This window comes from Rhea pennata, chromosome 12 (genome assembly GCF_028389875.1).
Source record: "Rhea pennata isolate bPtePen1 chromosome 12, bPtePen1.pri, whole genome shotgun sequence".
NCBI classification, from domain to species: domain Eukaryota; kingdom Metazoa; phylum Chordata; class Aves; order Rheiformes; family Rheidae; genus Rhea; species Rhea pennata.
This window is the reverse complement of record NC_084674.1, coordinates 7,164,094-7,235,997: the sequence shown is the minus strand read 5'-3', so window position 1 is coordinate 7,235,997 and position 71,904 is coordinate 7,164,094. Positions and strand designations below refer to the sequence as shown.

The window sequence follows — 71,904 nt, the reverse complement described above, 5'->3', positions numbered from 1 at the left end:
TCACCTGGGTTCAAAGATTTGGAACTGAAACAGATGCAGAAAAAGCCTGTATGGTGGTGAGGCAATGGGGAGTCTGGCAGAGAAGAAGCTAAAACAGCTTGTTTAGTCTGGCGAAGATGAAGGGCAAGAGGGGATAGGATTGCTCTCTATAAATATACGTTTGCAAAGCAAGGCTCCCTATTTATTTATTTTTTAATTAGATGTAGTTTAAAAATGGGAAACTTGATTTTGTTTTTGGAGGAAAATAAATGCAGAAAAGTTCACCGTCTTTCCCCATCTCAGAGTCCTGAAATGGCTCTGGTTTATGGCATTTTTCCAGTGCTCTCTCTTTGTTTTTATTGTGTCTTCAGTGCGCTGCATTCCTATGTGGAAGGAGATGGTGGAGGGGCCAGAAGAGGTGGAGATCGGCCTGGAGGGACTGTACCTAAAGGAGCTGTGTAGGAAGGCACGTGGTCAGCAGGCTCCGTATACTGCTCTGCATCTCTTCTCATGACCCAGCACACAGTGCTTTGTGGTTGTGTTTGCTCCTTGATATCCATGTGGCCAAGTGAACCTGTCTCCTTGAGGTCCAGATCCCCAGGACAGTCTCAGCTGAGCAGACAAGGAGTTGCTGATTTGGCCACTCATGAGAATCTGGCAGTTTTCAGGCTGAAGGAGACAGGTATCCTCATGTGTAACTTCTCTGATTATTTTCATGAGCCCCAAATATGCCTATTGCTCCCTCCTGCAGCAAGAGCATCACATGGAATATCTCGTGGCAATTCCACCACAGGCTCTTGCTTATAATTGTAATGAACTCAGAATGTTTTATTTTGGATGAATTGAAGCCAGAAGGACATCCTGAGCCTTTGCATTGTGGCTCAGTGCCTTAGGGAACATCCCTGTCTCCGAGGGGCTGGAGGAAAATAGGAGAAGCCTTTGGGATGTTCAGGCGATGTCGTTTCCTCATGATGGCAACTGAAAGGTGCCCTGCAATAGCAGAGCCTTGCAGACCTTGTGCAGCCCCTGGCAATCCCGTGTGGTCCTCGTCAGACACCAGCAGTATGGGGGACAGCGAAATGACATGTTGATTAGCCAGTGGGTAAAAAAAAAAGTAGCTTACTGCCATCACCAAGTCGTTCTCCTCTGAAACACATTAAGATCCTGATTGCCGGCTCTGTTTCGTGCCCTATTGGCAGCCCCCACTGTGTGCGAGCACTTCAAGGAAACGGGTTATGGGTTGTGTCATTCCCTCGTGCTCCCAGATTAATTACAAAAGGTTTCATACTTTCTAAACGCAATAATTTCCCTGCAATTTTTCAAATAAGCAATTTATTTTAGAAATAGCACCTCAGCCTCAGGGAACTGTTATCTATACAACTGTTTTTTATTAACTCTGGAGCAGAAATCCTAGGGGGTGAAAACAAGAGCATTCAAAAGATTCTTCTACAGTGCTAATTTGTATTTATTTATTTATTATGAAAGGCATGAAAATTGTAAGGCATCCCAAGGATTATTTTAATCTCTTTGCCATAGTCTGATTATTGTTTATATTTTGGGACACTTGAAATGTCAGAGCCATCTTTTCATACAAAGGATATGTTATTAACATGCATATTCTTTGGCAGTGATTCCACATGTTTTTTGAACCAGGAAGACATTTTTTATCTTGCTTGCATTTGAAAGGTGGAAAAGTTGTTTTTCCATTAGGGCAGATCATCAAGGGAAATACTTTAGGCTGGAAGAAATCAGTCACGGGAGTGTCAATTCAGCTGCAAAGGGAAAGCTTGGTGGAGCTTCGCTCTGTCTGGACTTCATCTGACAGAGCAGACTGTCCAGGTCTGATGGTTTTTGGTGTGGAGGGTAGTAACTAGGAGGAACCTATGTGGATTCATAAGCATCTGGTGCAAGCTGAGGCTGGTGGAAATGGAGAAAGAGAGACTAAAGCACCAGCCGCGCTGCTGAGGACTTCTAGCTCACGAGGCACTTGATGATCATGGCTTCTCCAGTCAGTTGGCTGGAGCAATTTGCATGTTGAAGCCCGTGGTCCTGCTACTACCCCCAACCTGCTTTCAGCAGCAGAGCCAGATTAGCTCACCCATAACCTGTAACCCTGCCGATACAAACTACCTGCAACCCAGGCTGGCTGTTCTCAGGTATGCTCTCCTATCGAGGTGTAACCCACTCGGTGCAGGTTGTTAATCTGAATTAATTCAGCTGCTTTTATCACGCACAAGGCCATGGGCTGCAGCAGGAGGACAAGCAAGGGTGGAGGAGCCATTTTTCCTGGTGTGGCTGGATCTGAAAGTGGAATTTCTGTCCACAGGACCAGCTCATGAGCAAAGATTTACCAGTAAGGTCCCCTCTGAGGTTTTCAATACGGACTGCCTGTCAGGATGATTTCATCTTTTGGCCTAAAAATCTGTGCAGTTATTTCACTGTTTGCTTTGTGCCTGTAACAAATGTGCCTGATAATAACACATCACTTCTGCTCTACCAAATCCATTTGGTAGAAGTAACCTCCTACATCAGGAGTGCTTAACAATCCTCAGGCTGTGGGAGCAGAACAACCTGGTAGGTGTTTGGGGAGAAACAGGGACACAGAGATGAAGTAGGTCTATCCTGCTGCCCAATCCTCCCTTTTCTGGCTACTGCAAAATAGGTGCAGCAGGAACAAGCTGCTGAGGCTATGCACACACTCACACAGGCATTTGTCCTGCCTACTCACCTCTTCCTGCCTTGTCTAGTTGCCCAGTAATGCAAACTGACCTTACCAAGTTGCAGGACCAGGGAAGGAGGAGGGAAACACACTTCCAAGAGAAAAAATGAAAGCGTCTAAACCTCCAAAAGTGCTGTCTGATGATCTGTTTAGAGGGCACATAGAGGCATGCTGTGCAGCATGCACCACCTGAACCACATGGGGAACAGAGAGTGGGAAGGCTTGGGGGACATCCCTGCAAAAGCCTCCAGCTGCGGAAGGAATATTCCCTAGGACAGGTCTTGCAGGGGTGGTTCAAAGGCTTTCTGGGCAGTGCCATGCTGCTAAAGGTGGAGGACAGGGACAGCAAAGCATTCAGAGGAGGTTGGGAGGTACCACTGCTGGCAAGCCATCTCTGAAGCCTGGCATCAGAGAGGTCTTTAGTCAGCAGACGACTTCTGGAGAAGGTTACCTCATACCCTGTCCACCAGGGACATCCTAGACCAAGAAAGAAACCTCCCAGGGCAGGTGGATGCAGTCTTGCCTTTGGCACTGAGCTGCAAGTGCCATTGGGGACCTATGGTGCTGCATGAGCAAAACCAGCCCTGATGCAGACACCAGCGTCTGCAAAACCCCCATCCTGCCTCCCTGCTGGGGGACGCAGGATGTGCCTCGTGAAACAGCCAGGTGAACACACGCAGCTGTATTTTTCATTTGTGCAGGCGTCCTGCTGCCTGCTCCCTTCGTGCCTGGAGGTGCCTGAGCCACTGCATGCCGGCAATGAGCATGGCCCACGTGGGCTCAAGCTGATGTTACCATGCCCACGCAGTGGGAAACAGGTCTTTGGAGAGTTGTCTGCCAACCTCGTTTGCAGCCAACATTGACTGGTGCAGTTAATGACCCAGGTGACTTCATTTCTTTCCCTAGCAGAAGGCCTGAAGGCCTGCCGCACAGGTGAAGGGAGATGGGGGAAGCAAATGGCAGCCAAACTGAGACCAGCCTGCAGTGTGTCGCCCTTTCCTTGTGATGTGCAGGCACTGCCCTCTAGTGCTTTCCACCTTTGGACCGAGCTGGAAATACTAGAGGAAAACTGCTGCTGTAGCCGTGGCAGAGAAAAGCCCCGTGCAGGGCTCAGGCTGGGCTGCCATGGGGTGGCACAGAAGGATGAAGGTAACTGGACAGCCGCATTGCTTTTCTCCATGAGCCCGTGGTGTCCTCGGGTCAGGGGAAACGGTTGGGCGACTGCACTGGGCGGGGGGCGGGGTGGACACGGACATGGAGAAGACCTGTCCGACCCTGGGCTCTCAGTGAGGTCCTGGTGTGCTCAGGCCAGGAAGCTCCCGAACAACTTTGCTGCCACCTCAAAGCAGCCTCGTTCAGCCCAAAGGGGATGCCGACACGCACGATCAAATTCCTGGTTAACAAACGTGATTGGTGTAAATGGGGAGGAAAGTTGAATCCATTCTGAGTTAAGTAAATAGCAGTGTTAATTAAGGTTAGGGATTTCTTTTGTGACTGTCTTTCTTTTTTTTTCCTCCAAAAAGTGATTTTATTGTCTTGTAAGCACTGAACATTTTATTGCTTTGTTTTCATTTCTTAATCACACTTGGTTTGCTTTTGGCTCTTGGCTTGAATCAGCTTTGCTTTCCAGAAGGAAAAAATGCTTTTATCTGGATGCGTGTATGCGTAATGAGGAAAAAAAACAAAAAACAAAAAACAAAAACCCACCTCTGGTTTGAAGGGAACTTTCATCGGTACCCTTGGGAGCAGGAGAAAAGCTTTTCTATTAAAGCACAGTGAGGGAGGAAATTTGATCCATATGATTCACCACACAGCCTTTTCCTTCTCATTTCAGGCAGCATCCTCAGAGGATGCCTTTTATCTTTGTATCATCTTGGCTTACACTAGCCGCAATTTGTGTACCGCTCTTAACATAGTTGAGCGCAGTCTTGTTGCTCCCTTTTCGCAGCAAGGAAGATGTCATTTATTACTTTTATACCATTAGCCTCTGGGGACTGATCAGAGAGCAGGTTTCTATCACGTTAGTCACTGTAAACATGCACAATTAAAAAATAAAAAGTGCTCTGCCCATTGCTTCTTACAGATAGAGACAAATGGGAATGAATCCCCCCTCGGCAGCAGCAGTCCTGTTGGCAGGACCTGGGCCAGATGAGGCACAAGCAGTGGAGACGTGTGTGGAGGTTGTCTCCTCCCCACCTGCCTGGGTCACAGGTCACAACCAGGCAGGAAAGAGCACCATCAAATCACTCCTATGGCCATGTCCATGCAGGTGCAGGCTGGCAGCTGGCCATGCCATCGTAGCTGTGAGATGTCAACCAGGTGGGGCTGGTGGGCCCCAAAGATGTTTATCTGGGAAAAATCATATTCTGAGAAGTGGCTTTGGAGCAAACAAAGTAGATCCATCACAAAAGGGGGTTATTTTCCCTTCTATTATCTACAAACTTTCTTCTCTTCTCAGAAAGCCTGGGCAGGGGCTGCTCTTAGGTGATACTAGGAGTAGCTGAGCAGCACAGGTATGTATGCAGTGTATGAGATGTATGCAGTAGATGTGAGGTCTCTCAGTGTCCTGCATGATGGTATAAACTGTGTGTGCAGACAGACTCAAAGTTCATGATTACAGTAGTGCCAAAGGGCCATACAAGATGTTATTACTCTAAGCACTGTACCACTTTGGCATCCTAGGATGTCTTTGTCCCACAGGATAACAGTCTTAAAACAACCTTAAAAAAGATACCTCATGGGTGAAGACTCATGTGAGTATGACTTACAAACGGTATGTTGGTGCTATATATTTCCTTGAATTCTTTTTAATTAATGCAGTCTCACTTTTGACAAAAAAATCAACCCTTCTGTTCTCTCCAGGTTCCAGCTGACCAAAATGCCTCCACCAAGATAACTTCTTCGAAATCAAGAAGAGTAGAAGTCTCTTACAGTGACATGCAAAGATCTCAGTCTGATGTTGGAAGAGCAAGAGTCAGGATGTCTCTCCCAAGGGTTAGTCAGCCTATGCAGGGTGGTGGGCACTTGGCAGGGCTGAATGGAGCAGAGCGCCTCAGCCAGTGGTACTGAGTGAGGGGCTCTCCTCACCCTGGGAGCAAACTGGCTACCAGAGGCCAGAGGTTCGTGAGGTTGGCTGTGACCGAATCCCTTTCCTGGTGTGCAGCTGCTCTGGGAGAACGAGGGCTGTTAGGTGATGGATTGGAGCCCATCTCTCAGATATGTTTTCTTCTTCACCAGTGTATTTTCTTGGTTCTCCCTGTGCAATAACTTCCATTCATGGGAACATGCCTTGTGGCCTGGCACCAATCACTATGTTGATGGACACGTGATATGGTAATGGACACGCCAGTGGTGACAACAAACATCTGGAGAGTCGTGGTGTGTCAATGTAGTAGCATGGTGCAAATTTGGCGCCAATGGCTTTACTGATTCCTGCTGTGTTTATTTGATCCATCTGCTCTCCTGCATAGATGGTTCCTTATTAGCAGGTGAGTTTTTTAAGAGAGCTACATCTCCAGGCCAGAAAGGTTCCTAATAAAGGCAGAAAGTTACTCTCATTTTTAGAGTGTTGAAGTTCTTAGTTAAGACTCATTTCTCTTTAAATGATATTTCACTGCTAGAGTAAATGATCAATTTCTGCTCCTTGTAGCCAAGGTCAGGTGTGAGAGAATAATAGTCTCCTACCTTAGCCTTGCACACTGTGTAGAAATGATTTATTGCATTTCTAAAAGAGGATGCTTGACATTTTGAAAATGCAATGTAGTGCAACAGTAATTAAGCAAAAAGTAGACCACTGAACAATTGATTGCCACTGTCAGCAAAGCCTGATTAACTCAGATACTTGAAGAACTGTTTCTGCCACCTATGAATTAAAGGTTAGTAATTAAATTTATGGGCCATGGCCACTGTCTGTGGATGGTACTTCACTTACAAGGGTCCCAGTGAAGAATAATCAGATGGAAAAAAATGCAGCTTGTTAACTTAAAGGCTCTGTAGTGAGAGACAGAGTGAGAAGTTTCCAAGCATGGTGCCAGCTTGCATACAGCAGGCTGAGATAGCTGGTGAAAGGCAAGTCTAGTGGTGCTGATGCCATAGCAGGGAGACGAAACCATGTTCAAACTGCAAAGTAGGAGCTTGTTTTGAACAGGAAGCCTAATTCGCCATTTGAAGGGATCGTCAGGTGGCTTCATTAGTCACTTCTCTGCTACTTGATGCCTTTTGGTTCAGTTCCTGATCCACCTGCCTAACCACACAATATTAAGCTTGATGTAAAAATCACCAGTTAAGTTCAGTGTAATGGGAGAGGCCAAATCTGATCAGAGCAGTGCTTCTGTATTACAAACTCATTATAATCACAGCTAGTAACAGCCAGTTTATTTTTGGGTCCACCTAGCCTATATGCAGAACAGATGACAGCCAGCAACTGCCATGAAGACTTGTTGAACTGCAATGACAAGGGTCATCTCGATGCTATCACAGGTCTCTCATTCCAGGTCCTCCCTTGTGCAGGCTGAGCAACATAACATCGTCACAGGCATTTTCCATCATTTCAAAGACTCAAGTTCAAGACTTAGGTGTGTGGAGTTTCAAGCCACTTTTGGAGGGGCTGGGACTGCCTCAGGGAAGACCCATTGACCCCAAGATAGCCAAAAGGCTGAGTTTGAACCTGACTTCCCTGATTTTTCAGGGAAGTGACAAACATTTCAGTGAAATAACAACTTGGAATTTGAGTACAATCATTTTTGTACTAAATTCCTAAAAGCTGTGCCCTCATCTTTTGGATTTATTGCATGCCTGTGGAGCTTAACCCTTACTATCCAGATAAAGATGCTATAACTTAACAAATGCTGAATTTGGAGCAGCTGCAGGCTCTTCTCAAACTTCAGCATAGATATTCAAATTCTGTACTTTCAGGCACTTGAATGAGCTGAGCAGGGTGATGCAAAAACTAAAGAGAAGAGTCTGATGGATAGGGCTTGAACCTGTCTTGTGCCCTTAACAGCCATCCTGCTACTTCCCTTGCTCTGCACTGCATTGCAAAAGCTCTTTACTTCAGGAGGCTTTGGGAGAGGCTTGAAGTTATGTTCCTGAGTGGAAGTGAACAGGGGTTATTTGTTTGCTTTGACAATATTAAGCATTATTGTTGCTGCTTTTTGCCCCACTGACAGGTTATCTTCCCTTTCGAAAGTGAGTTGAATTTAACTGTGAAGCTCCTGCAGAAGATCTTTTTAGTATCATTTTGATGTTAAGGTAAAATAATAGTAATAAAAAGTTCAATGCCTAACAGTTTCTTCAGTCTGCCATCCTGTTTGGACAAACTCCTCTGTAACTAACTAAATGACAGTAGAAAGCCACCGTTTCTGTGAAGACTCTTCTCTGCTAGTTACAGACTTAAGATTTTGGTCTCTTTCCCCCCTCTGTCTGCTAGATTTGACAGCTATATTTTAAATCCTTGCACTTCACTGAGAGTAATTGACTCCTGGTTTCAGGAGCTGAAACAGTACGGTGCAATCAAGCTCAGGCTGCACCTTTGCTCTTACTTTCCCTCACGGACACAGACTTGCAAACCCTTGTGTGCGTTTGAAGAGTGCTTCCATTACTTATGGAGCCTCTCCCAGAGAGGTTAGAGTTTGCACACCCTCACTGGTGCCAACACGCAGCATTTAAACCTGCCCACTGCTGCCAGGTTTAACCTGGTACGAGTTGTCTTTCCTGCTAACTGTGTGTCTGTAGTTATCAGTGCTGTTTCTCAGCTTCGCTGCTGGAAGCAGCAGTGTAAAGCATTTCTGCTGTTTGCAGGAGATGAGTTAGGTTTGCTCAGCAGCACTGGAAGTGGCAGGTATTTGCAGAGGGGCTAAACCCATTCCCACATGAGCAGGTCTTTGCTGACACATTTGTGTCTGATTGAAAATCCAGAGTGGCCAAAACAAGAAGCCAGAACCAAATTTTTCCTGAATTTTGAATCGGGCAGGAGCTTTTAAATCCTGTCTTCTTATAAGTCTAAATAGCAGAACTGCTTAACAGAATAGTTTTGGATCCAAAATGGCAGAAATTTCATGAGTTGTAGATAGTTCGGGATACAATTTATCAGAAGAGCTGGGAATCTGGTGCTGCTGGCATTCGGATTTTGTCCCTGGGCCGTTCCAAACTGAAACCTGAGCTAACCTCATCTTCCCTCTGCATCTAAGCAAGAGGCTAAGCCAATCTGTTAAAAATATTATGCTTAATTAGAAGGGACACAAAAGAGACTAGAAGGCCACCGAATGGCCTTTGGAGGCCATGGCCTCACTAAGAGGCCATGAATGGCCTCCTGAGTTGAGGATCTGATCTTTCGGGGTTACAGGGCTGAGTCAGGAGCATGCAGCCACATGTTCAGGCAGAGCTGCATGCCTGAATTTGGGGAACATGAGTGCTAGAAAAAGGTCAGATTATCAACCACTAACCACATGTGATGACTGGCTGCAGCCAAAGTATCCTAAAATATAAAGATAGTCATTACATGGGCAGTTAGGATAGTAAATATTCCTTCAAGTTTCATCCTCTTTTTATACATTTGGATATTGTGGCCCAGAAAAGTGAAGTGATTTGTCCTAGATCAGGGGTTTCTAAACTGCGATCTGCAGGCTGATTGGGGTCCTCTGAGCTCCAGGACTACTTTGCCTTGCAGTTATTGCTGGTGAAGAGCTTGATGATGGGCAGACACGGTGCTCTATGAGAAGTGCTGCGGTGGTTTGTGACCTGCAGCATTTGAGAACTGCTCTCCTATATTTCAGGGTGTGCCAGCTGCTGAGACAGTTATTTTTCTGCTTCTTTTGGAAAACACGGGCCTCAGCAGCCATTTTTCTTGGCACTGTAGATTTGTGAAAGCCTCTGTCAGCAGTGATAGAAATACCATTGTGGACTGGCCATGAAATTTATGATGACCGGAAAACAACATTCCAGTAAAGCTGCTTGGAAGAGCCAGTCTGTACAGCGGGTAGGAAAAGGCAGTGAAATCACATGTGCTCTCCTGTATTACCTGTTGCACTAAGAGGAATTGGGCCCTTACAAGCTAGCCGATGGTTTCACTATGTGACGTGGCCAGCTCAGTTGCGATATACTGAAGAGCTTCTCTGGCGGATGAGCAGTCACGCAGTTGTTTGCCTGCCTGGTCCCCCAGGAGCAGTGCAAGGCGGGCTCCTACCAACGGCTCCCTTCCCCTTTGCAGAGAGCACTTTGTTCCTGGCTGCCCTACATGTGTAGGGCTCCTCATCTTTGCCTAGCAGAGCCAAACTGGCCAATGCCAACAGCTGTCTGCTGGCCCAAAGTGTGTGCCGGTGAGCAAGATGCACCTGCATCTCACACCATGAGAACGTGAAACTGTTCCTGAGCGGTAGGCTGGGGTGGCCAGGGAGGCAGCATTCACTCATGCAGCCTGAATGAGATAAATAGGCAGCAATTCATATTTCCATGGGTTCGTACACATTCACACAGCTGTACTGAAGGGAGAAGAAAGAGTTATTTATGATGTGTTCTGAAATATAAATTATATCAAAGTCAAAGCTCAGGGTAATTGCTGCTGAAGTAGATCCAAAGGTTGGCATTATGATTAAAGAGCGCTGCTGCCTTTTAAGGGAAATCTAGTTACAGACAAACAACATGGAGGTCAGCAACAAAATATAATTCAATTCTTAGCTATGAATTAATGAATGTATTTTAGATTAATTTAAATCCACAAAGAGATTTTGTGTTGCAGAAATATTCATTATGAAGTTTACCAGATTATTCCTCTGGCAGGGATTCAGTTTTCAGCTTGCCTCCAGGTGGACCCACTTCTCGCAAAATGAAGCATAAGGAATGTGCAGCGTTTCCTTATAAAATGCTTCTGTTTTGCTTCTTCAGTACTTTCCCTCCCTTTCAGCTGATTTGTATGAATGCCTGTGGCTGCTCAGCTGCAAAACACCTGGAAGGCCACCTCTCTTTGCCCTTGAGGCTCTCCTTTCCCTGTGCTCTCTGGCCATGCTCCGAACCGGACATTTGCAGCATGCCACAAGCCAGATGAGAGACTGGGGATTGTTTGATCTCCAGTCAATTTGGTAGTGGTGAGATAAATGTGAAATGGAATGAAAAAAAAAGGCTAAAAAATATTGACCCTGAACCAGACAATACCCTTCCACCTTCTGCTCTTGCAGCCCCATCTGTCTGTAGGGGAGCACAGGTTTCAGTGAGGCTTAGGTGTGTCCTTACCTTCTGCAATAACAAATTTCTTCTAAACTGGTACTTACGGGTGTGTGTGCTGGAAATCTTTTATTTTTGAGGTGACTTGGAACCAAGTAGCAATGTGGGAGGAGGGGGACCTGTCCCCATGCATCGGCCTCCACCGCTGCACTTCTGCAGTGGGAGCTGGATTTGGACCTTGCTCCCTGATGGTCTATGCTCCTGCTCAGCAGCCTCAGGCTTCCACACGTGGTGGCAGCCCTGGTGAAGACTACAGTCCTCCCAGACCTGAGCATCCAGGCTCAACTTTCACCTATCAACTTTCAAACTTTCTAGTTTTCCTACTTGCTCTTTTTCACACCTTCTGGTGAAGAGGAATGTGCATTGAAAGTGCTAGAGCACCCCCGATCTGTTCTTATTTACCAAGGCAAAGACCATGGTTTTTTTTTTCCCCAGTCCCCAAATAAGCGAGGTTGTTACTGATTTTTGACAAATACAAATTTAGAAATCCTCTAGGTATTTCTCACTCTGGGAAAATGGCACTCACCTTTTTCTTTGCTTTCCCATCAGCTCCTTTCCCCACATTCGCAGCAATGAAGGCCATTCTTCCACAGCTGTAATCCAACGTGAGTGACTTCGTTTTTTTAACTAGAGTACAAATTATCTGAGCAATTTGCTCTGTGATTTCAAATCAGCTGCTCTTGACAAAAGTGCTTTGCTTTTGCTGTGTTGCTTGGTAAAAGTCGGTAGATGAGGCTTTGTATATGCATATGATTTGACATCTGGATTTTTATGACCTTGGCATCCTGCTCTCTAATTAAAGCGATACAGGAACCTCGAACAAGGATTACTACTGGCTGCAACAGCCACCATCCGCTTTTGCTTGTGGTGTCGCTCGTTGCCCCCCAAGCATTCCAGGTGAAGCCTACTTCAAATTCCATCTATCTACTAGGATGAAACACTTTGCTCCATGTCCTTAATGTAGCTTGGTCTGTTGCTTCTTCAGTGTAATGCTTTTTTCTATTTTTTATTATTATTTTTAAACAAAATATTTGTTTCTGTGGTTTTACGTGGTTCCTTTCAGAAAGCTGAGTAGCCTTCCCCTATCCAGACTTGTGCTCTGGATGGCTTTGCTTTCCTGAAACAGCAAGATCTTTGGTCACAGAGGCCAGTAAATAATAATTCATAAGCCATTTTTGGCTTCTGCTAGCTCACAGCCAGGAATACATTGTTTATGGGAAAGATTTAGCCTTTAAACTTGGACTTTGCCTTTGGAGTGCTGTGGTAATTTCTCACCCCTAAGCTTCTCTTTTTGCTTTTGGTAGGGAATCAGCCGAAGTCATTAAGATGTTCAGGATGTAGCTTCCTCAGCCCTTGTGCATGCCCATGACTCTAGGAGCAGGTGGAGACTCTTTTACACTCACAAAAGGCACTTTCCAGTGATCATCAACTCAGTCCTGGGGCTCCTGGGAGGCTCTTACTTGGCTTGAATATGGCAGCACTTAAACCACCCCCAGGGTCCCTGCACAAAGCAGGATGAAAACCCTCGTCCTAGGGAAACAAAGCAGGCAACTACAGCGTACTTTGCTTTCTTGTGCAGCAGCTCTGATGGCTAGCGTTCGAAGACTAGATTCATCTTCACATGAAATGGTAGAGCTCAACGAATTCAGAAGAGCTCTGTTTTCTGTTAGCTGTACTTGAAATGAGCTGCCCATGAGAGAGCTCCCCAACAGAAGGAAAGGCGAGCGCTTAGTGAAGTCTTTCTTTTTGAGCACTAAGGAGGCAGCAGCTGGGGAGCATCTCAGAGGCAAGGCTGCTTGTGCTACTCTTGGGAAGCATGCCCCACATACTCCCCTATGAGATTTAATTCAGCTGCCGTCACAAGTCCTAGCCTCATTCTCTCTGTGTGCTGGAAATAATTTTTCTGTAAGCTTTTTTGAGGAAGACTTCCTTTCCTAACCTAACTGCTACAAGAGCATTTACGTTGTAAAGCTGTTTCCAGGAGAAGCATTTCAGTCTACTTTCCTAATAAGTTCAATAGTCTGACAGTCCTCTTGATTACGTGTGCCTGTGTTCCTGTTATCAACAGATATCTAATATTTCTTGAATAACTAAATATTTTGAATGGGTCAATGTGGCTTTTGTAACGCTGTCCTATAAAGGTCACCCTGTTGGCAGAAAGGGCACTGTTGATAGGCTTATACTGATGACTTGCCATTGTACTAGATAGATACATGGTTCAAATGAAACTTGGAAAAAGGCACCTATTAATTTTGAAGGATTTGGGACTAGACCTGTACTATCAGACCAGCAGAGGCAATCCATAACTAAAGCTCAAACCACAGTGAGAGGAAACACCAAGATTATAACTATCTGAAATAAGCAGCACTCCATAACAGATTCAGGAAACATATGTTTCAGGCTTGTGGACAGTCTTCAAAAGCCTTAAAATTATTTGAACTAGGTATGATACTGATGACTCCAGGGAACAGATGCAGCAGAGAAATCTTGGCTGTTTAGTTTAGCCTATGAATTTCCAGCCAAGTTTCTCTTCCCTTCTCCACCTGTCTCCTGGGGATGAACTCATGGTGTTAGTGTGTTCACCTTACAGCTCCGAGGCTGCACTGTCGAGCAGTGGATGTTGGGTATCATGTAAGTCAATTAACTGGGAGACAGGGAGGGAAGCTAAAAGACCATCTGATGGAAAATGTTTCCGTTTGAGATGCCTGACCTGGAACTGAAGCATTTCCAAATTCTGTTTAGTGCTTTTCTCTTCAAGGGCGTTTGGCATCTGGAGAACTTGAGTGAGATTTTAGCTTCCTAGCTCAATCAAAAGATTTGCTGCTGGCAGCCCTAGCAGGACTGTGAGCCACAATTTTATAGCCTGGTTCCTGTGCATTTCCAGGGGATAATTTTATCTTGGCGGGTGCAGAGTTGTAGTGGTCAGGGTACCTTAAAACGTGTTCAGGGAAAGGAGGAGAGCGGCAGGTTGGTGGTGGGGCTGCCGGCTGTCTCTCCTCTGGTCCCCAGGGACAGGCATGGTCAAGGCCTTGCTGTCTGGAAGGAGATGGCTCCCATTTCGAGAGCTTGAAACAGCTGAGTGCTCATTTTTATTAAATGCAATATTTTTATTGCCAGATGTGGAGACTGGGCTCTGTGTGTGTGTTCACTGACCTCTCCTGGCCAGACCCAGGAGCGCTCAGCTGGGCTGCGCCAGGCATCTCGCAGCTGCTGGAGGCCAGGCACCTCCGAACGTCTTCCCACTTGGCAAGCAACGACAGGGCTTAACTTCAGCTAAAAGGCAAGAAAAAGGCAGTGGCAACCTTTTGGGGAAATGCAGCAGATATTCGATGCTGTCTTCATTTAATTAAGAAGCTAAATCACCTGCATCTGCGATTGCAAATCGGGCTGCAGCCAGGACGTGGCATGCTGCTTATTTGGCAGCAGGCTCGTTACAGCCATAAACCACAGCAGAGGAACCCTGATGAGGGAGACTGGGAAGCATCTGAAAATCCATCCCAATCCCGCTATCTATGGGGGAAAATTGGGAGTGAAATTAGGACTGCAAAGTCAGGCCTATGGAGAAATTTGGCAAGCTCAGAAATACTAAAAAATAAGAGTAGGGAAGAAAAGAGGCAATTCAAAATATTGTCGCATGTATCAGGGACAGCATCTTCTGCCTGAAGAATCTGGCAAATCACTTAGCTGCAAAGTGTGGGGTCTTCTGTAAAGACCTGTAAGAAAAAGTCTTTCATTGTGCAGTTTTTAGTGAGAGTTAAAATAAACAGTGGAAATTTTCCTGGTGAGGTAAAAATAAAATCTCCCTGTTTTTATGGATTTCCACACATTCCTCTAGTTCTCTACGAAACCATCTCCAAATACCTTATTCAGCTGACATTTTTCAGCTGAACATTTCAATGCCTGCCACCATCCTGGAAGAGGACTTCAGCGGCCAGCTCACATCTGGTTTGAAGAAGGGGCCGATGCTGCTGCTCCTCCTGGCTCCCAGCCCTTGCCAGCAGCAGCCCCCGGGGCAGCTACCAGCCCTCTGCAGCTCCCTTTGCAGACCGGTGCTGTGGGGCCGGGTCCTCAGTGAGTCACTGACTCCCCAACAGATCTGGCTTTCTGTTCTCAGCCTGCTTTTCTTATTTTCCTTCTTCTTCTTCCTTTTTTTTTTTTTTTTTTTTTTTTTTTTTCCTGGAAAACAATGCAGATCAGCTAAGCCTGTCACTTAAGTATGATAATTGGTGCTTCTATTTTTTTTTAAATATGCCTTCTGCTGCTATGCTAAAGGGTTTTCCTTTTTTTTTTTTAATGCGAAGCAGCCTTTGCTTCATGCCTGGAAACAGGTTTTCCCCCTTGAATAAATATTCCTTTGAAAAACTGCACAACAAACCCCTCAGCACTGGGCTTTATAAAGCGAGTCTGAGCGGCAGGAGACTTCGCGCGGAGACGCAGCGAGGAGAGCGTGGCTTTCATCTGACAGGCTCTTTAAGGATGGTTTGACCTCTCTTCCTTTACATGCTGGGAGTTAACTTCTCCTGTAACTGTCCAGCATAAATTCTTCTAATGCAAATTTCCCTGTCAAAATTACAAACAGACATTTGATCAAAGGTCAGCTCTGCTTTGTGTTCCTGTTTGATATAGAAATTTCTATTTCATCTTTAACTGTCATGGTCAGTTAAGGGAACTGGAGCCTGATGGGAGATTACTGATGCATTTCATGTCTTCTGTTCAACGAGGCTTTCCCGTTTCCCTCTCCCCCCATTTCATATCTTATGGGTGTTTTAATTTGAATATGTTTTCATTTTTTAATGGAATAGTCAAATGAGCTTTGAAAGTGTATCAGTACGACACTGCAAATTGTCTACTTATTAACTGAAGCTCAATTTACTGCTATTTGATGCACTGGGAGCTGATCAGGTAATGATTACTCCCTTAATGGTGGCTTTATTTCACGCTTAACTTGTGGATCTTTTTTTATGGGGCAGCGCCCCAAGAGTAGGAATTGCAGCAGACAGAAGCATTCGGAAATTTATTTGTTTCTCAGGGTCGCGCGGCGCTGCCCGAGGGAGACCCTGCGCCGCTGCAACGCCCTGCAGGTTTCGGGATGATACAGAGAGCAGCTAGGGAACGAAGGCAAAACCCAGTTTCTGTCCCATACCAGCTCTCGCAGGAGATGATTTCCTTCTTTCCTAGAGCAACTTCATACTGTTTAACTAGTCTGCACCAGGTAGCCCAGGCTTTTCCCCTCGCCAGTCCCTCCGTGCCCATCTGCATATTTGCTTACCCCTTGCCCTTTTATTTCTGTACGTAAGACCCATCATGAGATTTATTGCCCCAGCACCCTCAGGAAGCAGGAGAATTTCATTTTACAGCTGCAGCCCACGAACTAAGTCTCCCGGGGACTGAAACAGCGACTCCTGCGGGGCGTCGAATTGCTGGGCCCACGCGGTTTGCTCAAAACAGTGAAGGAGAGTTTTGGCAAAGCGGGGAATTGAACACAGCTCTTCCTACATCCCTGGCCAACATCCTAATCCCCATTTATCTTCCTCCTTCAATTTTTTTGGAGCTCTTCACAGTGTATAAAATCAAGCCCATGTCTAAGTCCTTGTAGGATTAAACCAGTTCTGTTATAGCCCTTTATTTAGGCCTATTTAAGTGCACAGATGTGCTTTGTGTAGCTACAGGGCTGACAAAATCCCAGGGACAAGTAAGATTTGAGGACCAAAAAGCAGATTATGGTTACCATACTGCTGTCCAAGACAGGTGTCCCTGCTTGCCGGTGAGGTCTGAAATCCAGCCCCTCCGGGAAGGATTTTTGCGACCACACACTGTGATCACTGCTTAGAAGGGAATTGGAGCTGTAACCATATCTAACGAGCAGGGTAGCACCATGGCATATCGCTGTGCCACGGGAAAAATGGGCTTAAAGCAGCTCTGTGCTGCAGAGGGAGACGTGAGAGCTGCAAGGAGCCTCTGCCCGGGCGACTTCATTCTGCTCCACGCAGCGCCGCTGCCCGGACTGACCGCAAGGACACGCAACAGCTGTGGCACAGGTTAGAAAATATCCCTAAACACTGCCTGTCAGGAGAGATCCTGAAGCATCTCTCCCACTGCAAATCCATGACCTGGATCTGTAATTGCTGGTGAATTGATTTAGGCTGCTTTTTGCGCTCTGCCATTGAGTGAGAAGCTGTGGTTTTCTGACCTGTAAATAGCAAAAGCAACCATGAGGAGCTAGTCCTTCTGCTGGCTTCACTTAAAAAATGTATATCCGTTTTTGTTGGCTTGATTCCCTGTCGGGCGTTTTTGGCTCCTGAGGAAATAGGAGGCCATAGGGCCCCTCTCTCTGGACATCATCTGGTCACAGCATCCAGTAACAGTGTCTGTTTAGCAACTGGCCTGCGCTGACAGATCTTCATTCATGGCAGCAAGAGCCATAACTTCTCCTTTGTTGCTGAGCCTCTTTGAAATAAATCACTCCTTTATATCTTTGAAATCTCATAAATCAGAAATACACCACTAGCTTCGCTCTCGCTCGTAGCCCCCAGAATGGGTTTAGTGCTCGGGAGCATCTGAGGGCTTCATGAACCTATCGGCCCCCCGGGGTGGTCCCCGTACTACCTGCAGCCCAGCCCTTCTCCAAGGCCTGTGCTTAACTTCCACGAAGAAACGCGGGTGGCTCAGGGCCACTGCCCTGTGAGCTCCCCTGCTGATGGCAAATGCAAAGGAGCCTTTCCCCACATCGCCGGTATTTTCCTGGGAGCTAAGCTGATAAACATATTCACAGCGATGCATCATGGCCAGGAGAAATTGCATGAGACCTCTAGAGATGGTCACCTAACTGATGCCACTAACGTCCCCTGGCAGACTCCGAAACGATCCAGTGCTGCGTAGAGTCCCAGGGCTGGGGCTGCAGCCGGCGCCACGGCTGTGAGCCCCTCTGGGAGCCGAGCACCCTGCTCTTCTCAGGGCCCCCGAACGCTGGCTCGAAGCTGGTGGTGAGCACGCTCTGCCACGGCGGTCAGCGCGCTGGGACGAAGGAGGAAGCAGAGTGGCCTTGAGGGCTATGGATGTGAGAGGGCTTTTTGTCAGTGACTGCAGCCTTTTGAAGTGCAGAAGGGAGGACAGCCCTTCCAGAGCCAGGGTTTGTAGGGTATCGGGGTTTAGACCTCTGTGGACAGAAAAAAAGATTAGGGAAATGCTGGACAAAAAAAAAAAAAAAAAAAAAAAAAGGAATAAAAGCTGTAGAAGTGCTGTCTTCTCTTCTAATGGTCCCCGCCACACACACACCTCCAGTGAGGATTCATTTTAGCCTTAAGTAAGTGTTGCTTCTATAAATAAAAACTACTTAAGACCAAGGTTTGGAAGGCCTAAGCATGACTTAGACACTGCCTCCTTCCCCACACGTTGTTTGAGCTCCTGGAAAACTCAACATCTCCCTCCGCTTTGCAGGTTTGAATATCTCTGCCTTATACAATCAGCACATTCCTGTGTCTCTGCCGGAGCTGGATCGTCACAGCCACCAATCCTGTAATTCGCACCCACTAGATTGCTTCTCCTCGTAGAAGAAGCCTTTAGAGCAATTTCTCTTCTCCATTCTTATGCCTCCTTCTGTTATCTTCAAACATGCAAGCTGGTGCCTTTTAGATGTAGCTGGACAGGACGCATCTTGGGCATCCGTGCACAGGCGTCCTTTACTAGGGAAGTCTTCGTTCTTTCCAGCTGTCCGGGATCATGTCACCTCTCATTTACCCAGCTTGTGTGAACACATTTTAACAATTTCTCTAGCTTGGAAAGTTTTTGCCTGCTGTGGCTCTGCTCTGCTCCCAGGTGGGTGACACCAGGTGGCAGCAGTGGCCTTCCAATCCCAGCAGCTCTGCCAGCTCCAAGGGAAGATGCAAGGTGAAGATTTCACTGCAGCTTGGAGATTTTCAGGACAACTTCCCTCCACGCTCTTGTTTGCTGGAGCTCCCTCCAGCACCCTGCCCATCTGGGCTGTCAAAATGTAATTGCCCTGGATAGCTATATGCTATAGTTGTTTAGTGTGTCAAAATGACACTGAGACTCTGGCTTAAAAAGGCAAGAGAGAAAATTTGTAGCTTGGGTTGTGCTTAATTAATCATTTTGTCATGGCTCTGATGGCTCTGGAGCAGCACTGACAGGTAAAAGCAAGGATAGGGATTTTTGAAGGTCCTGGGGATTTTTGGGTGCCTGGTTAAAGTGATTGGTAGCTCTAATCATCTGTTGGGTTCCCAACAGATCACACAGAACTTGCAGCATCACCTATTTTGACTCCAGTCTCATGGTGCATTGAGAGATGCCAGTGGATGGCACTGGGGAATATGTTTGGAAACATGCTACCTAAAGGGCTTTTTGCTAAACTTTCCTCTCCTGGCTAAGGTGCAGCTCTGTCTTCACGCATAGCACCCATAAAAGCTCCTGGGGATTATAAGCAATTTGTAGCCCAAAGCTGTTCCACTCTTCCTCTTTTCCATCACCCCATTGCAAGCAGGGTCCAGGACAGCCCACTCCAGGAGGTCCCTTCCCTTTTCTGGGCTTGCATAAGACTTCAGTTCTTCCTATAAGCAGAAATTGCCACAGCTATTGCAGGCCATGCTGAGCCGTGCTAAGCCAGTTGGAGATTTAGCTGTAAAGTGCACATCCTACAGAAGGAGCCACCTACGGAGAAAGAAAGTTGAGGCAAGAGCCTCGCACGTCAGGTGAAGATGATTTGATTTGGTTGGCTGTGTTTCAGAAGACCTTCAGGACAGGTTATGAACTGTATGAACACGCATCAGGGTGAAATATTGCTTAATCAGCTTCCTTTGGAAATAAATCAATGGAAGAAAATTACATTAATTCTTTGGTCAGCAGTTTATTCTCTTACTTCAAATTACACGTTGTAGTGCTTCAGTTTCCTGAATGTTTCGTTTATGGTGATGCCCAAATATTTATTGATTTTTGTATGGATTTAGGGGCTATCAATTTACCTGTTAGCCACTGGGCCACTCCAGGAATTATTAATGTACTAACTGCAGATTAAAAAAAACAATAAAAACTTGAGTAATTGATCATCCTGCATGTTTGGGCAAAACATGCCAGCAAAGAGAAAGAGCACAGCTAAATCCCTGAATGTGGACAGGCTGATGAACGAAAATGGGGAAAGCAAAGTGGCTGTTGACTGCAGACACACTGCCTGGCCACGTTCATTTTACATATTTCAGAATGGTACAAATGCCCAGTTAAACTGGCACTATGTAATTTATACCGACACTCTCTAAACCAGCCTTTTAAGCAGCCTGGTAGTGAAAGTGGTTTTGTTGAGCATTGGAGATGGGCTGTTTAGGTTAAATAAAAGAAATAGTGAGAGAAGCCAGGCTTTCTGCTAATATGCTACTGACTTTTTTCTCTTAGATGCTAATAATTGCATTTTAACCTCTCTGCTACTCAGGCTGCCCTGGTCTACAACAAGAAATGAAACATTTCTGCTTAAATGTGTGCAGTAGCAGGACAGGAGATCTGGATTCAGGTCTTTCTCTTAGCAGCTTGGGCAAGCTGAAACTTATGAGAAACCCTTTGAGTCAGGAAAATCTCAGAGATGTCAATAGCTGTGGATCATGGACTTGTTATCTGCCTCCACTACCCCTGTACAAAATACAGATAATAATATCTCCATCCCAACTTGTCTCATTAGAGGGTAGATTTCTTTCAGGGCAGTGTTTTTCCTTACTACTGATGGGACGGCAACTTACAGCCCCCTCTTGCTGCCAGGAGAAGCAGTCTTCTACAGTCAGCAGAGCTTTGCCTTTTTGAGGGGAAATGACCTGTCTGCAGTAGGACAGGGAGGCTGTGCCCTTCTCCAGGCTCCTTGGGAGCCAGCCTGCTCAGAGGCTGTGGCAAGGTGCTTATGGGTGCCATGGGGCTGGAGAAGGATATCTGGGGGCTGTTCACACCCCTTCCCCAGCACGCACCCTTGCCAAGGACTGGTTCCTCACCCACAGCCCATGGCAAGACTGAGGTGAGCCAATGCACGAGCCACACCACCACGGAGCAAGGGCGGACAGTGAGGTCTCACGCAGCAGCTGGAGTTCCCAGCTCCTCCTGAAGACCTAGCTGAAGACCATAGTGGCTTTTTTTCCTGCTATGCAGAAGAAAGTTTATTTATTTTTCAGTATGGAGATGTGCATAGTTAAGAAATATGCACAGAGATGAAAGAGAGCAGCTGCTCCCCTCCCTGGGAGGCACGAGAAAATCCCATTGTCTGTGTTACTGATAGGAGGTGGCATACGACTCCTTGCTGTGGCTGTGGGGTATCACCCAAAGAGCTGCAATTTTGAAATGGGGCACAGACCCCTCACACAGACTCAGAACTGTCTTATCTAAGGAGTATCCATGGGGCCAAGGAGACCTTTGTGTTGGACTGGGCTCTGTGTGCTCCATCAGCCAGAATGGACCTGGAGACCCAGGATAGGCTGAGATGAACCACATACTGCTGGTGTGACTGGCTGTATTACCTGAAAACAACTGGCGGTATATAAACAAAATTGGGAATATTCACTCCTATGCCAGAGGAGCTTGTGCTAGCCTTGGACAGCCACAGCGCTCATGCTTTCCAACTCGGGATGCTAAGAAGGTGCTACAGCATTTTGCCTTGTAATAACATGAAGCAAAAGCTCAGCAGAGTCTGTGAACCAGATAAGATTGATTAAACAATTTCTAACCAACGGGGTTGCACATAAAAATTTTATTAAAACCTCAAGTGCTAAATTTATTTCCTGGGTCTGTCACTGCTATTTTTTTTTAATTCAGTAGTGATAATTACTACATTAGAAATTAAATGAACCTCATATACTACATCTTTCAGACCTCCTAGGAGAGTTGTGAAAGTGATTTAGGGAAGTGAATTTGCTATTGTGCCTAATCAAGTTACAGTAATTGTCACCTATAATTTTAACTTGACTGCTATGTGTTTAATTGGAAGCTTTACCTTTGCTTTTTTTGTCACTGAGCTTCTTTGTGACTGTTTCTCTACTTTCCATCCTGCTCCCAAAACACTGACAGAAAACAAATCATGGCATACAGCTGTGTAGTTAGCAGCATTGCAATTTGGTAGCACATTGGCCTCTTCATCAACCTGATGTGCTGCAGCAGCAGGTGATTTTCCTTGTAAGACTATCAACAGGTTGTCTCCCTTGAGATTACAGCCACAGCTTTGTAGATATCAGGAGGGGATAAAAAGGCTTTTTGGCCCTTGAGGTTTCCCAGACATAACTGCAAATATTGCAGCAATCAGTATGCATCACAGAATTAAGGCAGATAAGTCCCAGGAGTGTCTCATGTGTTGGGGTAAAAGCCAGTCCCTTTGTAGCAAAGCTGTATGACCTGCTTCCAGGAGCAGGGAGCCTGGCTAATGTGGCTTGGTGCAGGGCTGCAATTGCTCTCTGTAGCTCCTTGCCCTGCAGGCACCTTTTAATGATCATTAGGCTCTTTAATGGCTCCCCTCTGGTGCCAGCCTACAGGTACCTGAATGCTATAGGGCAGCTCTTGCCTTGGTTTGAAGCCATGGTTCTGAGTATGTGCCCCAAGCAAGGAGTGGCATAGGGTGCAGCAGCATCTGCATGCTCTGGTCTCTCTCCTGATGAGCACCGTGGGGCAGCAAACTGGTTGGCAAGCTGAGGAGCTTGCAGAACAGCAGCAGAGGACCTGTGACCAAGTGGTACAGTAAGACATGGGAGAGCCAAAGGCATCCCAGTATGTTGCTGTCCTCCCAGCAAGACCCTGAAGCACCCAGGCTGGAATCTAGATCAGCATTAATCCTGTGGAGGCTGCAGCCAGGGGTTGAGGTCTTTCCTCCTCCTAGTCACAGGCGGCAAACTTAGCTTGCAGGTTCCCCTCTGAGGTTTGAGCTCTGGACATTTGTTCTGGTGAGTCAGTTCTCTAACTGGTTCTGCATGGCCACAGGCCTGCTTTTTCCTGCTTCTCTGTGTGTACACACACGCACATATATTTGTATGTATATTTTTTTTCTCTTTTCCTCCAAGTTTCCCTTTTTTTGAGCTGTGGGGACTTTGGTTTGTGTTGCAGTTGTTACAGGTCTTGCTTGTATACCCGATGTGAGGTGCTGCTGGGGCTTTCCTGTCTCAGGCACTGCATCTTCAACCTGCACATTTTCCCCACAATTTCCAGAATAGTTATTTCAGTTTATCTAGATTCTAGGTTTAGCAATGCCAACGTTTGGCTTGTTCTAGTCAATATTTTGGTATTTACATGTTTTAATAGAATAGCTAGACATTGGATATGGGTTTTACTTCAACCTGACTGCTGTCAGCAGCAAGCCAGAGTGTGATCAAAGGAGAGTTCAGGAGACAAAGTGTTTTTTTTTGTTTTGTTTTGTTTTCCCCCTGGATTTGGGAAGATAGCAATGACAGATCATAGAAACATCCAAGGGGTCCCTCTGATATATAGATCTTCAGCCTTCCTAGATGCTCTGTTAATATTGAATTGAAGAATGGGCTTTATTTCGACTATATTTATTCCAACATAAATTAATACTTATCCTGCAGGAATTGCACAGTATAAAACCACTTCAATTTAAATTGGGATCAGGCCCACCAATTTTACAAAATTAGTTACAAAAACTGTTACACATCCAGAATGGATATACTATGTTGATGGAAACAATTAATGATGGTTATTTGAACCTATTTTATCACTGCAGCACTCCTAGAAATGATTTTACTTGTGCAGCTCACTTTCTGAAGCGATGTGTGCATAATAGCAGTAACCTTGACCCTGAATAATTCATGCTGTTGTTAGCCACTTAAGCCTTTCTACTAAACCATAGAAGATTAGCATTTTTGTTGCTTTTCTTTTTTTTAATCAAAGGTTTTGTGGGGGGGAGGAGGAGTGTGTTTTTTTTTTTTTTTTTTTTTTTTGCTTGACTTTAAACAGTTCCCCAGGCTTTCAGTACACAATTTAGTTAGCCAAAATATCCCATTTTGAATATCAGAGCATTTTAGCTAGTTGCTAGGTCTGTTACTTTGTATCACTTACTAGAAAATCATGAATAAGTTGGAAGGCTATGGAGCTTTTTTCCTAATTTCCTCGAGGGCATTTTTACTACCTAATTTGTTTTTGTCCCATGTTATTCACTGACCAACACTGATCAGCTCTTCTGATATTGTTCCAGTCTGAGTGTGGGATGGTTTGGCAGGTAGTATGTGGCAGCACAGGGAGTCTGAAAGATCCTGCCCTTGTAATGAATATTGTGGGTTAGAAATTGGATGGCATTCATTACATGCTGGAGCTTGTGAGCTTTGCCTGCAGGACTGGATGCTCTGCTGGTGTCAAACAGAAGTGTTATGGCTCCAAAGTGATGCTGAATTATGCAGCTACAGATCAAAAATATTTAGCCTCAAAATCAACAGTATGATGATAAAAGCTGCACAGTGGAAGGAGAATGGCAGTCTGTGAAGGTGCAGGGCTGGGGTCTTAGTTTCTTAGCCTCTGGGTGATGCAAAACAGCATAAAAAGTGTTTTTAGTAAAACAAAGATTGCAACTGAAGAGTTGCATTACAGAGATCAAAGAGTTAAAAGTGTCGAAGGAGTGAATAAAAGCTGTCAAAAATAGCAGCACTGCTGTGCCCAAGATGAACTAGAAACATTAGCCAAACAAGATTTCTAGGGGGAAATAGTATCTTTTATTAGAGCAATTAATACATTGGACAGCTATTGCTAACCATGGCCTTGCAAAGATGCACAAACCATATTTGGAGTCCGCTGGTGCATACAGAAGCTTCAATTAAAAAAAAATACAGAAGGTAACACTTAAAAATAATTCAGTTTTAAATGCAGTTTAGTAAAACCAACCCATTTCCACTGGAGTTCTAACACAAGCCAGTAGTTTCCCTCTGCTTAGAAAGTTCAGCTGTTGTGATCAGCTATCAACCTACCCACTGTGAAGCTGGCTGGTAGAGCAGATTGTGGTGTTTTGTTTTATTTTAGCAGTTGGTTAAATGCATTTCTTATGCTTCTTGTCATGGGGTCTGACCTGTGACCTCAGCATGGCTTGTTGGCCCCAGATGGATGCTCCATGGGCTGCAGATAGCCAATGGGCAGGTCATCCTGCTGGAATCTGGTATTTTAACCTGCCGTGAAAAGCAACGTAATCATGTGTGAACGATAGTAGTGAATCTGCTTCCAAGCAGCCCAGTCAATGTGGGAGGTGGTGCCATGCCGGACACAGAGTAGAATCATGGGCACTTTATGAGGAGCTGGTACAGAAAGGTACTAAAGGACCTCTGGTAAGGACTGTAAGGAAAGCCATGAGCCAAACGTCCTATGAGAAGCAGTGCCAACAAAAGGAGGGAGCAGCTCTTGGAGATAATGACCTCTTGAAGTGGTTCAGACAAGCTTATTTGCAAGCAGTCAGCACACTGGCCTCATCACAGGAAAGACTGAATGAATGCAGATAAAACTGGCTGCTGAGCACCGAGGAAGCTGCAAGCAAAACTGATGGTCATGAGAACCTCTGAAGGATATGATGTGTAGGTATGGCCATGATCACCCAAGGCATAGTGTGACACTAAAAGCAGAATTATGAGTGAATCAGTCTAGCACTGCTGAAATGTTAGCTCAGCGAAAGGAACAACCCATCTGACTCTTGTGCTGGGCACAGCAGGATATAGACTTCCTCTGGAGGGTTGTTGTCATGTCCCTGAAATTGTGGGATTTTAGGATCAGATCAATAAAAATGACTTCAATTATTTGGAAGTGGTTCTTCTTAATGTTGTGAACTACTGCGTTTGAGGAAACTGAAACCTTTCAATGTGCTTTTAGGTTGAGTTTTGCAAGCCAGATCTTTGAGGACCTAGGCAGTTTGTGAGGATTTTTAGGAGTTAACATGAGTATAGAACAGCAGCCGTGGACCTCTGATGCAGTGAATGCATCAAGTCCTTTAGTTCTATAAAACTTCTCCAAACACAAAAGAAGTTTTCAGCCCTATTTTCTATAGTTTCACGATATTAGCAGTGGGACTCCCACCGACTCCGAAGGGCCTTTGTGCTGGCTGCTGCATGCTTCCTCCTGTGATGGGATATTTCTTCCTGCAGACACTTAGTTTTTCAGTGTTTTTTTTTTTTTCTTTGGGGGTGGTGGTGGGATTTTTGGTTTTGTTTTCCCTTTTCCAAAAGATTATTTCAGAAGAGCTCAGCAAGGAGCTAATTTAGGGGAAATCCCATCCCCAAAAGAAAACAAACCCACCTATTCTCAGTTGGTTAGAGCATGGTGCTGCTAATGCCAAGGTTGCAGGTTCAATCCCCATAGGGGCTAGGCTGAGGGTTGGACTAGATGATCTCCAGAGGTCCCTTCCAATCTTACCATTCTATGATTCTGGATACTTAAAGAGCTGTGAAGCACAGAGAGGTGAGAGACCTGCTCAGCAGCAGGAGATCAGACTGAGGAGGACAATCCACACCCTGCTCCACTGAATGCCAAGAAAATACCATCCACCCCATCAATCATCCATCCTGTATCCCTCAGGGACTGGGGACAGAGACAAGACTAGGGATTTGAGTAGCCCTTGTTGAAAGGACTGCAGTAGAAGGCAGCCCATTGAAAAAAGGAAAGCACCTTTGCTGGAAGCTGCTTCTTTCCCCAAATCAGTTCCACTGCTCTGACTATCTGGGGATCCACACCAGCCCCATGCTGTTTGGTTAAGCAAAAAATCACTGGCATGCAACAGTAGCCAAGTGCTGTTGGCGAGAGCATATCACTGAAGGGGAGTATGTTTGGATGGTCGTGCTGACAGATTTAACAGGGAAACGTTGATCCATGTGGAGACCTCAGTGGACGTATTTGGTGAAAGAGAGGGAGAGAAGCTGGAGGGATATCACTGCTGCCGGAAACAAATTCCCTGTTTCTGCAAAGAGTTTCTTCTCTCATGCTATTATTCTGTGCCTTCCCTTTATTTCTAGTGATTTTTTTCTTTCACTCTGAACCTTCCTCTGGCATGAGGGGAGAGAGGTGACAGAAGTCAGTACATGGATACGGCTGTTCAGTGAATGTGAATGAACCACAGAATAGCAGAATGCGAAATTTTGCAAAGTAAACTTCTGATCAAGCTAATCTTCCAAAACACTCGCACTGAGAGTTTCTCTTCCTTCCCTTACTGATGATGTTTAAGCCTCTTCTCCTGGAATTGCAGCTCATGCTGTTGTATGCAGTTGCCAAGAGCGAGTCTGCAGCTCACATATTGGCATGGGGTTGAAGTGACAGCTCCAGCTTTCACACGCTGGTGCACTGTAGTCGCTGGGGAGCTTCTCTGTTCCTGTTCCACTATTAGGTTTCAAACCTCCCTGCTGAGTAGCTGTCCTCAAGTCACATCAGGTAAGCTTAGCTATGCATTGAATTCAGAGAGTGGAACTAATCCCACATTTCAGCTTTCGATAGAGGAGAACAATGAGGCAGGGAGCTAAGCCTGGCCTCTGTGTCTGAAAGGTAAGAGTGCTGGGGCTTGGGTGCTTGGGATTTTCTATATATATGTGTATATATATATATATATATGTATATATTTAAAAAAAAAAAAACAAAAAAGCCCAGATAGCACCACATTTAAGCATGCTTGCTGTATCTAATTCCAGTTCTGCCTCTGTTTAGCTGACTGCCAGGATGATATAGTTCAGGCAAATTATAATGTGTATGCATAATATACACAGTATAGTACAAACATATATACGTAATATACTATGTATAATGTCAGTCTCTTTGTTATTGTTAACTGGAGAGCTCTAATGTCAGGATCATTAGCTCGTATACAAATCCAGGAAGCTTATGGAAAACAGTACTTTTACTCTCTCAAGTGTTATTTCTGTCATTGAAAGCATTAAGTTCTGCCCCAAAGTTTGATTTTTATATATTCAGTGGAAAAGAAATGACTGGCTCTAGTGAATTTACTCCCAGCATTCCCTTTGCCTCAAAGGGACACTTCTTACTGACTATGGTAAAATTGGATTAAAAATTTTTGTAATGAATAAAAAGACGAATCTTTATTCAGATCTAAATTTATAAAGTTCTTATTTATAAAGATCTCAGCCTTTTATCCAAAACTAGCAGCCATGTTAGCTGCTAAAAATGGTTCTTAATTTTCTTACCAGGTCCCTAAAGCACAGAATCTTTTCTTTGGCAAATGGAGGAAAATTTTAATTTCCCCTAGTTTAAAATGTAAAAAGAAAGAATGGTGAATAAGAGTGGCTAACCTGTGATCTTGTCTGTGCAGCTCATGCTAGAAATGAGAACAGTCTCTGCAAGAAGAAAGTGCCATTAGAATTACTTTCCCTTTTAGTATTTATGTTTCTGTTAAAGTTTGTAAAGGACCTGAACGTCCCATTCTGAGTATTCTTCATGTCTCTGGCAAACAAGTATGATGAATCTGAAAAAGGAATAAATATTCTGACTCATTTCCCCTATCCTTTGATTGCCATTCTCTTTGCTATGCTGAAAACCTTTGTCTTCCAGTGTGTTTTGAGCATTATGAGTGATGGGCCATTTCCCAGTAGGTGGAAGAATGCTTTTAAAGTCAGATTTTGGGAGGTGAAGGTGAGCCTCCTGTCCTGACCTCCTGCTAAGGACTACACAAGGAGCTGATAGATACTCTGAGCTCCAGCTGGCCCAGCCATACCTGGGGTCACACTTGTAAGATTAATCTGTGGCTGATCAGCAAAACTTGTTTTGAAAACACACTCAGGTGGATTATAAAAGCTGGTGCAGATGTATCCTCTTGTAGTCATGGATCCTCCAGGCTGAGTGCTTTGCTGATCTTCAGTGTAACTGTCTCAGGTATCCTACAGGAATTATATTTGACCAGTGCATCCAAAAGCTGAAAAAGAGATAGAAGAGAGTGCATCAGGCCCTTATATTGGGCTGCCTTTTCAGTATGCCCTGTGCTGGGCAGAGGAAGGGAAAGGCTGCTGTCTGGAGCTTCTGCATGCTGCTGGGTATAAGCTAAGCAAAAGAATTCTTAATGTAATAAAGTATAAAAACAAAACAAAGAAGGCAACTAAGCACCCCAATTAAGGGGGATGGAGGGATGGACTTCCTAAACTGAGCATCTGATCTACCACAAAAGTGCTAATTAAAAAATTCAGCTGTGATATAGCCTGGAAGGCAGCAAGCTACCCATTCCTCTGCACACCAGATCACTCTTGCATGGCTGGCGAGCCATGCAGGCACTTGGCAGACCTTACCAGTTCCCTTCCTTTACTTGGTATCAATTGAAGGATTTTGCAAGCCTCTCTTACTGTGTGCTGCCCCAGTAAGTGAATCTGGCAGCATGCTGCACAAGATACAGCTAATTTCAAACAGCTGACCTCTCATTTATTTCTTAGTTTCCTCCAAGGAGAACAGAGAGAGCAGGGAAACTCATATGGCTCCTAAAGAAAAATGCTCATGCAAAGCTCAAATGAGGGCTGCGTGCAGAATAAGGCGCTGGGAGGTGGAGGTGAGGGGGCACAAAAGCCAGTTTTGATATTCCAGCATAGCACTCTCCCATCATCAGCCTGACATAATAACCTTGGTTTTCAACTCCAATAGGGTCTTGGGTTGTTGTTCTTAGATTCTTGTAACACAGCAAAAGAATAAAGATTTTAAATATGAATGTATGTTATGGCAGGGCAATATAGGTACCTAGATATGAACCTTTACTTATTACCATATTTATCATCAATTTATTATGTCATTTATCAAAAAGCCTCAGAAAGTTCTATAGTTAAGATATGATGATATTCAGTGGCCTTCCTAAATGGCCAGCTTTAAAGTACTTGAAACCTTAGCATCTCCAAACAGTAGGAAAAAAGTTAATGCCATGTTAGCTCCAAGTATTATGTGAACTTAAATCCATTTTGTCTTAACTAGTTTTGCTTAGAAAGCTGTTTTTTCTATTAGGTAAAAGAGCAGGCATGTTGTCACAGCACAGTTAAATCCCACAGCTTATTACCATGAAATATATGAGCTTAGAGGATATGAAAGTGATCCATCCAAGAGGATATGAAAGTGGTCTGCCCAGAGAGAGTTCAAGGCCTTTTGTATAAGGAATGCAATTTCAGGCTTTAAAGCTGTACCATGTGTCAGGATTTTCAAAAAAGGCAGTTTTCAGAATGGCCTTTTAAACAGGTAATTATTTTCCATATATCATCAAGATGGACATTTAGAGGAGAAATAGAGACCCTTAAAAAGAATTCAATTTGAGAGGGCTCCTCCACCGACTGAGATGCAATCGCAAGACGTTGGGGGATAGTCCGGCTAGATTAAATCTGGCTAGCCCAAGGATCCAAGAGCAGCTTCATTCCCCAGAGCTTTGGGATCCCAACTGGGAGGCTAGGCTGCACTACAGCTGGTATCATTGCAGCTTGACTGCTATCAGCGTGGGCCACATTGAAGCTGGGTAAGATGTGAACACCTTGTCTGGTAATTACGCTCTGATTGCAGTTAGCCATAGTCTTACTTGATGTAAAAAAAAGTGTTGCAGTGAGAAAAACCTGTATGACCACCTCTTGGGGTGGGGTGGGGACACAACCTACTCTGTATGACCATTTCAGATTCCAGAATGCTTTATATTCTTCTATTGAGTATTTGCAAGTAATTTTTAGGAATCTACCCATTGTATCATTTTCAGTTGTCTGACTTATTCTGTTGCACAGAGATTTTGGAGAGGAAATAACATTTCTTTTTTAGTATATAATGATTAAATATATGTAGTGTCTGCTACTGACTGTAAAAAATATACTTCCTGGGCCTTGTATTAGATTCCCTCCATCGAAAAATAGAACTACTGACTACAAATGAGAAAAGGATCTGGAGCCACAAGTAGAAAATAATTACCAACGCCAAGAAATATGTAAACTGAAGTTTTCAGAAACAGTCAAATATTCCAAATTTAAACATATAAATTACATAGTTGAATCTTCATGAACCAAGTAAGATACTTTAATAGGTAATGAGACATCTGTATCACAGCATGTTGTTTAGAAAACCTAATACCACATATAAACTAATTTCCTTATGAAAGCTGACACATAGGGCTTTGCTGTATACCAAAAGCAAATACCAGAGCACGTATAAAAATACTTGCGCTACCCATTACCCTTTCAAAGATGTTAAGATTTTTCACAGTGGTGTTGCCTTCCCATGTTCAGTGACTGAGTCTAACACCAAGCTATCTTATCTTTTTGTTGGATAGTGTTGATTCAAAAATAGCCATTCAAAGTTAAATGTCTGAGGGATTCTGATTTTTTTTTAATGCAATAGGCCGTCCAGGTAATTAAAATAACACCAGTGTATTAAGCTACCAATGTCCTTCAGTCTAGAAGTATGAAGGGGACAGATACACCTCTTTCTGTTGTGATTCAGGCAGTATCTTTTCCATACTGAAGTTATTTTAAAAGCAAAATTTACTGAAGGGAGAAAAAGAAAGAACTAGAAAACATAGCAGCTTGGAGTGATGATTTTGGAATGGCTCAGGGATATATGATGGTTTTGAGCACTTCAAGTTTACTGTATGCTTATTAAAAAAAGGGGGGGGGGAAGTGGTTGCAACTATGCCAACTCCTCCAGTTCAGGAGCAAAATGAATCAGCTCTTAACCCTCTCTGCTTGTTCCACGCACAAGGGACAGCTTAATTTTTGCTTTCTTTTTCTAATCATTTGTGCTCTCTGGGGACCATTTTCACCTTTCCTACAGCTAAATCATGTTTTGACTATTGATCAGATCAGTTTATTTTTCTACAGCCCTGAATTTGTGCATTAAAGATCTTGCTCTTGATTGTCACTGGACATCAGCGACCTATCTCCCTGAAGGTCCACGTGGTTCTTTCCATGCAACCTGGAAGGTTTTAACAAAGGTAGACGCAAAAATGATGGATGAGAAAAGGTACAAGAAGTTTTCCCTCTTCTCTGTTGTCACCTCTTGCACCACTCCAGAGTAGGGACAGTCAGAAGGGGTTGGAGATGAGATAAAATTACCGAAGTCTGGTTCTGTTAATACCCAAGGCAAGAACAATGATGCTCCTTTTTCCCTTTTGTTTTCCTTTTTTTTTTTGGGGGGGGGGGTGATTATTTTTATTTTCTTTCTGCTGTTGAAAAGAGGCATATATTCCCTTTGTCTAGTTTGTTTTATGAGCGGCCAAGGAATTTGGCTGATATGGGTCATGTCTACTGGCAAGAGGGATTTCAATGCAGCCAGATTTGATCTGCTGCGTTTGCTCCAAACAGCTGGTGATTTTTAATTGATGCTTTTCATTACATCTTCTAGGAATAAGAAATTGAGCATGCACGGATGTGCTTTTCGGTCTATCCTGACAGAAATACTTTATCTGCAAGTCTCAGTGAATGCTCTGGTACTGCTACACTTTATTGGCAGCTGAGGCTCCGACACAAGCCTCTAACACAGCCATGAGAAGCTTAAGGGTCCTGGCATGTTAAGCAGAGAGTGAAATAAAATGATGTTAAAGACTTGACAAATTGGAACAGGGCTGAGATTGAGTCTACTGTATCCCAAATAGGGCTGTTTCCTTTAAGATGACTGGTGGGTTATATTTGTTGAAAAATGAGGTTTCACTGGGACTAGACTCACTGAATCTCTTCGTTTCTGTTCCCTGTAGAACAGATCCGCTGGAATACAGATTCCCATCTATACACAGGTACCCAAGCCTGGTCTTTCAGGCTGCTAGTAATTGCAGACTGGTCTTGCAAAACTTTGATGATAGTGGATGAATGGGTATTTTGTTCTGAGTCGACTACTCCAGAATATATCACTGTCACATCACCTAAACACCAACCAGTCACTCCCATTTTTGGTAGCTGCTAGGACTTGTTGAAAACAGTACGGCCTGTCATTTTGAGATTAAGGAGGGATTAGCTGTGTGATTTCAGCCAGCCCTAAAAGAAGGGTTAAACACTTTGGGAGGAGGAAGTGTGCATGTGTGTGCGTGTGAGCGTGCATGTGTTCCAAGACAACAGATGGTTTCAATAAAGCTGCTCCCACTGCTAGGCAGAGGCACTTCTTGACATCAGCAGAGCCGTATCTCATCAGGGTTCTTGTCTCTACCAGCCTGTCTCAGCAAGGCCAAATCCACTGTACAGTATGGGGTAATCAGGAAAGGCACTCCAATATCTGCCCCATTAATTGCCCCCTGCCAGTCCTTGCTCTCTTCTGATGTAGCGCCCACTGTGCCCAGTGTGCTCAGATCAATCGGCTTTGAAGGGCAGCTTCCCCTAATGATCTGCAATTCTCCCTACTTAAACTGCAACAAGAAGTGTCTTTTTAAAGATTCTATAAGAAATGCGTTATTTCTTGAAACCACTAAATAAAAAACTACTTCAATCAATGTACTGATGTATTAAATTATTGTGCAACTAAATTAATGTGCCCTTGGTGACAGAATTGCAGAAAATGAGCAGTTTTATGCATTAAAGACAAACTAGGGAAAGATTGTTTTCCAAGGTTAGATTGTTCCACAGTGAATATGAAGATTTTTCAAATTAAAATATGAGGGTTTTACAGAGTGCAATAGTATCAACTGTATAGCTTCTCACAGATTCACAGTATGCCTTAAAACATACAAATAACAGAACAATTGTCAACATTATTAATTGACAAGTCTTTGGAGATGGCAAATAATACTATTCATTTTTACTAGCATTATGTTTAAATTTTAGAGCTGAATGATTTTGCTGGAAATTGGCTATATTTTTAATTGGAGAATTTCATGGAAAAATTAACAGTTCAAAATGTTGCCATGAAAACCTAAAAAGTCCTTTCAAGCTTCTCCACACTTTCTTTTCTTTCCTTTTTATTTATTTATTTATTTATTTTAATTTGTGGTATGTGGTTTGGGTAGTGGAGGAAGACAAGAGGATGAGGGGGTGGAGATTGGAGGGCAGAGAGAGAGGAAGAATCATTTTTCAGTGAAAAAATATCATACAGAGGACAACCAAGAAAAAAAGTGCAAGGAGGAAGCAATGAGCTCTTTCTGAATTTTTGAACCAAGCATTTTATACAAAGTAAAGGTAAAAATATGCATCTAGATTAAAAATACATTTTAAATTTGTTCGACCCCAAATCCTATTGATATTTTTCTTTAAATTTTGGTTCAGTGGTATGTATTATCCTCATCTAGCTCACAGGAAAGAACATGAGCAGGATCCCTAGAAGTGCGCTGTGCGTTCTCTCTTGTGCAGTGGGAACACAGGCGATAATTTGGCCAGTTCCTCATCAGATGACCCAAATTAAGAATTTGCTGAAGATCTAATGTGTCCCCAGTCCTGTATTGAAGGTAGAGGAACAAAAACTTCCTAAATAATGTGCTCTACCTGTGCAACAAAGAATGGAAACATTTTCAATAACTGAATTACATCTTGAAATAAACTTTTTGGTGGCATCTTCTAAGTTCTCAGATATCTCAGTAAATGTGTGTTTTGTTCATGTTCTCCTAAAACTTTTTCCTTGCCCTCTCTTCTTGCTTGGTTTCTTGACAAAGACATTCTTTATTCTGAAGGCAAGGATCCCAGTAAAACAGTGCCAGTTCTGAGTTCATCAGGAGGGCAATGTTTGTAATGACTCATAAGACTCTTGAGTTCCTTCTCAGTTGACATTATTTCTGAACCTCTAAATATCAAATGGGAAACAACACTTTCCACCCAGTGTTTTCAGTTGTCTGTTTACAAGCTGTATCTGCAGGAATGAGAAATCAGGTGTGGAATTAAAGTCTTAATTAGAGTATCCCAGTCCCTCAATACCCAGGAAACGTCCTGGATATGGGATTCTTGCAAAATCTCAAATAATGTCATCAGTTACAATGGATTGCTGACCAGGAGAATTAAAAAGAAAAAAAAATCTACGTGGAATTGTAATATTGATAAAGAAATATAAATCAATGTATCTCAAAGGACTTCACAGCTTCTCATTGTCTCTTGGGAAGCCAAAACCCATGAAATCAAATGATTTGATCAACAGCATGTGGTAAATCAGTGTTAAGACTCAGCCAAGAACCCAATTTTCTGACTGCTAGTTCTGTGCTCAAATCCTGGGCCTGCATTAATTTCTAGACAAAACACAGAGGCAAAAAGGGATGCAGCAGAAAAAAAGGGAACTCACTAAGTGCCTTATAATTTCTGAAAATACTGGTCCTGATGTTTGAATGCAATGCAAGTGCAATGTTTAATATCTAGCTTTTACATGCTAAGTGACGTAATTTGCTCAGGCAATATGCTTTTCATTTCACAGCTGAGAGACCCAGCAAATCACAGCCAGAGCTGGGTGAAGAACCTCAGTCCCTGGATTTCCATGGGAGTGTTTTATTGTGCTAAATCTTTTCAGTCTTAAGGAATGCTAATGAGTGTTTCCAGAAAGGGGAGTTGAGTGAAGAGGTATTAGACACTTGAGAAAGACTTCTAACTAAGAAAAAGAGCTGCTATCAATACTACTTAAAGAATATCTGAACCTATATGGCAATTTATTGCTTCACAAAAAGCCTTACAAAGGCAAGCTATCTCAAAAAATGCTTTTCACTCGAAAGCACCAGTTCAATGCGGTATCTGTATTAAAAAACATTCTCCATTTCACTCCTGCATTTTGCACACTAATCCAGCCCAACCACACACCAAAGGAAATGAATTGCATCAGGCGATGTCATTTGCTAAAAGGTAAGAGTGGAGGTATTCTCCTTCCCTTCGCTTTATATTTCTAGGGCCAATTTCACAACCCAGGCCAGTGCTGAAGGGGGAAATTGGAAAACTGCAGAATCGATTTGCAGACGTGAAGTTCTATTTTCTTTTACACCTCCTTCATCACAGTCTCTATCATTCTCGTGTTGTATAGTGTTATTATCGACAGCAGCCTGGACACCACTGATAATTGCTAACCTAGAGGAAAGCTATTCCTCGCAAATGAAAGCAAAACCCCACAAGAAGCAGTCACGGAGCTGTATTCGTGCTTTTAAATTCTTGTTTAGACTGTTGGTAATGTACCTATGGTACATTATTCCTGAGAGTTAACGGGAATATATCTTTCAAGTTATTATTCGAATGAATTTTGGTTTGCTTGCATTATTCTTTTTTTACAAAACAAACTTCTCAGCCAACCATTCAGCTGCAAAGTCACATTAAACCTATTTTAATGAGAACAGAAAAATACACAGAACTTCTCAATGCTTCTAATATTTGGTAATTTGTCTTTCATTAACACTTTTCACAAAGGAAAGGAAACAAAACAAAACAAAACCCTTCCACAGCAGACTTCTGGTAACGACTCTGTTACCAAGAACAAAGGCAGTTGCTGGCGCTGCAGATGGCGGGAGAAGCCGCTATCAGCCGCTTGATCTCCACATGAAGGGAGAAAGGCCTTTTGCGGTACTAGAGGTCACTGGCAGCAAAATGGTTGCTCGCCTGCTGAAGGCTTTCAGCGAGTGCCTTCTCTCGCCGTTTCCCTTCTCCTTGCTGCCAGCTTTCCCCCCCTTTGTGGGCCCGGCATGGCAGGGGGGAAAGCTTGCAAGGCCTGTAAAACTGATGAGGTAGGAATGCAAGGGGGATTTATGTGCACGGAGGTGCCATTTCTGCTTAGTGCCCCCGGAGAGGGGACTGCTGCGAGGCAATGCCGGCCGCCGCAAGAGTCTGCGGGCCTCGCTCACGCCGCGGCCTGAGGGATGAGGCCGCAGGGCCCCAAAATGGCCGCTGCGCTGAGCGGCCTCCCCCAGCTCCAGCCCCGCCGTTGCTAAGCGACGGGCAGAGCCTGTCTCGCGCCGTTCCCCACCACCACCCTCGTCTTTGGAAACTACAACTCCCAGCACCCCGCCCCGCCGCGAAACTACAGCTCCCGGCATGCCGCGCGGCCGGGGGCGGGGCGCCGCTCGGCGCCCGCACTACATTTCCCGGCAGGCCGCGGGGGTGGTGGCCGGTCAGCGCGCCCCGGGTTGGGCCGCCTGAGGAGCCGGGTTGGCTTCCGCAGTAGGAAGCGGGCCGCGGGCAGGAAGCGGGGCCGGGGAAGCAGCCCCGGTGACATTTCCTTTCGGGCCGCCCCCCTCCCGCTGCCGGAGCTGGGGCCCCGAGAATGGCAGCGTTAGGAGGTCGGTGCGACCGGGCCGCCCGGGCGAAGCAAGGGGCGGGGGAGGGCGGGGAGGTGGCGGCGCTGAGGGGGGTGGGGAGCGGCCTGTGGGGGAGGGGTGGCCTGGACGGGTCTGTGCTGAGAGGAGTTGGGGGGGGATCCATGGGGAGGGTGCTGGGGCCCTGTGTGCTGAGGGGAGTTTGGGGAGGGGGAATCCATGGGGAGAGTGCTGGGGCCCTGTGTGCTGAGGGGAGTTGGGGGGGGAATCCATGGGGAGGGTGCTGGGGCCTGTGTGCTGAGGGGAGTTTGGGGGGGATCCATGGGGAGAGTGCTGGGGCCCTGTGTGCTGAGGGGAGTTTGGGGGGGATCTATGGGGAGGGTGCTGGGGCCTGTGTGCTGAGGGGAGTTTGCGGGGATCCATGGGGAGGGTGTTGGGGCCCTGTGTGCTGAGGGGAGTTTGGGGGGGGATCCATGGGGAGGGTGCTGGGGCCTGTGTGCTGAGAGGAGTTGGGGGGGGAGATCCATGGGGAGGGTGCTGGGGCCCTGTGTGCTGAGAGGAGTTGGGGGGGGATCCATGGGGAGGGTGCTGGGGCCCTGTGTGCTGAGGGGAGTTTGGGGGGGGGAATCCATGGGGAGAGTGCTGGGGCCCTGTGTGCTGAGGGGAGTTTGGGGGGGGGAACCATGGGGAGGGTGCTGGGGCCTGTGTGCTGAGGGGAGTTTGGGGGGGGGCGATCCATGGGGAGGGTGCTGGGGCCTGTGTGCTGAGGGGAGTTTGGGGGGGGGATCCATGGGGAGGGTGCTGGGGCCTGTGTGCTGAGGGGAGTTTGGGGGGGGGGATCCATGGGGAGGGTGCTGGGGCCTGTGTGCTGAGGGGAGTTTAGGGGGGGGCGATCCATGGGGAGGGTGCTGCGGCCCTGTGTGCTGAGGGGAGCTTGGGTGGGGATCCATGGGGAGGGTGCTGGGAGCCTGTGTGCTGAGGGGAGTTTGGGGGGGATCCATGGGGAGGGTGCTGGGGCCCTGTGTGCTGAGGAGTGTTTTTGGGGGGGATCTGTAGGGAGGGTGCTGTGTGCTGAGGGGAGTTTTTTTGGGGGTGGGAATCCATGGGAAGGGTGCTGGAGTCCTGTGTGCTGAGGTTGCCTATAGGGCATACCCCCACAATGTATATGAGAGTAACTGAGTGGAGAGGGCGAGCTGGGTTGTCCCTGCAAGGTTTCTGGGAGGATGGGTTTGTGGAGAGCAAAGGAAGCAGGGATGTTTTTCTGTGAGATGATTATGGTGAGTGCTTTGGTGGTGGGGATATCTGTGAGGAACAAAGCAAAAGTTTTGAGGTGCAAATGGTGAGGAATATTAATAGATGAAAAAGATGTGCCTGGGTGGAGAAAAGAAAGGTAATGAAATTGGGAAGATTTCACAGGGTGCAACACTTTAAAATGAGTAGTGTCATGGCTTGGTCAGAACTACTGGAACATGGGAATCAGTTCTTGGCCAGGACCACAAACACTGGAAACTGCCTTGCCTGCATGTGCTGACTAGCTGACAGGGTTGGAGGAAAACTAGTCTGAAGTTTTTCATTGACAGAAAGTGAGTGAAACACTCATGTAGTACTGGATACATAAGAGTTAGTCTTGTATGTCAAAACTTTGCTAGGAAGTATTGGAATTGATCTGGCAAAGTATTATGTGTTTGGAATTTAACATTGTTTCCAAAAATGTTCAAGTGCAGATTCTACCCTTCCCTGATTTGTTAATTTTGAATGTTGGAGCTCAGTTACTGTGATAAAGCTCCCCTTTCTTAGATCTTAGTTTTAAGCATGGCATTTACTATTTTCTCTAGGGAAAAGTGTTTCAAGACTTTTCCCAACAGTAATTTGAAGAGAAATTGTCAGTATTTGGTCACATGCTGCCCTAAGAAATGCGTGCCCACTGGTGGATTTGTACTGATTTAATTGGGACTGTGCTCAAAGTTGTGTCTGAATTCTGAGTAAGCGAAATTGTAGTTGCTGTATAGCCATGGATTAGAATTTAAATCTATTCATCATCCTTGTTGTTCACTGTCCTTTCTTCCCCTTTGTTTAGCCCTAAACTGTGGTGGAGGCATTCTCTGTTGCAGTCAGCAGCATTACCTGATTTGCAGCTCTTACCACCTAATGTTTTTCTTTTGAGGTCTCCTTTGTTGTTGTTGCATAAAAATCTTGCTACTCTTACGAAACAGATTTTTTTTGTGCTTAAGATATTGCTCAATTTTCACTTCGGGATTTACTTCATTAAGCATATCGTGTGTTATTTAGAAGCATATGCTTCACTTCATTTGTTTTCACGATATGTGAGTTCTTTTGCAGTTGAGTAATTTTAGATTGTAGTAGCATTTTATTTGTGAAGAAAAACATGTAAGCGTGAATATAAATTTATGGGAATTTATGTAATAGATTTGTTGCCCTGGATACTTATTGTAGAGTACAAGGACTGTTTCTTTATGACTTCACTATTAACAATAGTTTGTGCAAATTAGTGGCTAGTTCCTGTTTCAGTATAAAGTTAAGTATATACATACAGATGTGCATACTGTCAATCTAGGTTGAGGGCTTATTTTCTTCTACATGCTTTATTCTTCCTATTTTACAAGATGAGAAGCACTGTAATACTTGTTTGGGTTGAACTGATATGTAGTAAATACGGAATAATTAAATGCTCTTTTGTAAAATTAGGAGGTATAATTGTATAGATTAATTTGCGTGGTAGATTGGGAAAAGAGGAAAAATTGAAGTATCTTTGTCTTTAGTCATCATTGAAAGTTTTAAACTTGTTGTTGATGGATGATAGCACTGAAGAAGTAAGGAATATTAGCCTGTACTAATTCTTGTTAGTGCATGCCCTCTTTCTGCCTGTGTGTCTATACAATGAAACTGTTTCCATTTCTACTTCATAGAACCCAGTAAGTTTTCACAAACACTGAACGGAATTCCTTCTTCAAACACAGTCAGCAGTGGAATGGACCCCTTCCATGCTTGCAGTATTCTTCAACAGCTTAAAACCATGTATGATGAAGGACAGCTGACAGATATTGTAGTGGAAGTGGATCATGGGAAAACATTCTCCTGTCATAGGAATGTTCTTGCTGCAATCAGTCCTTATTTCAGGTATAATGAGTGTATATGCATCTATTAATGAATAGATAATGAGTATACAGTCCACATTTCCCCTAATAAATGCCAATGACCAAATAGCGGACTTAAAAGAATAAAAATATTTATTTACTAGTGCTAATGAGTTATCAGTATCTGTTGCTTCAAAGGAGCATTTCTCTAGTGAAAATCTCGTGTGCTTTCAAAAACAAATCCCTCCAGTTTTGGGGGAATCCTGTATACTGTAACAGCATAATTCAACTATTTGTTTCTTTTTAAAGTTATGTATTCTAGCATACTAGAATATACATTTTAAAAAATAGCAAGTCTTTACACTCAACATCCAACATGAGTAAATTTTAATGTGCAGTTAGTGAGATGCTTAAATAAAAAATTCCAGTTTGACTTTTTTGTTTCAGGAAGTCTAGAACTGCTTTTAAATATAGGTACCCAAGCAGGACAGTGATACCTTCAGTGATAGTTGTGCTGGTGTAAGGGCAGAAACATTGGGATTAGCTGTACAATATAGTTTGATTTCTTTTACCTGTAGTTAGAAGGTAATTAAAAATAAACTGCTAAATATTTTTTTTTTTTCAGATCTATGTTCACTAGCGGCCTTACAGAGAGTACCCAGAAAGAAGTTCGTATAGTTGGTGTTGAAGCAGAGTCAATGCATTTAGTATTGAACTATGCATATACCTCCAGGGTAATGCTGACAGAGGCCAACGTTCAAGCTTTGTTCACTGCAGCTAGTATCTTCCAGATCCCTTCCATACAAGACCAGTGCGCTAAATATATGATCAGCCATTTGGACCCACAGAACTCCATTGGAGTGTTTATCTTTGCTGATCACTATGGTCATCAGGAGCTCAAAGAAAGATCACAAGACTACATTCGTAAAAAGTTTCTGAGTGTCACCAAAGAACAAGAGTTTCTTCAGTTGAGAAAAGACCAACTCATAAGTATACTCAACAGTGATGATCTAAATGTAGACAAAGAAGAGCATGTTTATGACAGCATTATAAGGTGGTTTGAGCATGAACAAAATAAGAGAGAAGTGCACCTTCCGGAAATATTTGCCAAATGCATCCGTATGCCTCTGTTGGAAGAGACATTTTTAGAGAAAATCCCTCCCATGTTTGCACAGGCTATGGCCAACAGCTGTGTACAAAAGGGACAACGTAGTGCCAATGGCTATACGCAACGGCTTGGAATGACTGCTTCTGAAATGATCATATGCTTTGATGCTGCCCACAAACACTCAGGAAAGAAGCAAACAGTGCCTTGTTTAGATTCGGTCACAGGGAGAGTGTTTAAACTATGCAAGCCACCAAATGACTTGAGGGAGGTTGGAATTCTTGTGTCTCCTGATAATGATATTTACATTGCGGGTGGTTACAGGCCAAGCAGCAGTGAGGTCTCCATTGACCACAGAGCAGAGAGTGATTTTTGGATGTATGATCACTCTAGCAATAGATGGATTCCGAAAGCTCCTTTGCTGAGAGCCAGAATAGGCTGCAAATTGGTTCATTGCTGTGGTAAACTGTATGCAATAGGTGGTCGTGTTTATGAAGGAGATGGACGAAACTCACTCAAGTCTGTGGAGTGCTACGACAGCAGAGAGAACTGTTGGACAGCTGTGTGTCCGATGCCGGTAGCAATGGAGTTTCACAGTGCTGTGGAATATAAGGATAACATCTATGTCTTACAGGGTAAGGTGGTTTGACTGTCTGTTTTGTGTTATATTAGAAGTAAGGATTGTCTAATCCAACTGTCTGTTGGATTAAAAAACTCGCTTTTCCTGGCGATCTGAAGAGTGCTATAGGACAATGAAGTGGGAGGAAAAGTGGTGAGGGCAGTGGGCAAAGAAGAATGAGGCTGTTACTTGAGTTTTCCTGCTCTGGGAATGTGTCACTAAGTTGTAGTTTTGAGTTACTGCATAAATTGCAGTTCTGGTATTTTTGTAAGATAACAATTTAGTATTAAATATTAGAGTGAAAATTCCTTACTAATCTTCCTTATCTAGGATGAAATGCGCTAATGTTGAGGGAAAAAATTTTGTCCTATGAAAAAGCAATTTGTGTTTGTATTTAGCTAAATCTGAAAATTCCTGCTGTCTCTTTGCCTTGTAAAAACCAGTTAACCACTGTGGGCCTTCCCTTTTCCCCCTTGCTTTTAGAAGCAATCCATGTAGCCACGAGAACTGGTTTATCTGTCTAGTTAGCTCAGTTTCTTGGGTCAATATTTGTAGTACTGACCTTCCATCCTTTTCCTGTAAATGACCAGATTTATTGGTGCATTGAATCTTAATTCTTAAATGAGTGAGTTAGGCACAGTATTAGTATCAACAATGATAGTTCCATATTAGAGAAACGTTTTAACTATTATGGATTATTCTGGTGCAAATAAGTATGCTGACAGGGGTATATTTGCAAGATCTTGCTATTCCTGCCCATGAAAATAGTGTGATGAAAAATACATTTGCAATTGTTTTAGGCTGGGAATTATGTATTCAGCACTCTTTATATATATATTTATACATATTTATATTTATTTTTATATATATATATTTCTTATTATTATTTTAGGGGATTGGATTAAATACTTTATTCTTCCCTTTGTTTGTAATCTTTGTGTGCATATACGTAAGCCATATAGCAACCTACACTTTAGTGATGAGACTGGTATCTGTAGGGCTGGAATAAGAGCCTCAAGAGGTAGAAAGAGAAGTGGTGGGATTTTTAGACTTTTTTTCTTTTGGTTTTGGTTTGCTAAGTTCCAGCTCTGTGTAAACACTTACAAAAGTCAGGATCTTAGATCCATACTAGGCCCTTTTTGGATCATGTTTCCTATGGAGCTTGGATCACAGAACAGAAGCAGCATAGAGTATACTGTATATTCATTATTGTTTCCCAGAAGAAGTCAACCTGGTTTCCTGGCTCTGCATGTTTACCACTCAGTAGGGTTAGTGGGTTTCCACATGATCTGTAGAAACATTGAAAGAAGAAAACACCATCTCTGTGTTAGGTTTGACTCTTGTTGGTTGTGACTTTAGATAATTCTCTAATAGTAGCAAGTTCTCTGTATCTGTGTTTTCTATTGGGTCAGAGGTCTACTTTATATTATTAAAAAAGAATGCTGAGGATTATTTGGTTTAGTTAGTAGAATACTTGTTCATCCTTAAACATTTTCTAGAACAGCTAAAAATGTAGTATATTTTTTCTTTTTTAGTGGAAGTATTGTTCTACAGTTTCTACCTGTTACGATGCTTGTTCACCAATTTTAGCTACATTTAATTCTGTTCTTGAAGGATCTTAACGATAACTTGATGTTTTCATAAATAAGTAAGCTGATGTCCTATGCTAACCAGAAAATAATAATGATTTTCATTGTGGAAAGAAGTGACCTGTCCAAGTCTGATGGTAAAACCTTAACTGAGTTGCACTAAAGCACTTTATAAAAAGTTAGCTTTCAATTTTCCTAGAGGAAGATGGTGAATTTTAAGTAGTTGGGAAGGACTGACTTGAGGCTTAAAATACCAACTAAAAAGCAGGCATCAATCATAAGAGATCACACTGTGGACCAAAAGTGAATAGTTCAAAGATGTGTTGTTATCTGTAAGACTTAGTCTTTTAAGCTATATGCCACTAATTTTGCTGTATTTCTGTATTATTTATTATACTTGAGGTGCTTGTTTACAGCGCAGGTTAAAATTCTTAAAATAGCCATGTAAAATCATGCCTAATTTGAACTCTGCTCATATTTGGCAGATATTAGGACTTTTTCCCTTGGGCTTTGCAAAAGACAAGGTAGTCTTTATCTGTGTCCTTTTTGCCAAGTTTGCAGAGTGTGAGCTTTCAATGAACTGAACCTCTGTTATCTACACTCTGTAGACATTACTGTTTGCAGTCAATAGAAGAGGTGCCTTATTATCTAATCACAAAAGTAATGATGAATCAGTAACTTCACACAAAGATTCACATGGCATCCTTTTAAGCAAATCAACCTAAATGAATAATTCAGCCACATGATACAAATAGTTTCAAAAAATCTGTGTACTTTAAGACACAGTTACTTGCTCAAGTTTAACAACTTTCAAACACTTAATTACATGATTTTCCCCGTCTGTAGATGACACACTTTGTGATGATACCAGTGAACCATCAAATACTTCAGGCACTTAAAGACTGGAGTCCTGAAAGGCTTTTGTCCCAGCTTCTCAAGAGTTTAGAAGTAGTAAAGGACAGTTGGGAAATACATAAAGCACTGTATTCCTGATGTAATTCAAACTTCTTCTTCAGCCTGGATATAAACTCAAAGTAATTTTTATGTACTTGGTGCACAATGATGGTAGATATTTTGTTACGGGAGCAGGACATTTAAAATTAGAAGACTGTGTGTAGGGAAAAGATACATGGAAGTTCAGTAGCTGCAGAACTAATTTTCTAGAAACAAAGCATAAGCTGTGTTTTCTTTTCCCTCTCTTTTCAGGGGAATTTTTTCTCTGCTATGATCCTCAGAAAGATTACTGGGGGTTTTTGACCCCAATGACTGTGCCTAGGATCCAAGGCTTGGCAACTGTGTACAATGACTCCATCTACTACATAGCTGGAACCTGTGGAAACCATCAGCGTATGTTTACCATAGAGGCCTATGACATTGAACAAAATAAATGGACTCGAAAAAAAGACTTCCCATGTGATCAATCCATTAATCCATATATAAAACTTGTACTACTCAAGAATAAACTCCATCTGTTTGTCAGAGCTACTCAAGTCACTGTTGAAGAACATGTTTTCAGAACCAGCAGGAAGAATTCACTCTATCAGTATGATGAGGTTGCTGACCAATGGCAAAAAGTATATGAGACTCCAGATAGGCTCTGGGATTTAGGCCGGCATTTTGAATGTGTTGTTGCTAAACTGTATCCACAGTGTCTTCAGAAAGTTATTTAACTTTTTTCAGTAACAGGCCTTAGTGATTTCAGTGGTAATATGATGCTAGAGAAAACATGTCTTAAAACAGAGAAATTCTGTCAGTATTTATTGTAAGCTGAAACAGACAGTTTTTTGTATAAGGGGATGGGTGCTCTTTAAAGGTTGCAGTCTGGGAGGGAATTACTGATTCAGTTTCGTATTTACTGATATTTTCCTGGGAAATGAGAAGGAGGTTACAAAGTGCAATTATCAGCATTTTTTTTCTGGTAAACACTTGATCATGTCATACTAGAGCGATGTTTTTGTGGTAAGAACAAATTAAGTGGAGGAGCCAGGATAACTATGCACTACAGGGAAAGAAAATCTAGCATTAATCGCTGAGGATGTCCAAGCTGTTTTGATGTTTTGAAGTGACATTTTTCCTTTCCTTTCCTTATTTTTTTTTTTAATTTTTAATTTTTTTTTTAAATACGGGTAAAATTTGAGGCAATATCACTAAGTCTTTTATTTTAGATTGTTTGAAAGTACATAGAGGAATGGTAGATCCTGATTCTTAATTATCTCTTTTTGTATTGTTTTTGAAGTCTGCTAAAATGTTCATAATATTGTTTGTGCACTACAGTTTGGGGGAAATACTCAAGTCAGAATTGGAATACGGAGTATCCCAGAAGGAGGCCTGTGTAAATTACTGTTCTACTTCCTGAATGGATTTTTGTTGAAATTGAGATTAATTATTTTAAAAACAAACAAACAAAAAAGTCTCAACACCTATTTTCTGCCGCTTAGATGTAGTGCTTTAAAAGCATTTTTTTTCTTTACATTGCTTAAAACATCTTTTATCCCGTAAAGGGCTTTAACCCAAAAGTTGATGGTGCTAGTACATTTTTAATACTTGTTTGTCTGAAATGGGCTGTCCTTATGCCCATTAATTTTCATGGAGTGTCTGTCTGTCTGCAGGCCCTGTCCTGTCATCATACTGTCTTTTTTAACATTTTTACTGCAGTGGTAGATTCTTGCACGAAATAGTGACAGGATATGGCCTTAATGATGCTGGTTTGTGGAATGTTCATTTGGTCTCCACTGGAGCACAGTGCTACATGCAGTGTTGGCAAGTGCTCCAGTAATTCTGGAAGTGTGATTTAACTTAACTTGACTATTTTTTTCTTCCCTGCAATCAAGCCCTCAAATACCTTTTATTTCATTCTGATCTATAATGTGAAAACTTGCACTACTGAGCTGTCTTTGTAATCCAGTGTATTAAAGCAAAACTGACAGTAAGTGTCCATTGCTTAAATAAGTTTAGATGCAAATATAGAATAAGGATCCAATACATTGCAACACTTTTCTCTGTGTATTACATTCAGCTTGTTTTTAAGACATAAATAAGTTCAAAAGTTAGCCTCCACTTCAGTAATAAAAACTGTTTTGAAAAGAGAAAAGATTAATCCTAGAACTCTTATCAGCTATAATTTGCCATGTTTAATTTGTTACAGAGATAATTTTTCCAGTGTGACAAGTATGTTATCTTATCCTTCTGTATTTTTTCAAATTGACTGAAGTAAAACAGTCAGCTTGAAATGACAGTGGCCATCACTGCCTCTAAGTGCTTACCATTTTCTGGCTTTACAAGTGGTATTTCAGTAAGCCAAATATTTAGCTCATCAGTATTTATCCCCCTAGCATGGCTGAGAATTTGGATAATGTTTATTTACTATATAGTCTTACTGTTCCTAAATCAAATGGGATCCTTGTTATTTAAAGGAATGCTCACCTGGTTCTGTTTCTTGCACAAAATGTTAAAATGGCAAAAACAAACTGTGAAATGAAAAGGAAAAAAAATGCCTCTTTGCATTACATACCTCATCTTCCAGAGATTCACCAAACTGCTTCTTCTAAATGCGAGTGCTTGCATTTTTTTCAGAAGTAAAGTTGAAGTTGACAACATTTGCTAAGACTGCATTTTACAACAGTGTCGAGGTGTGTTGTTTCTTTGTTTAGTTTTCTTCAGGATAATTTTATATATATATATATATATATATATATATATATCCATAGCCAAGAATAAGAGTGTGGGGTTTTTTTTTTGTTTAAGTACAACTAATTTCTTTTTTTTTTTTTTTTTTTTTTAGTTATCCTTAGTCCTTGGCTAGCTCTCCTTGCGCTGTTGTAGGCCTCTAGCTGCAAGCTTTCTGAAGCACCCTCCCTAACAGTGTTGCATTTGTGTGTAAACCATTTTTTTTGCAAAGTGTTATGTAACTTTTCTCTTGTTTTTTGTTTTTTTTTTTTGTTTTTTTTCAAGCTTGGTTGAATATTTACATGACTTCTTGCTGCTTTTTGACAATCTTCTATATTTATTTAGTAGAACAAATTTCAATATATTACTTGAAACTATGAAATAGAATTGAATTAGCAATTGACTGGTCATGTGATGTATAGAAGTACAATATGCTGTGGTTAATTCTGCAGTAGGTTTGTTAATTTTGTTTATCTGCACTAAAGTACGAAGATCTGCATTCTTTTTAACCATTCAAACCGAGGGTATGATCCAAGTCTGTAATGTGTTTAAAAGCTAAATCCTGGAACTTGCCGTGGGAGTAGAATATACTGAATTTTTTTGCATGAAGAGTTTGTTGAGACAGTAATGTAGCTGTGACATTTTGCCAATTCTTAAATGCTTTTATGTTTTGCTGAAAGTCAGATTCCTAGTAAAGTTTTGCTTTAGAGTCAGACTTAAGTAAACTTGCACAGCATAAAAAGAAAAAAAGAGGAAAAAAAAAAAAAACAAACCTTGCACCAAAGGTACTGATGATATTTAAACAGTGATCCATACATTTTGCCCACTTACTATTTTTCCTGCATTCATTTATTTCACTTTATTAAATGAATTTTTAGCATTATAAGGATTTACGTCAGTGTAAGTCTTTTCTCCAAAATTACTAGTTATTTTAGAAGGAAATATTTTGTAATTTCCACTTGATTCAATCAGTAACACTTAGAAAACTAAAAGCAATCTTGGTGCACCAAACATGCAGTGTGTGTATGTTCTACATGAAATCGAAGAACTCCCTGTTTGTAAGGCTATTTAGAAATGGCATCCAACATTCAGTGCTCAGGTATGTTAGTAAGAAGTACTGTAGTCCTATGAGGGCAAATGTGTGGATTTTTAAACATTTTGCCATAATTGCACAATTTTGCATTTTTACTTAATGTCATGTTATGTTTCTTAAAATAAACCTATTGTTGAAATACAATTGACTTCATCTGTTTTTGTGATAAGTATCTTTTACGTAAATTTTAGTAGATTGAACTTACGAAAATTAACTCGATGATATCACTCTCTGCTTGTCACTCATCTTTCTATTTCTGTACTTCTGTGCCTCAGTTGCATGTAATGTCACACCTCTTAACCCAGCACTACACTTGCTTGAGGTGGAAGGTGGTGAGCTCTGCTACTTGTCCAATTCTTCCTGGCCATTCAGGTCTAACTTCTCATTTGCTTATACAGGCAACATCATCTTGCCTTACCTTCTGATCTAGTGACAGCACATAGCACATCTGCTTGGAAGTTTTATTTTTTTGCTTGAAAATCCTTGTTCCCTGTCAGAGACTGTTTAATGATTTCAGCAGTGATGCAAAGTTACCACAGGCTGGGAAAGCAATGCGAAGTTCTCACCTTGATGAAGGCATTCCTATAGTCAGATTCTCACAGGCATTTTTTTCCTCCTCTTCTCAGCCTGAAGACTTGTCTGGGAGTAGTTTGAAGACATCTGGCAGTTTGGTCTCAGCAGAAGCAATTCAGGAGTCCTAGGTGAATGGCTGCTGCGTGTGTTCAGATCAACTCAACTGCATACTTTCAGTAAGTCAGATAAATCGGACTTACTGTGTAGGCCATCTATGCAGCAGACTGATGTGGCGAACTGCTCGTGAGCTACTCAGCACGCTCTGTAGCTTTCTGCGGAGTTCTGTGTGATAATCCAAATCTTGGGTGAGTTTGTGCTGACAGATCCACGCTCCTGATGGCCAGTTCAGAATATTATACTTCCCTCAGACTAAATAGCAATCTGAAGCTAATTAAAGCAACCAAGTCTCTTTGTATATGAAAATGAATCAGTGATTATGATCATAGCATTGTTCTTCAAACAGTTGAGCTCCTTTCCTACAACTCACAGGTCAGCATGTAGTGGATAATCTTGATATCTCTTACTTGCAGCCTCCTGTTGGTAGGAAGACACTCCTACACAGGAATTTAGCTAACAGAGCAAAGCCACCGCCTGCCCTCCTTTATTCCTGTCCAGATCTGCAGCAACAGTTCTGTTAAACTTGAGGGATGCTTCCTTTTCAAGACTTAGCAGGAAAAGGCCAAGAGAGAGGGAGGTAGGCTTACTGTCTTGCTTGTTTGCAGTAAGCTGAATAAATCAACAACACACAATTAACTCTGTATTCTCTATTTGCTTCCAATGACTTTGTTAGGGCCATGAAATACTGGTGGCTGCTGTTAGGCAGACAGCACTAAATAGAACTGGGTATATTTTCATGCCATCTGTGGAGTTCCCTAATAAAATAAGGGATGAGGGTCCATACAGGTCCCCAGATGGAATTTGCAGTAATACTTCAATGGTAAAAGCATTTTAACCTGAGTCTTCCTATCTGCTGTCACCTTTGCTATGTCTGAGACTCCAAAGATTTGGAAAGAAAGATTTTTCTAGTGCTGTATTATGGGTTGGCAACATGTTAGCATGTAATAAACCACTGGGACTTAAATCAAGAATGAGTTGAAGCTGACAAAACTATTTACCCTCAAAGAACACAAAAAAAAGAGAACTCCCTCTGGATTCCTCAAGGGAATAAGCTATCAAAGTAAAATAAAAGGAGACTGCAAGAAAAAAGATGATAAAATTACAGCAGCTACCTGGGGACAAATTAAATTAGCTTGGTCCATACTGTGGACTTGGAACTAAAGCTTTAGAAGCTAATTGGAATTATCTCCTTGTAATTTTTTTAACCTAAGAGGTAAAGAAACCTGGCTGACAGCACTCTTGGTGGAAGCCTTACTGAGTGCTTTACAGTCTTCTGATTTATCTGAATGGTTCTTCAAAAAGATATCAGTGTATCTAAGAATTAAGTAGTAGCTGTTACCTTGTTTATGAAAGATGTTTATGGAGACGTCTACAGCCTTTCAGGCAAATCATAATAGTAGTATCTGGTAGGTGCTCTTGGTTTATACTGGCTAGGGAGAGGGAACAGGAATGAAACTGGGGCAGATTAGTTAGGCCACATTTTTTGATTCTCTTCTCCAATTTGTCTTCTGCTCTTGTGGAGAAAACAGATTGAATGGTAGCTCTTGTAAAAGCTTCGTAACACTTGGCTTATGTTTATAATGTGAAACAGAGCGTAGCAACAGATGAGAAGAGTTGCATGCTCAAGTTAGTGTGTTTTAGATACAAGGAGCGGTAACAGCTAGGTGTGGGAGGAGCTTAGGCACTGTTTTGCAAAGGAATATTTGATTATACCCTCTGGATATCAAAGAGGATATTCATTCTTCAAACATTACAGTAAACAATGTGTGTTTCTTTTTTTCTTTAAGAAAGGGTAAAAGAGGAGATATATGGGGACTTGACAGACTGTTTTCCTCTGAGAGGGTAGAAGATGGGGATATTTTCTGACCATATTGGTTTTACTTTGCTGCCCAAAGGATGTTGGAAAGGAAGATACATTGTTTTAGGAGGACTTGCTGGAGGAATGGAGTTTTGTGGAGGTGATACCTGCACGGCCTGACGTGTGTGTGCATGCCCACAAGCATCCTCAAAACAACATTACTGTGTGTTAGATAATCAATTGAGCTGCTCCATAGCAATCTGATTTCATGAATCAGGCGATGGATTCATCATGACATGTTCTTTTCAGTCTAGAAGCATATTTGTATAAGCAGTGTGTGGGGAAATACCTCACAGTAGGGCAGTAGCGTGTGGTCAGTAGAGGTAGAAATAACCACCCAGCAGTTGCCTTTTCTGCTCTCTGCAGTAAATAACGCTGTTCTGCCTCCAAAGGGGCAGAGTCAGACTAATGAAGTCTTGGCCCCCTTTCTTAATATCTAGTTATGTGTGCCTCACTGCTGGTTTAAGTTTACTTTATGCAAATATTAATGCAAAGATTCACTGTAAGAGGCAGGTATCTATTAACTTTAGCTAACTTTTTATGATCAAGCTACAGTTTAACAAGCTATGTCTATAGTGGGAGGACTAACAAAGCCTGATTTCTAATGTGTTTCTCCATAGTTGATTCTCTGAAGCATAGGAAAGGCTGTGTTATTTAGCCTTCTCTCGCTGGAGGTAGCGGTGGGATCTTTTTTTTCTGTTTAGCCACTTAATTTCGTAAAACTTGTGCAGAGTCTTTTTTTTTTTTTTTACACATTTGAGACTTTTTCACCTTCATCAAATGAGCATGTAATTTAATCTCCGTCAGTCTAATTTAAGCCAGTCACCAGTCTAAAGTTAGGTGTGTGGTAACAGACAGTAAATGAGCGCATATACAAAATCCCATGTACTGCGCTTCCTTAGGCAATGATGCTAAAAACACCACTTAGAGAATGTTTGGCTGGATTTGATTTTTGAAGTGCTAGATAGCTTCCTGCCAGCCTAAGCACTGAGTAAAGAAGGCGTAGCTCTGCCTGAAGAGGAGCAAAGGGGAAATAGATTAAGGATAGTCCATACCACCTAGGCAAAAGCGAGGCATTTCCAGTGGAGGAGGAGCACTGCTGCATGCAAGTCTATCAAAATGGGTCACAGGCTTCTCGTATGCACTACAGGTGCCTATAATTGTGGACAGGAGTCCACAAGCAGTCCAGCAAGAGAGTTGTGTCCCTTGACAGCTTCAGTGATTCTTCGAAGTGTGGAGTCTGACCTGTTAAGACAGTATGTGCTTATTTAGATATCTAAGTGTCACTGAGTACCTGCAATGATAACACATCTGTGAAACATCAACCAAAATAGTACCAAATAAATCCATTAAAGGAATACTTTGTGTTCTAGTGTCATCTTATAGACCTGCACGTGGCCTCTGTTCTACAGCTCTGTTACTTTCAGAGAAAACTGGCAAGGTGCTGTCCAAATATAAGCAGTATGAACTACATTTAGTTTCTGCCTGCTTTTGATTCTTTCTTGTTTCACAGTGAGATATATACATTTTTGACTACCTGTAAACTCAGCTCTAGATTTCATTAGATTAACTACCACATAAAGAAAAAGATCTTTTTTTTTTTTTTTTTTTTTTGAGAGGAATCTTTCATAATTTAAAGTAGACCTAGTGTGTGACTTATCAGTTGCAGAAAAATATTTGCAGAAAATTTTTGAACTATTTAATGCTTTTTCTAGTGTGATTCTATTCATACTCCTTCTATGTTTTCTGCCAACATTAGGGGATGAGTGGAGCAGGAATACTTGGTGAACAGCAAATTAACCTTTTCCCACAGCCAATAAATGCAGTGTATAAAAATTTAATAACTAATTTAATTGCTTTTATGCCATAAACTTGATTTATTTTTTCTCTAAACATAAAGAATAAAAGATATACCTCACATTACATGTAAAATATGTGCAGAATAAGTGTTAAGAAAGAGCTATCTGATTACTCGTTCAGATTTCAATTTTTCGTTGGCTAGTGAGATAATAAAGGAGTTTCTGCTGCTCTCTTCCATCTCAGCCATCTGTGGAGCTATTCAAGTCTTTTCCAAGCTGATTTTAAAAAATTATCTGAATAATTTGAATTGGTTTTGTCTCTGAAATGCGTACAAATGGTCACAGGCCAAGAACTATAAGCAGAAGTTCTCTAAAACTGTTTCTTTTAAAGACTCTCCTGGTCAACAGTACATTTGAGCATCCTGTGAACAGGAAGAGGTGGTCATTGTCAAATGAATCATTAGAAATTACTTGGTTAGTTTTGTTTATAACAGGCACTCAAGATAAATTCCCTGAAGAAGCAATTTAACAACTTTGGAGTCTCTAAATGCCAGTTATCAAGAGAGGACACTTTAGAGGGGAAAGCTCTGGTCATTCAACTTGAATAGCTTTCTCCACAGTTCTGTTTCTTTCGTTAGCCTCAGGTAGTACTGTCTTGCGTGTTACTTTGGCAAGCTGTATGGAGCACTTGCAAATGAATTCACCATCACTGGTATGTAACCGCTTTTGTTGTAGATGGTCTGCATGGTATGAGATTGGAAGCTTTCAGTCAGTGCATGTAAACCTCTACTACTGGAAGTCATGGAGTAACCTCATTATCTGCTGTCACTATGATTTTACTCTTATCCAATAGGCTGAACCCTGAAATGATTTATGTGTTTTCTTTGGTGGGCAGTAGAGGGATGATATAGTTCAATATGGGCAAATTCATAGTTTGATCCAGACTGTAAAGCTCCAGCTTAAAATGGCCCAGGGCCAAGGCAACTTTAACGCTAGTGTTTATAAACAAAGGAGAATGAATGTTTTTGGAAGAAAAAGACCAGCAGTATAAAAGCCACTTAATTCTAGAAGTCTAAAGGAATTCCACCTTCTGTAATGCCATTAAGTTTTTAAAATAATATTACTCCTAAAAGTTCAGTGTTGAAAGAAATGACTCCTGTGAACTCTAGTTCTGGTATGATTGCAGTCCTTCAAATAGGCAGCTTCTGATAACCTCCTGTGGGACAGAGCACGGAGAAGCACATGCATCTTGAACAGTCTGTAATGAATTCCTATAACACATCTAAAAGCATTTAAGAATTTATTCTTTTTAGAACACACACAAAAAATCAGATATTCGAGGAAGAGGTTTCTAAAACCTTTTTAGAATCGTAACAGAAAAGAACTAGGTAGGAAGAGCTGGACCATAGATCAATCAGACCAAGGTACATCTTACCTTGTGTTCTCTCTCTGGCAGTGAGTTATTTTAGATATGTGGGAAGACAAGAAGAACAGAGCGAGCTGATGTTCTACTAGCAATTTGCAACCCACAGTACCAGAGGTAGCATCTTTTTATTTAATAATCATCAGTGGACTTTTTTTTTTCCCCCAATAATTTGCCTTTTAACCCTTGGCGATTTTAGCACTCTGTTAGTATTGGATGCTAGGAAAATCCTTTTAAATGGGAGGTATGTTACGTGTCCCATGTCTGCAAGAAGAGCAGCTGAATTGCCTGTAACAATGTTAGTAGCAGTCTTTATTATTAATGCGGACTAGAAGCTAGTGGGTGGTTTTATGCATTTGTTGTGTCCTTGCAGGGGATATGTTTTTGCTAGGGCTATAGAAAGTAACATGGGTGACTGCATGTGACTACAAGACAGGAAATAGCAGCTCCAGAACATGCTGACTAAAGTCATCTTGGGTGAATCATTTTTCTCTTTGTCTCTGTTTAGCTTTCTAATGAGTTTTCTACTCAGATTGGACAAGAATGTTACACTAGCCTGACTACTGTCAGCTTTTTCCCCCTCTATTTCTTGGGCCTAAATAGTCTGTTGCGGTGTCTGGATTATAAACACGGCAGGGGAATGTTTTAAATCCCCCAAATGGGGATTTGCAATGTAAGTCTTATGGAAACATTCCTACTGAAACTGGGTTATATAAACCTCTGCAAAGTGTGTGCTTGTGTTGTGGACATTGCTCTTTTGCTGGTCCAATTCAACCACTCAGTTACTGGCAGTAAATTCAGGAACTTTCTGTATCCCTTCTCCCCCCACCCCCCCCGCCCCAGGATGAAATTTGAGAATCCCCTGCAGAGATTTGCTCTGGCCTATGAATCTCTTTCTTTATTCTTGAGTGATCAAAATAAGTCTGACTCAGGATTTAGATGACCCAAAAGTCTCAGGCTGACCTACTACATGGGAGAGAATTTCAGCCAGGAGGTTAAAATGGCCATAGCAGGACTGGCAAAGATGGGGGCGCTCCATATGTGAATTCCCCAGGGGAGAGTGGAGAAACAGAGCCTGGAGAAAGGTGACTTGAAGAAAGAATAAGTTAATATGTACAGAGAGAGAGGACAGAAGGAAAAAAATACCTAACAATTTATTAACGTCCATAGAGGTGTGAGAGAAGCTCCAGCGTGTGGGAGCATGGTAAATGGGGGAGTTTGCCCTGAGCTTTTTCCTGGTGAGTGAAGGAGGGTCCTTGTTTGTGTAGGGTCAGTGAATTTGGGATCCTGCTCTCTGATGTTTGGGTGTGATTTGAGGGGTCTGGTGGGAGCCAGGGGGTGTTGCAAGTACAAGAGATGTCTGAGGATGCAGCCTCTGATCTCAACCTTTGATCTCAGCTGAATCTCGGGCGGGGGAAGAGTTTAGCAAATGGCTTTAAAAGACAAGCAGGTCACTGCCAGGGGAGCCAGCAAGCAGAGTGCAAGAAGGAGGGGAGTCTGAGTGGTACCTACCCCTGCTGAGGAAAGAGCAGCCCTGTTGAATGGCGGTTAGTGAATTTATATGTCTGGTGCTTGATGGCTTCTTTGAGTAGAGGGGAATTTGGCACCAGGGAGTCTCTGGATAAACAGGTGAAGCTGCATTAAACTTGGTTTTGATTTATCATGGTGCACTCCTAGAAGAAACGATTGTAGAAAGTACAATGTTATAGTTTAAGAATAGCACCAAGTTACCTTGGCTTATAAAAAGGGAGGGTTGTAACTGTACATGCTGGTTCTGAAAGGAGAAAGTTCCTTAAATAAGGAGACAAGTTGGTAATGTCAATTGGACTGAGACCTATGCAGGATGCCTGGCTTTTTTTTTTTTTTTTTTTTTTAATGCTGAAGTTGCTGATAGCACCCTCAGCCAGTTTCCTAAGTTGAAGGACAAAATAGTGGCTGAAGAAGCTCCGGAGGTGACTGACTGAATAACCATCCGTAAAGAGGTAACAGGAATACAGCAGGAAGCTGCCAGGGAATTGTGGACGGAGGGATGGGAAGTTCAGACAACGTAAAACTTCGCAAAAAGAACTAGGCATAAAATGAGAAAGATTATAGGTGAATCCAGGTTGGACCCTGCTATGGCTATGCAAAGCCCAACAATCGGGATGTTCCGCAGCTGCATAATAGAAGGAGACTAAAGAAGTGGGACTTTCAATGCACCCTGGGTAAAGCAAAGATAAAATCTCTCGAGGATAGGATGTGATGGGATGATTCTCAAAGCTCTGACGAAATTCCGTGCACGGTGTGAGCGGAGCGGCTGTGGCTGGTAGTGGAAGGGGGGACGCCGCGTGAGAGAGCGGCCTCGGGCTCTCCTCGCTACTGACGTGCCCGCGAACAGTGGTGCGTGACAAAAAACAAGGGGGCACTGAATGTGTCGCGTTACTGGCTGTTCAGAGCCCAGGCTACCAAACACTGTTAAAATAATCCTTGAAGTCATAGTTTTATTCCTCCAAGTTAGCCACTGCAGACCTTGTTTTACTGTTGGGAAAGTAAGAGAGAACTCAATAATAATAATAAAAAATGTCCCACAACACATACGTAGTATATACTTTCATTTAAGTTCAGTTCTTCCCTTTCATTTCCTATGTTATGAAAATGTTAACCTTGATATATAAAAGCTGGACAACGAAGCACATACCACAGTCTGATTTTATTCAAATATCTTCCCGATAAATCTTCTGTTAAACAGAAAATGAATTTAAGTTAACAAATACATTCCTAGTGTTAGACTTTTAAAGGTGCTGTACAATTGGTCATACACTTCTACAAGCAGAATGAACTGGCTGTAATAAAAAATAACCTTTCTTGTTAATTCTTGAAAATATATCTGAAGTTCATGCTCACCTTTTTTAAAGGACAGCTAAAAGATATGAATTTGAGGATTTTGATAATTTTTGCGTGTCCTAAACTTTGATAGACTATGAGTACCCAACATGATATTAAATAAGGAATGATGTCCTGACTATGCTCACCCATTAATTGATCTTATTTTTCCTAACTTCAGAGTCTTTAAGATATGTCAGTGTGGGTATTCTAAACTACTTAAATTACTTAAATTTAATAGAGTTACCATAAATGAAAGAAATAGTGCAATGGAAGGTTTATCTGATAATAGTAAAATATCTTGAAAGGTTTATCAATGGAAAGTGATTTCAGTGCTGCCAGTATTACTTTAACATGGATTTCCTTCTAAAATTCCACCCTACAGAAACAAAATGTAGTTAAAATAATTTGAAAAGACAGTTCACAATTATTCTTTCTATGGAAAAACTTAGATGATGGAGGATAATTGATTCTGGATCAGAATAACTTGTTCCATTTATGCTTTTTTTTTTACCCAATGACAAAATAATGTTGCACTAATTTTTATCAGACCATTTTATTCCTTAAAGTCAGAACAGGAGAAACTTTGCAAGTACCATCTTCCTCGCTACTGAAATGACAATTCAGCATAAGAAAATCCCTCGTGGTGTAAAAGGACACTATTTGTTGTTTTGTCGTTCTTGTTTATTTTTAAGACTTTTGGTCTTGTTTTGATGTAGCAATGAAGTCTCAATCTGACAAGTCACAACCGTGGATGTTACCCAGGTAGAAATCAGAGTTCTTCAAGACTGAATTTCTTAAATATCACCATTATAGTCTAATTTTTCTTCCAGTTATGATCAGGTTTGGCTCGTTTGCTTTGGACAAAGGTCTGCACAGCTGTACATTTGGATTTTTTTTGTTGCCTGGTAGAAGACAGCTGAGTAGCTCTGATCTGTGCATTTGTCAGGCTCCTGTTGAGGTACCTACACGAAGAATGGAATGTGTCTTGGCCATTGCTATTTCAGTGCATACCAGACAGGTATGTCAGCTGACGCACTGGTGCTGCTTTCACGTGGCTACACTGCTTCAGCCCCAGATTCACAGATATATGGCCAGCTCAAAGCACAGGAGGTACTCATATCTGTTTGGACTAGCCTGTGTAGGCATTCCCACAATAATCCCAGACAAGCAATAGAATAAAGCGACTTTAATTCTAAGGATGATGAGGGAAAAGGAGTTCTAGTATTCCTTTCCTTATCTTCCAGTGAGGATCCTGGATGATAATTGGTAATGAATCCTCTCGTGGGCCTCAGATGAGCAGAACATGTGCAAGGCACAACCCTTGCTTGCTTTTTAGAAGGGTGTGGACCACAAGTCCTTCTTGCCTACACCAGCTAGTAGTAGATGCTAGGGAGGAGGGTGAGAACAGGACTGGTATGTGGTGATTCTTCTGCAGCATAGCCTCTCACCCTCTGTGGATCTCCAGAACCAGAGGTGATGTTTTTGCAACACTGAACATATGTTTATACTGTAAATTCTATTAAATGAAATGTAATTGGTGCTCAACAGTCTCAGCCTCTACTTAAAAGGAGAGTGAGGAAACATTACGATGAGGAAAAGCAATAATTTTTTTCAGGGGATCTGAAACTTTCAGATCACTGACGGAAGTCTGATGAAGGGGATTTCTTAATTCATCCCTATATTTCCTGCTGGATCTGGAAATCTTGTTCAAAAGCAGTGTGATGTTCTCCTTTACTCAAAGTGGTGTTCCCTTCCATAGCCTTTAGTTGCCACTAGAACAACAGACAGCATAGATGATGGTTACTAGAGGAAGGTATGTTCTCTGTTCTAAATGTTTATAAGAAGTAGTAAAAATATAGCTCCCCCATACAGGTGAAATAAAGGCAAAATAGGATATGATTGCTTTCAGTAGAACCATCCAGAGATAACACCAGGGAAGGAGAGAAGGCAATTTGACCTGTATCACGCCATCAGTACAAAACTATCCTAAAACAGATGTGAATAAACTTGGGTTAGACAGCAGGTTAACAATAATGAGAAGGAGGCGGCTCTGGAACATCATCTTAATGAGAGGATCGGGGAATAAACTCTTGTGAAGGTTTTAGATTTTGGCAACTGGATCTTGATATACTTCTCTATCATTTTTGAACCCTTTCTCAGCTACTTCTCTTAATGCTGTATGTCTAATTCAGTTTGAGGGTGTGTCAGGCTGTTACAAAGGCTGGAGAAAAGCTGCATACACTGTCCTACACCGTATGTGTGCCATTTGTCCGCACACAAGCCTCTGTAGGCATTTGGGAAGCTCGGACCTGTAGTGTAAGGGCCTTATTTTGGTGTTAGCTCTTAGCAGCAGCAAAAATTCAGGACAGAAAGCATGGCTTGATTTCAGGAGCATGTTTATAGGCATGTGCTTGGCTATTCCAGTAATGTCCTCCTATTTACACTTTAAATCCAAACAACATCTCTCAAGTGGTGATGGACCCTCAAATAGACAAAAATTACACTGTATTTTCCCTGAGGGTTTTAATTTGCCAGGTAAAGGTCTGTCTCCAGTCAGCTGACCACCTCTGGGGTTCAACAAAATGTGTCCAACTGATACATGGGACCTGCTCCTTCCCATCAGCTCTGACGATATCCCTCCCTATCAACTTCTATTGCTTCCCAGTTTGCAATAGATAAAGGCAAGGCAATAAAACAACTTTTATCCACAGACACAGATGCAACCTGTGCCTGCCCCCAGCACCCTTGGCTCTGCAAATTACTCCTCTCCCATCCAGTTTAAAGTCTTGACCTCGAGAGGAGGCTTGTGCATTAACTTCTGAGAGGCATATAAGTGTGTGGGTCTTGTTTTTTTTCTTTTTGCATTTATTTTAATGGCCAGAGAGTATGGGAAGAATGCAAATGAGTGAATGCCCTCTTTGATCTGTGTTGCTCCTGAACATAATCTGCTAACCTGGCAAGAGCCAGGCACAAGTGGAATTGCTGCCCTTTAGCAGGAAGAAATTTCAGCCAGAAATTGCAAGAAATTGTTAGCAGTTTGCTTGTAGCCTCAGTGGAAGTGAGCTGCTGAGAGAACCTCATCCCTATGCAGAACTGGGGATCTGGACACACTGTGGGACCGATTGCCTGCTGCTTATGTAATGGGAATTATTCTTTTAAGCAGGGATAACTTGAAATCATGAGGTTTTCCCACCCACATCTGAAAAATACACAATGAAGTGTTTGCCCTAAGAACAGCAAAATCTTGGCTTCTCCTTGCTCCGGAGGGACGGACTGAGTGATTGTGACAAGAACATCTTCCAGAAGCCAGCTCCTGCGGTAAGACACTAAGCTACAAGCTGAATGTGTGAGAGAAGCAAATGGAGATATTAACCTGACTTCTGAATGAGGTCTGTTGCTGCAATACAGGAGCCATGGGAGTATTTTGAGAGATCTCAAAATATTTCAAAATACAAGTGGAAGGTCTGGTGTGGGTAATTGGAGAGGGAAGGATGATTTTGGTTTTATAGGATTTGCACAATAAAACCATTAACAGGCAGGAAAAGCCGAAGTTCTAATAGTGACTCTCTGTACACTTAAATTATTTTATTTTGCTTTAGAATGATGCCTGAGTACATGTGATATGCATGTTCTGTAAAACATACCAATCTTTTGCCTTGCAGGGTGTTGGGGAGTGATTTTTTTACTCTGAAATCTAAACTGACCATGCCTCATCAAGCCCCTTCAGATCTGGGCTATGTGCCCCCTGATGGTGGATGGGGATGGGCAGTGGTATTTGGAGCTTCCATCTCAGTTGGATTTGCATATACCTTTCCTAAAGCTTTCACAATCTACTTTAAAGAGCTCCAGGCTGTTTACAGCATCTCCTACAGCCAGATTGCTTGGATAACTTCCATCATGTGTGCTACCACCTACGGAGGAGGTAAGTAAAGCAAGACCATATCTTTCTTTGAATCAGAGGAGGCTAGAGCTCTACACCAAAAAGTGAAAGACCTAACTGCAAATTTGGCTTTCTGTTTTCTGGTTATATACATCGACACAATAGAGAAAATCAGTATTGCTAAATATTTTATTGACAATATATGTGATGTCAATTCTTATTATCTCATTGGAAATCTTGTTCTGTTTAGGTTAGAGACTTGGCCTTCTTAGGGTTATTCAAGTCTTGGGAATATTTGAGCCAGCTTTATCAGCATATTCAATATTATGTCTTTTGCCCAGTTCCCATTCTCAGCTTCGTTTTTGAAACAAAAGTGGGTTTCTTCTACTCAGAGTTGTAGAGAAGACGTTGGAAACTTGAAATGTAAATCCCACTGATCAACAGGCATAGAATATATACATGTAAATCTTGAGCAAGTATGTAAATACATTTTAAAATGTTTCCTGATTCTATTGCTAAAATCTTGCTGCAAGTCACTTATTAAAGGATTGAATTTTAGTTTTCTTTCTGCAGAATCCTTCTTAAAGGACAAATGCATCCACTGATTTCTTCAAGTAAAAAAACTTAACTGAATACTCATGCCTGATCTTCAAAAATAGATACTGTGCAAAGCTCATGGGAAAGTATTTGCTTGTCCTCATAATGAAATCATTGATTAGTTATTATCAAAGGAATGTTTGCCTCAGACATTGATGCCAGGTATCAGCCCTCAGCTTTGATCTGAGTAGCTGGTATGTGTATTGCTGTTAATGGTTAGTAGAAGACTGTCTTACTTTTAGTTCCTGCTGCTTTGTCCATTGCTCAAAGATTACTGCTTAGGGTCTTAGCAGGGTCTCAGTTCTTTTTAGCTCATGTTGCAAGGGTGATATGTGAAAGGATTAACACTTAAGAACACAAGAACGGCCATATGACCTCTGGTCTGCCTAAGTCAGTATTCTGCCTCAAAAAAGGTCAGTAACACATTCTTAGGGAAAGAATATTACAAACAAGTCTTATATGGAGGATCTTCTCCAGTAAATGCCTTAGCCCCCGGGACTGTGCAGTTTAGACACTTTCTTGGGTCATGCATTACAAGTGTCAGGCATACACACTGTACAGGAGGTGTGCACGCTCATCTTATCTGCCCTAGGAAATAGTACTATGTGGCAATGAAAGACAAGTTGTTTTGTGGTCCACTATGGCAAGGAAGATGGTGAAAGGAGAAAATTTCTAAAATGCTTACCTTGTGCTCAGGACAGTGATAGAAGTTGCTCTATCTGCGCCCTGAGCAATTCTTGTGACTTTGTGGACAACTTGCATCTTTACTCTTCTGACAGCTATGTCTAGCGTTATTGAACGTGTGAGTCCTAAGACGACTTTATGTCTTGGAAAGCTGGCACAGGAGCAAGCAGCTTTTTGCTTGTTGATTCAAATCCAGCCCTTGTCAAGGGAGAATGAAAGCTCCTGCTGCTAAAAAGCCAGCAGATGGTCTCAACCCATTCCCAGTGGGCAGATACCAATGTTGCTAACCTGCTGCCACAACTGATGGTAATTGGCATGCTCAGAGTTAAGGATGTAAATGTCTGAAGAGGTGTGAGGAATGAAGTGCTCTCCTGCTTGCAGAAGTGACCTTTTCAGATCTGGCTACAGTTGATTGGCAGAGCTGGGGAAGGCTTCAGCAATCTCTTCGGGCTATGGTCTCTGCTGCAGATAGAAAAGTTCATTTCCATAGTTGTTAAATTGGCAGCTCTAATGAGCATCTATTTCGCTTTGAAATAATGAACATGTATTCTATGACTGCTGTTTGACTCTTGTGGTTTCACGTGAAGAACTGAAAAGGGTTAGTCCGAACAAAAGCTCAAAAGAGACTCAGGCTGCGTGTGTGGCTGTTAGAGGGCTGATTTCCTCAGGAAGGCTGATTGGGGCCCTCTGAAAATTGGGTGTCTGAAACTTAGCACTTAATGTTAGAGATGTCTCAAATTGACTGAGATTTCTGGCTTTTTGTTTTCATATTCTGTGAGCTAAGATCTTCACATCCAGATGAAGATACAGAGGAGAATATGGCAAGGAAACCGATCTTCTTGATGGGGGAAGAGGCTGTTACAATATCAAACTTCTGGTTTTCATCATTGGTTTTCCCAGCTTTAAATACTGACTTTTATTAAATCTTATTTCTACAGAGCTATCATCACAATTTATAGCCCAGTGTGCAAGCGCCTGACTTTCCTAGGTGTAACAGTAGGGGAGGGTATCCGTGTAGTGGGAATGCCGGTTTAAGTGGGAGAATGAGATGCTGTCATGGCTATCAGAAGCAAGAGGACTTTTCCTTTTTTTCAGCATTGCATTTACCATTACACAAACTTTGGGCTTAGAATTCGCTACTGACAGGAGGAGCTTTCCTACTACCTTTTCTGGAACTTTCACAAATGTTTAAGTTTATTGCTCTAAGAACAGCTTCAGTTGTTGTGGATCTGTCCTGTGGTGTGATAGCTGTTGCTCCTAGCCTCACTGAGACTTCAAATCACTGTAGCATTTGGGTTTAAAAAAAAATGAACTACAAAAGAAATATTGGAAAAAAAAATCTTAGGAAGAATCCCTATATAACGATTATACAGTTTTCTAAAATTAAGAAAGATCAATTATTTCCACTGTTCTTATGAATGATTAATAATTCAAAACACTTTCCTGTCATGTTCTCATCTTTCAGTTTTTGTTTCTCGTAAGTGATGTTGGCTTTTCCATATATCTAAAAGCAGCAACATGCTTATAGTAATATAAGACAGACAGTAATAACAGATTTAGGAGTTTCATCTCTGAGAATAAGTACCTAGGAGTGCATAAGTAATCGAATACTTAATTTGATTTTCTTCTCAATTACTCCGGCATAAATCTAGAGCAATTCTGTAGCACCTAGTCAAGCTATACATTGTATTTAAATGAGTAGGAATGTATCAGCAAGGCTCATCAGAGTGGTCTAGGCATACTGAGATCCTACACCACTTCTGAGGAACAGCACTGGCTCTTGTTCTCATCCCATCCCCTATCACAACCTCAGTACAGGTTGCCTCAGATCTGCCTTTGGAGCAGGCCCCCAGATTTCTTCAAGGGAAAGGTCATCATTCTTGCCCAGCTGTATCATCACAGCATCACAAGGGAGAGGTCTGGGCTGGGACCTACTCGTGCCTTCTTATTGCTGGACCCATCCAACATTTTGACCGTGGGACTACTCTCAGATTGATCTCTGAGCTGGCCCTGAGAGTGGTCCTACATGCAGGACGCACACACCATCGTGGTGAACATGTTGGTCTCTAAGTTCCCTCAGCAGCTGTTCTGTGAAGCAGTGTGGTTGCAGCCAAGGTGAAGTGGAGACATGTAAACGTGGGGATGTGAGCCTTGTGCTGCTCATGCAGAGCTTCAGGGCTGCTCTGTGAGATTATCCTATTCAAACCCAGTTAGACTTGTTGTGAGCCAACTGGGTGAAAAATGAAATCATGATTCTTTTCCTCTTTACCTCCTGCCCTTCCCCGTTTTTCTTGTAAATCATTTTGCAATGGAAAATTTGGCCAGTTTGAGCCACTGGACTGTGTTTCTCAGTCATGCTTGAAAGGTGCAAGATGAGATGTTAAAATGTGGCTTGTGATATGGTTCAGTGAAAATTAGGCCTTTAAACCTCAACTTTAGTTTTATAATATTCAAAAATGTTACAGCTAACTGTATATAAAGGAGTCTTTTAGGAAAATTTATGTTTCTTTGCACTTGGGTAATAAAAAATAACAGCTCAACAAACTTTGCATGTAGTTTCTGGGTGAAATTTTGACTGCACTGAAGTCAATGGGCACCTTACCATCACCTTTATTGGAGCCAGGATTTCATCTTTTAGCTGCAAAATTTGATCTGTTGATCAAATGCTAGAAGCCTGGAAAATTTCAGCCCCAAACGTGGTATTTGGGAAAGGAGGCTGTGGACTGAATGAAATTTTAGAAGCTCTGTGTCTGTAAACAGTCAGTTTCAGAAGTCTCCAGGAATGTTAAGTGATGGACTGCTCTATAAAACATAACCTAGATAGTAAATGCATCTTTGAAGCCTCTCTTAAGAGGAGTCATTTCTGTTGTGCTCATGGGGCTCTTCGGCAGGTCAGTCTGCAAACCTGGGATTGCAGCAAGCTTGTGCAAATACTTCACCTGGACCAAAAGTCTCTCCCTTTTGATCTTGCAGGACAAAATGGATGTACAGTGTCAAAAGTTCAACAAGCTCTTGAAGAACAATCTGTGTAAGACCTTGAAAGTTAATACTAAAACATCATGCTTGATCTGCTGGACAATGGTCAGCCAGAAGGGCAAAGCAACAAGAAAAATGCAGGCACAAGAGTCCAGCTGAGTTTACCTACAGTAATATTATGTATTGCATCACTCTGTTAAGGGCACAGAGAGCTGATCATCTTTGCAGGTAGTCATGGAGGTTACTCGCAGCTATCTAGACTCTGCATGATGCACAAGCTAATCACTTCTTGTGTTTGATTCCACTTCTTGCTGGTTGCTGCTGTATCCCAGCATTTCGCTGAATTTTAAAGGTAATAAAGGAGCTTGCTGCTTTCTTCCATCCACAGGAAGAGTAGCTGGTTGTGTGCAGAGTAGCTACAGGCTCTATCCTGCTTCACCACCCTGCTTTCCTGCGGTGTCTAGGAGTGTTACTGGTGATGAGAACTGTGCAGTATCAGCAGAGACCGGTTTTTGCTCGGTGCACCATTGTCTCAGAGGCAGAGCACAGGTGCTGGATGCATACGCAGCAAACAACAGTTTCAGCTCCTGGTATGTTACAGACCTTCTGGAAAGTTTCTTGGGGGAGCTGACATGAAGAGCGAAAGCCCTCATGGCATTAGGATTGCTTGTCAAAGTAGTTTCCTTTGTCAGAATAAAAAAAACAAAGGAGGTTTCCAGTGTGTTTTTCTGCTGCACCTACTGCCTCTGTGTAATAGTTTGCTGCAGCTTTATATGATTATTCCTCCAATGTTTTGAATATTGGGTGAGATGGGGTTAATTTCTGGGGTCAATACCTGCGTTATGTAAGGACGCGGAGTACTATGATCTGCAAACAGTGGTGTCCCAGAGGCTACTAGTGGGACGGCATGACTCCCCCCCCCCCATCTAAGAGCTTGCTAATGCTCAGCTTGGGCTCAGCCAATACCACGTAGTGCCAGTTTTTGCTATTTTGAAGTTGGAATCCCTCTTCATGGCACATGTAAAATCTCTCATCTATCAAACATCAGGAATGTTTTATGAGATCTAAAGCTCTCCATCTTGTTGTCAAGTGTTACTCAGACAGCCCCGAGGCAGCGGATCCCTTTTGTGTCTATTGCCAACTACTGGAGAGTTTCTTTGTGGCAGGACAGCCTTGGAGATGAGCTGGAGAAAGAGGTGGTCTCCTGGATCCAGCTGTGTCACAGTGCCTAGTATTATGCACCTGCAGAGCTGCTGGAGAGGCTGGTTGGTTTTGGACCCTTCAGTCATAATGCTCTAGAGTAGTTTTAGCAGTCTAAACTCTAGGTCTTTGCTAACCTGTTTCCTTTTAACTGAAATGAGCAAGGAAACTCTCCTAAGAATATTTCTATCAGAAGCCACAGGATAACCATGAGCTGTGTGGAGGAGAAGGGTCAACCCCCATGCATGAGCTGCAGTCTCCTCCGCAGTATGGCTGGATCTTGAGCAAGGGTGTACATCGAACGCCTGGGAGCCTTCCCCCTGTTTGCAAGCTGTGGGCTGAGGGAGATCGGCTAAACTAACCTAGGGCACCAAATGTAGCAAACAGGCGTGGGAGACCTAGCGGGCATCCTGTGGAATATGTGTTGGGGTAGCTCAAGGCAGTGGCAGACACTGACCTTGAACAGCTCCAAGGATTTAGGTGGTTGCTCTCTTTCCAGTATGTTGCTAGCCTTTCAAACTTCGTAAGTGAAGGGGTGGATAGGACCATGTGAAAGCAATTATTTTAAGTAAAATTGGGCTTGTTCTTGTTTTGTTTTGAATTATCTTAGGGTCACAGTAAACTGCAATACCTCTAATTTGGAAAAGACTTGGTGCAGGTGGTTTGCAGTGGCTCTAAGTTGGCGGAAAGCAGCTGAAGGCATTCTGGGGATAGGAACGTTGTGGCCTTGATGTGCTCCGTATTTCTATTAGGATCAGCTAGTCCGTGACTGGCACTGGGGATCCCCAGTGTGGTAACGGTGTGGCAGAATTCGTGTCTGTGGACGTGCAGTCCACAGGTTGTGGACTTTCCAACTTTAGCAGGGAAGAAAGTTGGTGCTTCATTTATTTATGTGTGTTTTGTTTTTTTTTTTTTTTTTTTAAAACTTCAGAATGAGAACAGGTAGGCAAAGGAAACCAGCATAAGGAGGGATATAGTGCTAATTTTACTTCAACAACAACCTTTCTTCACTACATATTTATTGAAAGCAAAAAAGTATGCATTCATTATCCCGTGGTAAAACCTCACAGCAAGGAAAACAAGCCTTGAGTCTGGGATTAGAGAACCACAGGTCAGGAGCCAAGAGGTTCCCCTCTACACACAGTGTCCTTCAGCGAAGAGCGCCTTTACTTGTGCTGCAAAGGAAAGAGCGTCTTGCTCTGGCTAATGTATAATTGCACCTTCAACCCAGCCTTCTACCCCAGCTGTTTTTTTGGCTGTGTTTGTGTACATGATTTGAAATGCCACCAGACTCTGCATTCGCTGATGTCTGGAAAAACTCAGTATTTGTGCTTGTTTCTAACCATTCAGGGCTTGAGACAGCCACACACCTGCCAGTAAAGTTAATAGCTAAATTCTCTACACATCTTTGAGTACTTCATTTTTTTTTTTCTTTTTTAAGTCATTTTCCAGATATAACAGAGCAAGGCCCTACTGGGATTAAAATGTAAATGAGAGTAAGATGAATAGCAAAGGAATAATTTGCTTTAATTCCCTGGTGAAAACATTCCAGTTATAAGATTTAAATTAATTGTCACCATCATTATACCATCACAAATGTTTGCTTGGGCTATTGATTAAAATCCTGAAGCAGGGGAGAGACAGGAGAAGTGATGTCACTGCTAGGTTTATTTTATGATCTGCAGGAAAGCACCGTCTCCAGCAGCGATGCGTTGTGCACCTGGCCGGTTTCACAGCACAGACACGGAGCTGGAGATGTTTCAGAGCTTCGTTGGCTCCAAAGTGAGTTATTTCATGCTGTCTGAATTCCTCTGCCAGCCTGGCCTCCATGCTGCTATTAATACTGGGGCTTAGCAAAAAACCCAAGTTTGACATTTCATGACGTTCTGTTTTGGCCTCTCCTTGACCCTCATGTAGTTCGTTATTTGGTGGAAAGCAGAGCTGCAAGTCTCCGTCCGTGTCCCGTGCTGGTGTTGGTCATGTAGCACAGAGGATCCTGGGCTCTGCGTGCGACATTGCTCTCTGCCAGGTGTGCGTGGAAATGAGAGGTCTCGCCAAAGTGCCCATGGCATTAAGGGATGGGGATCTACCATGACCCATCTGCTCTTTCCAGAGGGCTGCAGCACGGCCCCATGTCACCCGTCGGCCGTGCCCGTGGTCTGCTGTCCGCCTCCCTTCCCACTGCCCACAAAAACACCGCTCTGGGAACTGCTGCTCAGAGCACGTCAGCCTTCCTTTAATTAAAACCTCTAGCACGAAAATATTAGCGGTAAATCCCTGAATGCTGGAGGTCTTGTGGCTAACCACGAAGGAATGTGTTTTGTATTAGCCCAGCCACGATCAGCAGCGGTGAGGAAACCTGCTCTCAGCACAGAAAGGATAAGGCTAATTCTGCTCTCGCTGGTGAGAGGAGCTGTAGATGTCTTCAGGCTCACTTTTCATGATTGCATCTGTTTTCGGTCTAGAGCAAAAGATTTCATTGAATTAAAACCTCTTCCCAAATAGTAATCGGTATTACTATGGATTGATCCCTTGGAAAAAGTTAAGAATGCTATTGGAAAAATAAATGCGTGTGTCTATTTGATCTCATTCATCAGTTTAGAAGCTCCATTTTAACCCCAGTTATGGACTGAATTTCACTGTTAGTATACTTCATGAGAAAAGGGAAAATTAGAGCAGTATAATTTTTGAAAAACACTGGTGTGCAAGGGAAATATGAATCATGGGCATTTGTATGAAGGGAAGAGTTACCTCTTCAGGTGCTTATTTACCTGATGCCATTTTCATGTAGCAGGGCTAGTTTTCTGTCTTTGGGGATTTTTTTTTTAATGTGGAAATAATTTCTGAAGTTTTTAATTGATTTTCAAAGACTGAGTAAAGAAAATACTGGTGATGATGCAGAGTAATACCTGCAATTCCTACCTTTGGCTGCAATAAAAAAGAGAAGGAAGCCTTGCGTAAAAGGCTCCATACAAACTCTTCCCAAATAGTAAAATAGCCCACTGAGAATAAGATGAAATGCTTTCTATTCCCAGGGGAGCCTGGTTCTTTTCTTCCCTCCCCCGCCCCTGGAAAAGAGAAATGTACAAGCTGCCAAAGTTAGTCATTTTTACCAGTTTTTGTGACCTTATATTTTATAGAATATTGTTTATCAAACCTTGGGCTTCAATAAGTGAAAAGTGTTAGGTCATTTGATCTTTTTTTTTTTAAAAAGAGTATTTATAAATACCTATTGTAACTGTCATAGAAAGCTTTGCAAAGTTGGGAAAACGGGCGCTTTGGGGCAGAGAGACACATAGAGGAATACCTTCAAATTCCAACCTATTTCGTTCCCTTTCCCCCCCCCTCCCTCTTCTTTCAATGGCTCTGGAGTCAAGAGCTCTGAATACAATAGCTGGCACTTATTTATGTGGAGGACCGTGATAGGGAAATGAGTCATCTGAAAAGGTGTTTTACAGTTTTAATCAATTTAGTCACTACTTGCCAACAAATTAAAAAATCTGCCCTCCAGGAAGCGTCTGCTGTCTGTGGAAGAGCAAACCGAGCTCATACCCCTGAGGGGCTGCACTCCCGAAATGAAGGGGTTGTGCTCATGTAAGCTGTTTGCTGCTGGTTGAGCCCAAATCTCCTAAACTTGTTAAAAGTCCTTTTTGACCCAGCAGGCCAAAGATTTCTGCCACACGCCTTGCAAGACCTGCCAGGGCTCATTCTCAGATGGTCCCTCTCTGTCCTTGGACCGTTGTGTTGGGCTTGTGAGCATCTCTTTAGAGCAGCAACATGAGGGCACAGACTAATCTTTTCCAGAAATTATCGTTTATCCACCCGGCTCCCCTCTATCTTCTGTCGTAAGGAGTCTGTTTGGTGGTGCTTCCTGCTCCAGTATTGAGTTTATCACCAGTTTGTGTGAAGTTGTCACACCAGTGTTTCCTGCAGAGGAAATTCTTCAATATCACATTACACTTGAGCATTTCTGTAGAAGGAAATGGTCCAATTTTCCAGTCCAAGGTCACTGCTGGTGTTTTACCTGCTTTTCCATCCCATTGCTCTGCAGGATCTTTCCATTTGCCCTCACCCTCTTCTGCACTGATGCTATGGACGTGCCTAGGTCCAATTTTTTCTGTTAAGTTATGGAAATGCAGCCTCTCTTGATTCACAGTGGTTTCTGTACAGGTAGATCTTATGGTAGTAGTGACCATACCTGCAGTGAAATCTGTCGCAGCGGTTCTCCGTATGAGTTTTCAGTGGAAAAAGGCGAGGTGTTGAATGAAAGCTGTCAGAAGACAGGGTTTTTGACACAGGAGAGACTGTAATAATTCTGCCCCATTGGATGGCAGGCTTCCAGGGATCCCTTCCTTGCTGCTTCGTGCATGCAGTATAACATTGTAAAACTGAGTTGTAAGGAAACCTGCAGCTCATAAAGTTGATCTAGGCTGTACCGCGAGCAAATCCTCCAGATCATCATGCTGTGACACTGACACCTGAGAGTAAAGGTCCTCTGCTCGTTTTAAGTTTATTCAGTGTTATAGGAAGAAAGAAAAGGTAGCAATAAAATGCCATCTTACAGAGACATTGTAAAGAGCTCTTTAAAGGTCTAGATTATCTGTCTCAGGAGAATTACAGATTTTTTCCCCCCACCCCCATTTATTGCATAATTGCATATGTAGAAAAATGGTATTTATCATAACACATGTTCTGTTTTGGAAGCCTTGGAGGGAGGGTGGAAAGGGGGAGGAAGGGGTTTCCTGCTTCGTGTTTCATGAGTGATTTAGACATGTTTGCGCCTGAACCAGAAGTGGCACCAGCGTTAAAATCACATTGCAGAAACCTCCACCTCGGGTGGAGTGGAAGGATGAGCCCACCAACCCGCAACCTTTACGGAGTGGTGTAGCTAAGGCTTTGTAGGAGAAGGAAATCAAAAAGTGCATATTGGCAAAGCTCAAGTGCTGTTTCTATAAACAGTGAATTTCCACACGCCTAATTAGCGTGGCTGAATAAACCATGACTTGTTTTTCGAATGTTATCTTTACCGAAAATGGGTTGAATGCAGATCTGAAGGAGATTGAGGAGTCGAGGGCACGGTGGAAGCTCTCCTCGCGTGATCTGTGCCACGCACAGCACGCAGTTTACTTGCAGGAAAAACGACCCGTGCCCAAACGCTCCTCCGCTTCCACAAACCAAAGACCCGTGGAGCTGGGGTAAGGTGCCGGCGTGTTTCAGTTCGGGTCATGGCGCTTATGGAGCGAAGGAAGCGGGTCTCCCTCTCCACGCGGCGCCGGAAGGCGATACGGTGTTGAAGCTCCCCAGCGATATCCGTAAGAATTTCTATGAAATCAGGGCCCGGAGGTCACGGGGATGTTTTCCTCCGGCAACCTGTGGAGCTGTTGCTTCAGCCAGGAGGAGGCGAAGTTGAGCGAGATGCGAGTGTAACTTTTTAGCGAAAGCAAACAGTGCTGAAGTTTCCTCGGCTGGGCTTGCCTGCAGCGGAGCGGCGACCGTCGGCAGCCGCCCGGCTCTGCCAGGGCGCAGGTGGGGCCGGGCCCGGCGGGGTGCGCTTGCGGGGTGCCAAAAATGCCTTTTTTTAAAAAAAAATAATAACAACTGAGGGTGGTTTAATGAACTCTCTGGGGGCTCGCCGTCCCGTGGCTGAGGGAGGGAAAAAAAAAAAAAAAAAAAAAAGGCAAGAAGTGTGGTGAAAAGCTGGGGGAGTTTCTGCCGGGCCGGGGTGGGGGGGGGGGACACGCAGCTCGTCCCGCGTGGGGCGGTGCCGGGGCCGCAC

The 71,904-nt window shown here is 42.8% G+C and overlaps 1 protein-coding gene across 1 annotated transcript; it reads left to right on the top strand.

Moving 5' to 3' along the window:
- The first annotated feature begins 39,961 nt into the window (after window positions 1-39,961).
- KBTBD8 (kelch repeat and BTB domain containing 8) lies at window positions 39,962-45,473 on the top strand. Its single transcript, XM_062585661.1, has 3 exons — window positions 39,962-40,127; window positions 40,710-41,824; window positions 44,604-45,473. Exons 1-3 carry the CDS (start codon window positions 39,979-39,981, stop codon window positions 45,065-45,067), a joined length of 1,728 nt encoding a protein of 575 aa, XP_062441645.1. The 5' UTR covers window positions 39,962-39,978; the 3' UTR covers window positions 45,068-45,473.
- The last annotated feature ends 26,431 nt before the right edge of the window (window positions 45,474-71,904 follow it).

Bases quoted from the DNA above. Each gene is read 5' to 3' on its own strand.
- KBTBD8 (XM_062585661.1), top strand. From the start codon at position 39,979: ATGGACCCCTTCCATGCTTGCAGTATTCTTCAACAGCTTAAAACCATG. The intron at 40,128-40,709 runs GTATAATGAGTG...TTTTTTTTTCAG, and splicing joins GCAATCAGTCCTTATTTCAG to ATCTATGTTCACTAGCGGCC. The intron at 41,825-44,603 runs GTAAGGTGGTTT...CTCTCTTTTCAG, and splicing joins TAACATCTATGTCTTACAGG to GGGAATTTTTTCTCTGCTAT.